The following is a 72089-nucleotide window of genomic DNA, read 5'->3' as shown; positions in this document are numbered from 1 at the left end:
AACTGCTAACCTTCATAAAATATTTATTTCTGAACCGATTTTCAAAACTAGCAGGCGAAAATGCTCGTTTAAACTAGTAGAAAACAGAAATCCATTTAAAGTGGAATTGGGAAAAAAAATGTTAATCCTTAAGGTAGCAATACACAGTTAGAAGTTTAGTTTCGCATTATGGCCCCTGTGAATTTTTTAAATATGAAAGTTTTTGTACAATAAAATTGATTTTTAGGTAATTGAAGAATAATATAGCCTTCTTAGTGGGTTTATATGAACATTTAGATTGATTTTAACATGTTTTATAGGCCATTTCAATGATTGACAGTCCGTATTTTCCTATCCGTACCGTTCATAGGTCCATAAATTATTGTAGTGTTTATCAACAAAGATTTTGCGCTCGATCTTTTCAATTCAATTTTATGGAAAAACGAGCAGGAAGACATATGATTTTTTTTGGACCACTTGATAGATATAAACCTATGGATTCAGGAAAGGTATCACTGTAATTCATTGAAATTTTCCTTTAGACAAAATTTTTGAGACTTTTGTGACATGTTCACCCCCCTTTTTTGCTATATTTTGTATCTAAGAAATGCAGATTGTTGCCATGGTTACACCCAAAAGGGATTATATTTCACCCTTATGACCATTAGAAATCAAATCTATGGAAGATTCTCTTTCTACAAGTATATACATGCATAACACACATGTAAAGCCTTCTTTGTTAGACAGGAGGGGAAAGGGGGTGTTTAAAAATTATGAGTGTCAATTTTAAGTTTTTTTCCTAACTGTGTATTGCTACCTTATGGCATTTGACAAAGCAAATAATTGCCTTTTTTTCAGACAAACATACCACAAAACTATTGATATTTAGGTTATAGATACAATTCTAAGGAAGAAACAACCTTTAGTATGACAATGTATGTTAGTTTTGTTGTTTATTGTCCTTAGCAACCAATATAGACATTTTGACACATAGACTTGGTTCCGTTATTAATTGATACTTTATTGGCTACCCCTTGGAAAAGAAGATTGCGCGTTATGTAGAAACCTTAGAAGGGAACGCTTTATATTTTTTCATGCGACTAAATCAAATTTATTATTTTAGAAAGTATAAAGTCACAATTTAGCATGAAATTAAGCCCAATTTTTTCCCCGCTGTTATAAATAAATTCAGTATTGACTAAATTTTAACCAAGGCCTTGGTATAGTAATACACAACAAAATTGACATTCTAGAGCTTTAAAATAGCTTTAACTTGTAGAAGTTGTTTACTGTTAAGGTTAATTTAGGTTTTTAAACAAGGAAATACAGGCTTAGAAGGTATAGTTTTAGAAAATTGACTAAAAAAGGAGAAAATGCACTTGGACATGGCATGTTTCATAAAATCACTTTTTTGTTGCATTTCAGTGTCAACTGCTAACCTTCATAAAATATTTATTTCTGAACCGATTTTCAAAACTAGCAGGCGAAAATGCTCGTTTTAACTAGTAGAAAACAGAAATCCATTTAAAGTGGAATTGGGAAAAAAAATGTTAATCCTTAAGGTAGCAATACACAGTTAGAAGTTTAGTTTCGCATTATGGCCCCTGTGAATTTTTTAAATATGAAAGTTTTTGTACAATAAAATTGATTTTTAGGTAATTGAAGAATAATATAGCCTTCTTAGTGGGTTTATATGAACATTTAGATTGATTTTAACATGTTTTATAGGCCATTTCAATGATTGACAGTCCGTATTTTCCTATCCGTACCGTTCATAGGTCCATAAATTATTGTAGTGTTTATCAACAAAGATTTTGCGCTCGATCTTTTCTATTCAATTTTATGGAAAAACGAGCAGGAAGACATATGATTTTTTTTGGACCACTTGATAGATATAAACCTATGGATTCAGGAAAGGTATCACTGTAATTCATTGAAATTTTCCTTTAGACCAAATTTTGGAGACTTTTGTGACATGTTCACGCCCCTTTTTTGCTATATTTTGTATCTAAGAAATGCAGATTGTTGCCATGGTTACACCCAAAAGGGATTATATTTCACCCTTATGACCATTAGAAATCAAATCTATGGAAGATTCTCTTTCTACAAGTATATACATGCATAACACACATGTAAAGCCTTCTTTGTTAGACAGGAGGGGAAAGGGGGTGTTTAAAAATTATGAGTGTCAATTTTAAGTTTTTTTCCTAACTGTGTATTGCTACCTTATGGCATTTGACAAAGCAAATAATTGCCTTTTTTTCAGACAAACATACCACAAAACTATTGATATTTAGGTTATAGATACAATTCTAAGGAAGAAACAACCTTTAGTATGACAATGTATGTTAGTTTTGTTGTTTATTGTCCTTAGCAACCAATATAGACATTTTGACACATAGACTTGGTTCCGTTATTAATTGATACTTTATTGGCTACCCCTTGGAAAAGAAGATTGCGCGTTATGTAGAAACCTTAGAAGGGAACGCTTTATATTTTTTCATGCGACTAAATCAAATTTATTATTTTAGAAAGTATAAAGTCACAATTTAGCATGAAATTAAGCCCAATTTTTTCCCCGCTGTTATAAATAAATTCAGTATTGACTAAATTTTAACCAAGGCCTTGGTATGGTAATACACAACAAAATTGACATTCTAGAGCTTTAAAATAGCTTTAACTTGTAGAAGTTGTCTACTGTTAAGGTTAATTTAGGTTTTAAAACAAGGAAATACAGGCTTAGAAGGTATAGTTTTAGAAAATTGACTAAAAAAGGAGAAAATGCACTTGGACATGGCATGTTTCATAAAATCACTTTTTTGTTGCATTTCAGTGTCAACTGCTAACCTTCATAAAATATTTATTTCTGAACCGATTTTCAAAACTAGCAGGCGAAAATGCTCGTTTAAACTAGTAGAAAACAGAAATCCATTTAAAGTGGAATTGGGGAAAAAAAATGTTAATCCTTAAGGTAGCAATACACAGTTAGAAGTTTAGTTTCGCATTATGGCCCCTGTGAATTTTTTAAATATGAAAGTTTTTGTACAATAAAATTGATTTTTAGGTAATTGAAGAATAATATAGCCTTCTTAGTGGGTTTATATGAACATTTAGATTGATTTTAACATGTTTTATAGGCCATTTCAATGATTGACAGTCCGTATTTTCCTATCCGTACCGTTCATAGGTCCATAAATTATTGTAGTGTTTATCAACAAAGATTTTGCGCTCGATCTTTTCAATTCAATTTTATGGAAAAACGAGCAGGAAGACATATGATTTTTTTTGGACCACTTGATAGATATAAACCTATGGATTCAGGAAAGGTATCACTGTAATTCATTGAAATTTTCCTTTAGACCAAATTTTGGAGACTTTTGTGACATGTTCACCCCCCTTTTTTGCTATATTTTGTATCTAAGAAATGCAGATTGTTGCCATGGTTACACCCAAAAGGGATTATATTTCACCCTTATGACCATTAGAAATCAAATCTATGGAAGATTCTCTTTCTACAAGTATATACATGCATAACACACATGTAAAGCCTTCTTTGTTAGACAGGAGGGGAAAGGGGGTGTTTAAAAATTATGAGTGTCAATTTTAAGTTTTTTTCCTAACTGTGTATTGCTACCTAACTTAAATATTCAGTTTTAACAAAACAAGACAAATACTTTATTAAAGTCCCACCACTTGTAACATATAAAATATAATGCACAGTAAAACACAAGTTAACAACAAGAGCCACTCTATAAAGAGTTATGAGAGGCTATAAAATAGTTTAACATCATACAAATACAATTCAACTATCATGAGCATAAAACACATTTTTGAATTAAGAAAAATGCTTTATAGAATTTGACAGAAACAATATCATAGTTTCCTCTCCAAGTCAACCATCGAACACTCGATCGCATGCACTCAAATAAATTTTACCACGAGACCACCAATAAATAGTTAAACTCTCCTTATTTAATGATATGATACGTTGAGCATCATTGATGAAGGTTGATCCAAGAAAAACATTTTCGTTTGTTCTAATGTCCAAGGTTAAGGGGAGGGTTGGGAGCCATTTAACATGTTTGACCCCGTCACGTTCTTCATCCATGGGTCTGCCCTAATTCATGATCAAGAGCCTTTAATTCAGAGGTTGTCGTTTGTTTCTGTGCTGTGTTACATGTTGGTTTTTCGTTCGTTTTTTGTGTTTATATAAATTAGTTTTCTCGTTTGAATTGTTTTACATTTGTCCTTTCAGGCCTTTTATTGATGCGGCATGAGCTTTGTTTAATGTTGAAGATCTTACGGTAACCTGTAGTTGATAATTTCTATGTCATTTTGGTATATTGTAAAGAGTTGTTTCATTAGCAATCACCACATCTTCTTTTTTTATTCCCCACTTATGGTCATTATGTTTTCTGGTCTGTGCGTCCGTTCGTCCGTCTGTCCGCTTCAGGTTAAAGTTTTTGATCGAGGTATTTTTTGATGAAGTTGAATTCTAATCAACTTGAAACTTAGTAAACATGTTTCTTATGATATTTCCTTTCTAATTTTAATGCCAAGTTAGAGTTTTTACCTTATTTTCACGGTCCGGTTAACGGAAAATGTTAGTGAGGATGGAACATCCGTGTACTATGGACACATTCCCGTTTATTTTTGAAACTATATAAAATATTGATTTCTGATCTATCAAACTATGTTGTTTTGTACAAAATTGCTTGAACATCATAATGCATGCAGCTTGTTTTGCTGCTAAAATTATAGATCCTTTTGACAAATAAAACGGTATTTTACCTCTTCAACAACATTAGATAAAAAGTATAATTTCACAAATATGAAATTGTATATATCTTCTTCCAGGTAAGGAACCGGATTCATTGCTGAATGTTAATATATCATTTAACATTCATTGAAAAAGATATTTGAATGAAAACATGAGCTTTTTATTATTTCAGATAAATGGATTGTCACCTTTTCCCCTTTTAACTTAATATAGTTACATGTTGTTACATGTAGGTTAAATCATATTAAGCTTTTTACAATACATAAATTTATACGATTACAATACATGACATTTACTGACTGATTCAGGCCAATTACATTTTGATATAAAAAGCATGTCAAAATGATGAAGTGGAGGTAAACAAAATATGCCTTTACTTTATGATCAATTGTGTAGCTTAGCTTACGGAATCCCTATACAACAAAAACTGTGTTCGTAACAAACTTTATATAGTTAACTTCTGTGTAATTTTGTCTCATGTGCAGAGTTGTCTCATTGACAATTATACCACATCTTATTTTTTTTATATTGAATATCCTCTTTATCTTTATTTGTGAGGTTTTCATGTTAAAAAGTATCATATTGTATTGCTATATAAGACTACCGACAGGACATGCTTGCTTTCAAAATAGGATATATAACCATGTAAATTTATTGCAATGTATTATATGAAAGAACTTGAGTGACGTGTCACTCCGCTCATGAACCGATTACTAATGATTGTTACAAAAAATACGCCTCAGTGTATCAAAGCAATGGTTCAGAATCATATCACAATAACATTTTCTCGTCTGATATTGATGTAATACTTGCCACCCGATGTTTAACATTTCTGGCATTCATGTTATTCCAAGCATGTGTACTTATATTTAAGTCCATACGTCGGGCCTTTTATTACAGTTTTTGTAAGAGTTCTTTACTGCACTCCTAATTATTCCCTATTCCGTAACTGTGATCCTCATTCAATGTTACAACCTCCGGTCTTTTGTATTGATCCTATACCCCTATTAAATTATCATGATTTTACGGAATGGAAAAAATATTATCAACAACACAACTTCTAGGTTATCTACGTGCATCAATAAACGTATTGGTAATGCCACTACAGCCAGATTATTCAACAAAAATGCACGTGGATATCCACAAATTTTCCCGTGCAATGCCAAAAAATGACTAACTTGTTTTAGATTAACTTCTCAAAATACTATAAGGTCAACAGTGAACGGGAGAACCTTTTCGCTCTCCTTTTCCTGTGATATTACCTGAAAAACTCAAAACCTAATATATGTGGTAACTTGAACCCAACCTAAGTGTGGTATTCAATATGTGGGACAGACGGGACGAGAGTATTTCAGAAGAAATCAAGAACATCTGTACCGCTTTCGTAGACCCAAAAAATTCAAAAGTTTAGTATATCAGCATTTAGATAAGCATAATCATAATCTGAAATATATAAAATTCCAACCGCTCGAAACCGTTCAAAAACAACCAGGAGAATCACACAAGCAATTTGAAAAATCACGCGAAGTTCGCGAATTGTTTTGGATAAAAAGACTTCAAAAAGCTTATCCTCTCGGTCTAAATGATAAAATATTAGGGCAGGGGAACATATCTAAAACTCATATCGATGTCATTAATATTGTTGATAAACGACTTAGAAATAATAGGTCTCATGGTAAACGCAAGAACCGCAATCAACGTATTAAATATCGTATAAATTATACACTTGCTGATCTGTTATCTATAATAAAGAATAATGGCAGACATCAAGTATTATGCAAACTGGGTCAGATACCTATAAGTAAATTATATGCTATTTTTCTTGAGTGTGATAAAATTTCTTTTTTTAGCCCATTTTATGAATACACCCGTATTATTACAGCCTTTTGTCATCACAGGCTTTTTCCTATTATTGATAAACCTGAAAATCGTAAACGACATTTTCTCAAATTAAAATATATAAATAGAGGTATTGATTTTATTAATTTGTCTAGCATATTCAATGACTCTTCTGCCTATAGCTTAATACCTCCATATTTTGATAATATAGAACAACCCATTATTTCGTATTCTTATAAAAAACCGAGCAGAAATTTGATTTTCAATTATACGTCAATTACAACAGACGTCAATATAGAAAATAATGTTCCTTCCACTTGAGATTGCGAAACATCTAGTTTTAAATATGTTCCCTATGGTCATGTTATCACAGGAGACCTCAACATAGTCGATGACCGTGAAGTCATAACTTTTCTAAAGAAAGGACCGAAATACCGTCCTCCATCTACAATAGATTGGAAACAGTGTCGTCAGGTCATTAAAGACGCTCTGTCTGCCTATTGTAAAAATTGGTGCAAACGTGAAAAATCCGATAAAAAAATCTTTAGACAGTTATTTGAATAAAATTATGAATACTGTTGATATTCGAATATCTCATTTAGAAAACAATTCTGAAATTAATAATAGGAACCATGATATTCCCATTTCTAGAATAAAAAACAAACTCAAGGTACTCGCAGAGCGGTTTGTGTTCGTACCGGCAGACAAGGCAGCAAATAATGTAGTGGTGGTGTGACGCATATACTACACGAAAGTTCTTCAAAACGAAATAATAAATTCCTCTACATTCAGGTCAGTGCGCACCACAGAGAGTCAAATCGTTAACAAGCATACCACTGCCACTGCCCAGCTTAAAGCATCTTCCGAACATTTGAAAGTCCCTACCATGTACTGGTTACCGAAATTACACAAAAAAACATTTAAATTCCGTTTCATCTCCGCTTCGAGTAAGTGTTCTACTACTAATCTATCAGTGCTTCTAACCACCTCCCTTACTACTATCAAAGAACTGGTTATTAACTTTTGTAATAAAGCTTATGAAAATAATGGTATTAATTATTTTTGGAGTGTTAAAAATTCTTTAGAGGTTTTAGATAAAATACATGCTTTCAATGGTCCTTACAATTCTGTTGACAGTTATGATTTTTCTACTCTGTACACTACACTTCCACACAATCTTATAAAGAAAAAGTTTGTGTATTTGATAAAATGGTCTTTCGAAAAATCTCATTGTAATTTTATTTGCTGTAACTCGTTAAAGGCCTTTTTCTGTAACGAAAAAGGAAAGTATGCTAGATACACTTACTGGAAATGTGAGGATATGATTGAAGCTTTAAACTTTCTGCTTGATAACATTTATGTACGTTTCGGCGATAAAGTGTATCGTCAGGTAGTAGGTATTCCTATGGGCACCAACTGTGCCCCTTTAATAGCAGATTTATTTCTATATTGCTATGAATCTCAGTTTATGACCAAACTCAGTAAAGACCCATCATTGTTACATTTGGTTGATACATTCGAAAATACCTACCGTTATCTGGATGATATTTTTTCGTTGAATAATCCAGAGTTCTCTAAATATACTTCAGAAATTTACCCAAACGAACTTACTTTAACTAAATCTAACATCAACAGCAGCAGTTGTCCTTTTCTAGATTTAGACATTTCAATTTCAAACGGGAAACTTCACACTAAAATTTACGACAAAAGAGACGATTTTTCATTTCCTATTGTTAATTTTCCTTTTTTAGACGGCGATGTGCCTTTGGCTCCATCATACGGTGTTTATATATCGCAACTCGTTCGGTTTGCCCGTGTGTGTTCTGATGTCATAGATTTTAACGAACGTAATCAATGCATCACTGGTAAATTGTTGTGTCAGGGATTTCGATACCATAAATTACTTAAAACTTTTACTAAATTCTTTCATAGATACAAAGATTTGATTAGTAAATTTGGCTATACCTGTAGAAAGCTTATTAAAAATGGTATTTCTCATCCTAAATTTTATGGTAATATTGTACTTAAAGCGAGGAAATCACTATGTGATCCTTGTAAACTCATCGAACCTTTGAACAAACTTATAAGTAAGGGTTATCGTACCAATATTGTAATTATATCTCTGAATATAGTTCACATTGGCACTAATATTGATTTTGTCATTAGCAAATTAAAACATAACTAAATTTCATTATCTTTTGAGGCGAGATGTATAGGGGACACAGCCACGTTAACTTTTATTTCTATAGAAGTCGCTCTTCACTATACTACTACCTGTCGATACATTTATTTTTGGCATTGCACAAGTCATGTCTTCTTTGACTATTAATGACGTTAAAATACTAAATCCCTGTGATGTGTTTTAGTCGATTTTAGTCTCTGATGCATGATTTTTTACTATTAATTGGTTTTGGCTTTTAACTAGCTGTCAGTAACTGCGAGTACTCTCAAATCGTATTTTCTTGTTAATTCGACCTGTTGATACTGTTTATAATGCTTTTTTGTCATTTTTTATTTATATGGATCTTGGCTGTATACCAGCTTTGATTATTTGTAATATCTTCAATTTTTCACTTATTCTTACAACATTTGTATAAACTTCAAGATTATAAAAAAACGGTTTTTTTCTAAAGTGAACATTGATTGGTTAAATATTTCTCAGTGTGTTTGAATTTATTTGATAGCCTTTTGGTCATGACTGTTTGTCTCTAATATTTAATTAACTGTGCATTTGTATTCAGATATCGCAGATCAAATTTATTCGTTCTTTGTGTAATCATACGTTTTTTGATTGAGTTAAGTCTGCTAATTGATATTTTATCGTATGTTTTTATATGTTGTGATGTTATGCTATTGTTTCAGAAAAAGGGAGAAGGTTTGGGCCCATTAAAACGTTTAATCCCGCTGCAAATGTTTGCACCTGTCCTAAGTCAGGAATCTGATGTACAGTAGTTGTCGTTTGTTTATGTAATATATACGTGTTTCTCGTTTCTCGTTTTGTTTATATAGATTAGACCGTTGGTTTTCCCGTTTGAATGGTTTTACACTAGTAATTTTGGGGCCCTTTATAGCTTGTTGTTCGGTGTGAGCCAAGGCTCCGTGTTGAAGGCCGTACTTTAACCTATAATGGTTTAATTTTTAAATTGTTATTTGGATGGAGAGTTGTCTCATTGGCACTCACACCACATCTTCCTATATCTATTGATGGCCAAAGGGCGACAACTATGAATAAACTCATCATATATACCATGATTAAATTTTATAGGATGTACCCCCGATACGCGTTTGGTCTACAACATACTCATCGGTGACGCCCGAATCCTAAAAAAGTTCAAAAGGCCAAATAAAGAACGAAGTTGAAGAGCATTGAAGACCAAAAGTCCTAAAGGTTTTGCCAAATACAGCCAAGGTAATCTATTCCTAAGGTATAAAAGCCTTAGTATTTTAAAATAATCTAAAGTTTTATAAACAGTTAATTTATAAATATGACCATTTCAAAGATAATTCAAGAAGAGTGCTGACTACTGGGCTGGTGATACCATCGGGGAATTAAAACTCCAACAGTCGGAATTTGTCCGCGTTTGTACCTATATGCAAAATATAACGAGCTAGGCAGTCTGCGGTGTTTTTCCAGATTCATGTTACTAATACATAAAATTCAGAAATAAAGTATTACAAGTGGAAGATGGTAGTAGCATTTTCATAACTTCTTACAAATACTGCTTTAAAACACGATGACAAGCTTGTGTTTTCATCATAAATCTATGAAGCTATGAGCATTATACATTCCTAACATTCATTCCGGTCGAGTTACATTGCAGAACGTATATATCATATGAAAATTCATCATAAAAATTACACATGCTCTTCTATTACACTGAGTTTATGTATTTTGAAGAAAACAAATTGTTTCGGAAGGTATTTCCTTTCTTTTAGAAATCAGCGGGAAAGTTCAATACAACATAAAGTTTTAAAAATCTGATTGTTACATGTTCTATGTCATTGCCATCTTTCCTTTTTCAAAGAAAAAAAACCATGTTCATAACAGAAGATGAAAAGTGGGGTCTTTTTCCCAGACCGTTTTACTCTCGTTATTAGACATTTCCTCTTTATCTAACTCAGTGGGAACAAACAAAAAGGCACATAGAAAAAAATACATAAGTTATCAGTTTTAAATCAATCTAAAGATACAAAAGGTGAAAATAGATCAAACTCAAAGATTCTGCCACAAAAAGTAAAACAACAAAAATACCGAAACTCCGAGGAAATTTTTGAAAAGAAAATCCTTACACAAATGAAAAAATCAAACACATCAAACAAATGGATAATAACTGTCAACTATTCTCCCTATTACTGAGAGAAAGGTTAAACATCCATTGTTTTGGTTGAATCGGGTTTTTGAGTTTAGTTTGGTCAGTTGTATTACTCATTAAATAATGTATATATCATTTATGTGTATAATAAAATGTATGATCTGTTAAATCTTAAACTCGAATTCGATAGTTATGTATGCAAACTTAACATAACTATCACTTAATAAAAAAAAATGGAGTAGGGATAGTTTGTGGAGTTAATTTAGATCCCTCTGTAACACTAAACAGATAACGATACTGACATACTACATTTTGTACGGTATTGTATTTGTAAGATTTGATGTTGCTATTGTTTTGCTATTGCGTGTTGATGATTAGAGTTATCTCGCTTTGAATAATAAAATCCGTATATCTTGGTGTAGATATAGAATATCGAAAGACGGTCAACTATTGCCAAGTTTGTGTTGAAATGTAAACTTGTACAAGGACATTTAGAAAACTTTATAAACAGCAAGGTACGTATACAGTCGATAATTGATTAAGAATAGACGTAGATGTACAACAAGTACGGTGAATATCATTTTGAGCCCTGATTAGAAACTTACGTTAGCGTATAAGGATGCAAACTAGGTTCATTGTTTTATTATTTATAGACATTTGTTTTATGAACGGATGAGATCAAATATGATTATGATAACTTTGACAATGTTACTTTAAATATGCTGGGTGTAACCTGTCGGTCGAAAGCACGGATTAGGATGTAAGCTTGTATATGTTCTGACATATTAACTTTCCAATTAAAAAAGGCCTTTTTTAGTCTCGTATAATTTTTATTTTAAATTCATTTATAATATATTTATCATATATTTCGGAATTTAGTATGACTTCCATTAACAGTGAACTTAAAACGATAAAGATCGAAGAAAAGTGACGATTTTGCCGTCGTAAATTACTCACATTTGTACAAAACAGACCTCAAATATAATATCGGCGAGATTCATGACAAAAGAGTTACATATGTACAAAATATAATTAACACAGTTTTGCAGAAATTGTAACAAAATAGACGAAGACAAAAGGATTATACAAAACTGACATAAAAAAAATTCTGACGCTCAAATAAGTCGAACTTATACGGATATACGAAACTGCAAACTGACTTTTCTATCCCAAATTAATATGCATACACAAAAATGTCACACATTCAATACTTGCATACAAAATGTCAATTTACATCACTTGTGAATAAGATCAAACTCGCAAAAAATTATGTTGCATTCAAGGACATAACTATCTAAGGTTAAAAATGTATAACAAATTTGCTGAATTATTTACAATTAGATAGCAAGAATGAGGATCAATTGAGATGAAATAAGTAGCAATTCATGTAACTCTTAGATATGATAATGTTAGACTTCAATAAGGTGATGTGCGTATCACAGACGAAATTATCTAACTGGATTCATAAAAATGTTTACGATAATGCAATGTTCTTTCTAAACGTCTAAAATCCCTTCATATATCAATTAGAACACCAATGTATATAGATATACTGAGTAGGGAGGAATATACCAAGGGACAATAGACACAAATGTGGAATAAAAAAAAATAAGGAAAAAGGGCGAGATTTTTGTAACAGTCTAATTCTGTTGACTTTACGGAAAGCTTTGATTTTTTTGCATGTATGTTCAAATGCAAATATGATAAAGGTAGAGAGGAGAACAGTTTTAGTAACACTAACAAGATTTAATAGAAACGCATTTGATTATTTGCAAGTTACTTTGCAAATAAGATCGTCCAAGATCAATCAGACATAGCGAAGGTGTTTCCCATCAACTTTATAAAATAAGAAAAGGGATATGATTGCCAAGCAGGAAACACTCCACCAGAAACCAAATGACATAGAAGTCATCAACTATATATCATCGTTCGGCCTTCAACAATGATCAAAGCCCTTACCACAAAGTCAGCCATACAATTTCTGAAAGGACAAATGTAAATCTATTCAAACGAGAAAACTAACGATATAATTAATGTACAAAACAATAAACGAAAACAAAATATGACATACAGCATATATCCTTAACCAGCGACAGACACAAGAATATCACGCGAAATCTAAAAGAAGGCAGATGTATATGTCGTGTACTTGTTATCATTTTGTGAACATTATTACTTGTACAAATACAGTTGTACAAATTATTACTAGTACAATTTTTACTGAGAAAAATATAATAACTAGTACAAATCATTATTTTACCTTGGCCTATTTAAAGTTTACAACACATAGTTTCCCTAATTCATTACTTAGCCTAAAGGTTTAAACTCTCAATATGTGAGCAAAACTGTTCAGTTTAGTAGTCAAAGCTAAAGTATACAGATGGAAAATAGTATAGAAAAGAACACTGAAATTAATTTTGCAACTAGTTCGAGCACTGAAACTGGTGTGGGACACAGATTCAAATATCAGAATTATATGTTTAGGAAAACAAATACCGGCCGATGAAACGTTGTCTTCTTCTTCTAATAGAAGATTAACAGATTAAAAATTGGAGACAATGCTATAACATGTATAATACCAGTGCAAAGAGTAGACCGAGGTACGATGGACTTAAGGAATATTAAAGGTGTTGTGCTGACTATTGCAAAAACTGGATACAGTATTAGAACAAAAATTGGAATCATGATTGCTTTGATAAGTCGAAATCAATTCGAAAAGATTAAGGTAAAAAGGAATTGATAATATTGGACTTACCAGAGAACACTGATGTTAAAGTCAGGAAAGGCAAATGGCAAAATCAAACACATCAAACGAATGGATAATAACTGTCAACGACTCTCTCTGTTTTGTCACTGAGAGGAAGATTAAACCTCCATTGTTTTGTTTGAATCGGGGTTTGGAGTTTGTCAGTTGTATTACTAATGTAATTATGTGTATATCCTTCATGTGTATAATGAAATGTATGCTTTCCTGTTAAACTTAAACACGAAATCGATATTTGTGTATGCAAACTTAACATAAAACTAACTATCACTTTATAAAAACAATTTGTAGTATGGATAGTTTGTGAAGTAAACTAGTAACCTCTATGTATCGAAAAAGGAGAACGCTGATGATATACTACAATAAAATGTAGTTTAGATAACATATGACTGAAAGAATTATTACAAATACATACATACATTGGTGCTGAAATATAAGGTACTGTATTTGGAAGATGTGGTGTTGCTATAAGTTTTTTATTGCGTGTTTATGATTAGAGTTATCTCGCTTAGAATAATTATACATTTGGTAAGCGTTTATTAAAGTTATAGAGGGTCAAATAATGCAAAGTTTTAGTTGAACTGTGAACATGTACGAAGAAATTTAGAAAAAAAGATCCACAGAAAGGTACCGCTACAGGCTAGAATTATTTTAAAATAGACATATGTACAACAAGTACGGGGAATGCCATTCTGAGCCCTGATTAGACACTTACGTTAACGTACATGTATAAGGATGCACATGTCAAACTAGAACTAATTTGTGATAACTTAATTTACTTTGTACTAATTTCATTGTTTTATTATTTATAGACATTTGTTTTCATTTGTTTTATTATTTATAGACATTTGTTTTCATTTGTTTTATTATTTATAGACATTTGTTTTATTATTTATAGACATTTGTTTTATTATTTATAGACATTTGTTTTTTATAGACATTTGTTTTATTATTTATAGACATTTGTTTTATTATTTATAGACATTTGTTTTAGGAACGGATGAGATCAACTATGATTATAATAACTTTAAATAACATTTCTTTAAATATGCTGGGTGTAACCTGTCGGTCCAAAGCACGGATAAAGTAGGTGGGCAATCTACAATCCTCCGGAGACCAGGGTGTAAACAACTTAATATAGGACACCGTACGACATTTAACAATGAGTAACCTTATTGTCAGCTTTAAGAGGCATTTAAAAAAAAAATTAACAAATTTAAAGAAACATTTCAATACCTGATTTATGCTATTAACAATTGGTAAAAAATAAGAATAACGGCAACCAAGTAAGTGTAAGTACTAGTAAGGGCATGAATGTTCTCATTGTTATAGGTTGTATACACGGGAACCTATCATTGCTTTCATCTTCGTTATTTGAACTCGTCTTGATATTTATATAGTTTATCAATGGCAACCATACCACATCTCTTTATTTGATATGCATTAAGCACGTGGTGTGTTAGGTTATGTTTGCGTGCAGTAAACCTTCGCATAACCCTGCAATTTTATAAAAGACATTGTCGCATACGGCATTATGTACAGTTATCAGCTAATACCTTCAACTTAGTCCCGGGAACCATGATAAGTACTCTGTAAAGTACAGTCACCGATATTACATTGTACACGCAGTTTTCAATATCATCGCCCATAAAAGTATTTTGACATTCCCTTCATTAACTGCGAACATCATTTTAAAGTATTGATTTTCTTGAATTAATGACATTTTTTTATCTATTATATGTACCGTCATCATAGAGTTAAGTGATTACTCCTTATATGAATAAGAAGATGCGATATGATTGCCAATAAAAAAAAAGAAATGACGTAGAGGGTTATCAACCATAGGTTGCTGTATGACATTCAACAATGAGCAAAATTCAGATGGCATAAAAAAAATGACAAATGAAAAACTATTTAAACGAGACTGTGTGTGTTCTTTATTGGACCTCTGTATGCCATTGAAAGTGACACAAAAGAAGAAAAGACAATATCTCCCAAAGCTAATCAAACCCGTCACATTATCCAGTGGATTTTTGTGTCGTTAAGTGGGTATTTAATTAAAGTACATCCCACATATACCAAGACATCCATCTCGAAAGACATTTAAATGTTGATACAAATATAATAACTACTGCAAGAATTCAACTATAGAGTAATATTCATCGAGTGACCGAGCGACACATTAATTCACAGATATGCTCAGCGCACTGGAAATAAAGTAGGAAATGCAAGAATCTCTTTCTTTGCATTCTTAATTGATTTGATGCGAGTTCATCGACAATTTCTTGACAACAAGCATTCTTGTATGACTTTCTGATTTATTTCACAAGTGTAGTTCTCAGTCTTTATTTATTCCATATTAACCAATGAAAATTAGTGTATTCGTTGAATCATTGGACATTCGCGAGAATGCATTTTAGTTAAAAAAAACTTTTTTCCAGTACTAATGAAATGTACTTTGATAAAGAAAAACGACATACATACATGTATTATAGAAAAGTAAAACATAATTTACACGATTGCAAAACAAATAGCAAAAAAAGACAAGACAAACAACTTTAAAAAAACATTGCACAAGAATAATGTAAAAACTGACATATGTCTGTGATAATGTAAAAACTGACATATGTCTGTGATAATGTAAAAACTGACATATGTCTGTGATAATGTAAAAACTGACATATGTCTGTGATAATGTAAAAACTGACATATGTCTGTGATAATGTAAAAACTGACATATGTCTGTGTCATGTTGGTCTCTTGTGGACAGTTGTTTCATTGGCAATCATACCACATCTTCTTTTCTATATAACAAATTTCTGACGACGCTCAAATAAGATTAACTTATAATGATATGCGAAACTAGAAACCGACTTTCCTATCACAAATGAGTATAGATACACAAAATAAGTCACACATTCAATACATGTTTACTTGGATGGATAGGTGTCTCATTGGCACTCATACCACATCGTATATCTATATACAACAAGTATGTTGTTTATAAAATGTCAATTTACATCACTTGTAGATATGATAAAACTAGAAAAACAAATATATTGCATTCTTTATGTCAAAGGCGAAGTCGAAGGACATATCTATCTAAGGTTGACAATGAAGTTTTTTTTAATAATTAGATAGCAAGAATGGGGATCAATAGAAATGAAACACGTAGCAATTCATTAACAAGATATAATAACGTAATACTTCAATAAGCTGAATATGTGCGTATCACAGGCGAAATGATTTAATTAGATTTATAAACATGTTTATGACTAACCAATGTTCTTTTTAAAACGTCTATAGTTCCTTCATATATCAATACACCTTATCGCTATTTGTCCGCCATTACTGGATATCACACAGGTTCCCGTAAAATTATGACGTCATAAAACAAAATAGCTGACGCCACAATGAAAACGTGATTGTTGTATGCGTCAAAAGTTCAAGCGGCAGGGTCAGCCGGGAATAGCGATAAGGTGTATTAGAACACCAATGTATGTAAATGTATAGGTGTACCTATAGTACGGAGGAAGATACTAAAGTACACTAGACGCCAAATGAGGGGAAAATGGCAATAAGAAAAATGGGCGAGATTTTCGTATATCACAATTTTATCCAGTTCACTGTATGTAAACTTATGTCATGGATATTCAAAATGCCAAATATGCTTTTGGTAGAGAACAGTAACATATGTATTGACAATTAGGTATACTGCGTTCCCAGGTAGAGAAGAAGAAAGTTTTAGTAACATGAACATGATTAAATAGAAACGCATTTGTTATTTTGTAAGTTAACTGTTGTCAAAAAAGATTGCCCAAGATCAAGCCGACAAAGCAGAGTATACCATCAACTCTTTAAAATAAGAAAAGGGATATGATTTCCAAAGAAACACTTCTCCACTAAAATCTTTTTTTTCATTCAGAAGATACAACCATAATGATCTGTGATACTAGTACCGTGACTTATTATGTGGTACTCCCTCATTTAACGACTTATCAATTAACTGGAACAAGTATATAGGAGGTCCATTTGGTTGGGAAAGAAATATAATTGAAAAAGGACGCAATAAAAATCCTTTGTCCAAAAAATTACAGCCAACAAAAATGTAAAATAAAAAAAGAAGAAGAAAAGACAAACAACGATTTAAAATAATGCAAACACAAAATATTGAACATCGCGAACAAACCATACTCAAACAAGATGAGATGAAAATGAGATATAACAATAAATCACTTCTAGTAATAACAAAAAATGAATACCGGTAAATGGTTATAACTTCCGTGAAATTTCATTGTTTTAGGTGTAAGGAAGGGATACATGATATAATAATTAAATAAGGTTTGATTCTCTTCCTTTCAATTATAATTAAATATAATATAAAGCCAGTCGTCTGTAGGGCCTTTCCGTGTATACCACACATACCCTTCCGCGTTTTTGTATAGGAGTTGAAGGACACACACAATCAATTGACCCCCAAAAACCCAATAGATAGAAATATTGTGTTTTGTTAACTTCGTTTGATATAATATACTGACCGGCTTTAGAAACGCAACACTAGATTATTGGTGTGTTGTTTTTGAATGAATGTGCCACCGTCAAAAGCGATGACTGCCTGTTACAAACGCCACAATGATTGTCAGAAAGGTCAGCAAATACGGTCTGATATGTTTTGTGTTCTGTTTTACACCTTCTGATTTTGCATTTGTTCGACCCATTAATTGCTTTTGGCAATTATGTGGTTGGAACATAAGGGCTTTAAAGGTTTTCCGTCAGTCGATTCTTTGGTAATTCAGTTTATGGGAAACATTCATGGCATGAATCTGTACTCAATGACACTCGGCAATTTGATTAGCAGTTGACGTTGCGGCCTTAAACATGTCTTGCAAATGACGTTGCGTATTCAAATTCAGTTGACGTTTCATTGTCACTACACGTTGATCTGTTCATTGATGGCTAGAAACAAATCTGGTCTACTTGTTTCGTTGTCGGAAGGACAGTAAGACGAGTTTCTGAAGTCATAAAGTATAGTTGCAGCACGTTTATGTTTTCATGTTTGCAGTATTCTTAAGGGATAATTCAGTTTTTTATTTCCCAGTCTTGGCAAAATGGGGACGCAACATTTTTAAACTGAATTTAGTCAGGCAAAGGATTGAAAGAACTGTTTCACAAAGCAAAAACACCTGAAACAATCTTTCATGGGTCCAAAATTTCGCTTTAAGAAATTCGTGCGACTTCAAAAATTCGGTATGTTCAATAACCACAGGTAAGTCAGATTTTGATTTTTTGTAAGGAGAAAGAAGTACGATAAGCATGGCCAGAAGTTATAAGAGAATCAAACAAGATTTGGTAAATAAAATCAACAAAACGAGTGTTGCGTTTCTAAAGTCGTTCAGTATACTATAACCGATATTGTTTTTGTCTTATAAGAATAGATTACACAACTCCTCACATCCCACTTTTACAAAGTCTTATCAAAACAAAAATGTTTCCTTTTTAATTAAATGTTGATTGAAAAATGCAAGTAGGAATTTATTTGCTGAAACACATATATTAAGTCTTCTGTAGAAGAAACACATCTCACAAAATCAGAGTGAACGTGGTAAACATGTTTTTGAGCGCTCAAAGCTGCCACCATTACCTGGGACAGCGCTGTAAAAGCACAGCATAATAACAACTTGTAAAATTCAGTTGTCATTGACTTAACTCAAAGATTGGTAGGAGGCACACAAACTACTGCCATAGATACAATAGACACAAATCAACGAAATAAGAGATATTGCGTTAAAGTTAAAGCTAATTCTCAAAGCCATTTATAACTGATGAATTAATCTTGTTCTCCAAGAATAAAATATCAATCAGTACACACTCAACGGGTTTAGTGTTAAGGCGTCGTTAACAGTCTGTAAAACAGATGATGAGGGTTAATGAGTTGCATAACTGTGCATGTTTTTTTATTTAACAATATATAGTTATTAATTTTCGGCTATATTGAAAATTAACATCACCGTGATGTGTTTGAGCTTTATGTTTTGCATTTATATGATTTTACTTTTAAATACTTCAAACATACTGCTTCTACTTAATAGTTTTATTTAATTGAGCATTGGCAATACGAAATTATATTGAAGAAATAGTCCACTGTTTTTGCTGTTTGCTAGGATTAGTGTTTCTTTGATACATTCCCTGTTTCCATACTTTATTCTATACATACGTATATATTCATGTTTTCATGGAAAACTTTAATATGAGTAATATAATTGATGTCTACAGAATACAATGATCTAGCATTAATATTCCATATTGTTATATGACCTCTTTCGTTTATATAACAAATGTTGTAGTGGTTCCAAAATAAAGGTGACATAAGTTTTCTAAGAAGTGGATAAATCCTTATAAGGACATTGAAAAACCAAATAAGAAATGTACTGTTGTTATTTCATTGATGTAAATTGCACGATTTACCACGATAGCAGATGCTTAGAAAATAAAAAGGTCAAATACATCGAAACTCTAAGACAATAATTCTCCCTCAACACATACAGAAGCAATATGATAGATCAACTACCCCCACAAAAACAATCACCCCAAAACAAACATAGTGTACAGATTATGAATGCAGATGGAATTTTGAATTGCTGTTTATTCAGTTTTCACAAATAACTGCTTATATTAAATTATATTCAGCTTTATTATTTTCCTGTTATTTTCTTTCTTAAGAGTCTTCCATTGTCAAATTTGAGATTCATTTTCCTCACAAATAAGATTTTACTCTGTGTTGTCTTTCTCAAATATATTTATAGGAAAATAAAGCTGTGTGTTTCCCATTTATAGCCACTCAAGACAATACTGTTAATGTGAATTTTCCCTATCATCTGTTGGCTTTCAATAAAACTCATAAAGCAAGCATCTTTCTCAACTTATCCACATCAGAGGTGCTCGACATTACAATGTATTAAAATCTTCCTTAAAAATAATGTTTTATATGCGTTTATGTAAAGATATTGATAATGTAAAGTCAAATGCACAAGTAAAGTAGATATAATTTCCTACTGAAGTTATTTTTTTTTTTTATATTATATACATATACAAGGCACTAACATTTCCCCGTTCCGTGAGGAAATCATTTAAGAGACATATATATGGAAATCTTTCCGTATTTTAGCACTTTCTATCATCCATGTCCATAGCTGCAGAATATAATCAGTTCTAATTAATAGTTTCTTTGGATACTATGTGCTCTATCAATTTCAAAAACTTATAAATACCTGAAATTTTCTAGGGAGTACCTGCTATAAGTTTTCACATTTGAAGCTTATTACTGGAGATGGTTTTCAGGTTTGTTCCTTTTGTTTTGAAATTGCTAGAAGCTTGCTTGTTATTTAGCTGGCCAAAATGTATGTGCATGCACTCATATTGAAGATCAAAGTTGTTAAGATGATAAACGGATAAAACTTGCTTCTTTAAAAACTCTAAGTTAGAAGGACTTTTATACATAATTGTTTATATGTAAAAAGATAATGTTAAAATAAATTAAACAATGTCAGAAATTTCAATCTCCTTATCTATAGTGCTATTATATAAATGTTTCAGATATTTCAAGTTAGTTAAGTGAACATCTCAGTCAAGGTTTAAAATAATCATTGCAATGATAATGCAACCACATGCTTTGAACGTATTTGTGGATACCCAGTTGTAACAGGGTAGTTTATATATATATATATATATATATCAAAGGGTCTAGGGCATCTCATACTATGCATGTATTATACGTTATAAGAAATTTCAAAATTGCATCAAAAATAAATTTGGAATGACTCAACTGATAATAATGACACTAGTGAGTTGAGGAACTGAGACCTTCTAATTTAAGGCCCCGACCATAGAACTGCGAAGTTATGTAAATTGATAATTACAGTCATTCATAATGAATAAAAATAGTAAATTCGTCTATAACAACTTTATTATTAGACCAATAACCGAAATAATCTAATACATCATTAGGTTTTAAGATTTCGTTAGTACAAAGTAAATAAACTAAAGTTCTACTTTTTAGGGGCAAGGATAAATTTATGGTTTTTATTTTTTTCCAATTTTTTTCTGTCAATTTTGATTTTTCGGCTCTCTATACTTTTACAGTTTACCTCTGAGCATTCTTGCATAATTGACGGTAGAGACAAAATCATTCGATAATTAAAAACTAGGCAATTATGCTTTCAAAGATTTCATTGTCTATTTTACATGTTTCCTTAAACACATCTTTTTGCTTATTTGCCTTCGATTTAGTTCTGGGTTTTAGAAGGAGTATGTGTTCTATTTGAGGTTTTCTCATTGTGTGTATGGTATTCTACTTATTTCATCTTTTGGAAGGAGTGCATTTTCAATATCAATCGTAACAAAACAAATTGGGAAAAAGGGGGGGGGGGGCAAAATCACAAGTTAATGCAGGATATTTAATACTATTACCAAAATGACTATAAACAAAAGTACAACAATAGTCTAAGATACATATAACAATAGTCTAAGATACATTCAACAATAGTCTAAGATACATTCAACAAAAGTCTTAAGATTGAAGAACACAAACCAAACAAACCACAATTATGCAAACAAATTTGAGAAGGTGCATATTCAAGGTTATAAATTATATGTCATAACAACCTTTTTTTTTATTCAGCAGAAATACATTAAATCATTGTCAATATGCAGACTAGTAAACAATTTTTTATATGGTGTATTGCAATTCTAAAAGTCTGCCGCAAATCGAAATTTCTAATTTCTCCGTATTTGTTCCTGGCACCAGTCCAACAACCCTTATTTGGGCATCTAAAAATCTGCTGAACTAGATCATGAACACAAGGTCGGAAAGTGAACTTTGAACAGTACAAGGAAGAAATTGACAGAATTTCTGATTTTTGAAGCATTTCCTTGGCAGATATGGTCTTATAAATAAATGATAACCTGACATTAATAACAATAGATATCACATGTTCTTCCTAGAGAACAAACAATTCTTATTATTAAAAAATAAGCTGATCCAACAATAAAAAAAAATAATAAGTAAGTCATGTGTATTGTATCAAATGTTCAATGGATGACGCCAAATTTCGAAATTACGTAGAGAGACAAAACAATACAACAATCGACTTTAAGTAGAAACAAGAATCATTGCTGGTTTCATTCATCAGGCCTTAAAGTTTTATTCTTTGGGCTCTGAGGGTATATACGTACAAGTATACAATTTCATTTCTGACATGAAGTCTGAATGAACACTTTGAAAAGTGATGGTTTTTTATATTCTTCTCAAAAAAGAAAACAATAGAAGAAAAAATGCCTAGAAATACAATTGAGGTCAAAATAATGCTTTTGTTTGGAAACGAAACTTTATTGGTCTATTGTGTTCACTTACACAATTTTGTTTCAAATAATTTTAATTCTCACACACGTATTACTGCTATTTGGTGTACTTATGATATACACAATAATAATAAGAACAATATACAACAAACAAAATCCCTGCGTGATAGATATAAATGTTTGTAGCGAATTGAAAAACTAAAAAAAAAGATTAATAAAATGAGTACAGTCAATGCATTCATAAAAATGATATAATATACGTAAAACATAAATTAATAAGACAAAAATAATTTTAAAAAAGACGAATATAGAATCTAACATGGATTGGTATGTTAAAAATACAGTCTATAATACTAGGCACAAAAAGAGATACTTTATTTGGACTAGCTTTTGGTATTTTTCCAATTAATATGTATATTTATATATGTATATGTATAAATGTCTCTGCGCAATGCTAGGTGGTGTTGTCGTAGAAGTTAGAAAACAAAGTACAGGTTCCAGCCCCGGCTCCGGGGAGGAAGTTACGAATCAAATCTACCCTTACATCGTTGTGTTAATTTTCTAGGCACTTTATATATGTATAACTAGATGTACATTATCATCCATGATTATGAAAACGTTGTTAAACTAGATTGAGAAAACAATAATAAAAATTCAATAAATATATATATAAGTTCAATCTTCCGTCAGATCAACTAAAATGAATAGAAATTTATAAATTTTAGATCTTTTGATTATTTATTTTTTAAAATTGAAGATTGTTGTACCAGGCAAGAGGAGGTAACAAGGATCCGGAAAGTTGTCTCTTTTATCTTATTTATACATCATCCGCAGACTCAAGGACCTACTCTACAGTTAACCACAACCTCGTTATCTCCTTCACATCTTATGAAAGTAATTTTAAAATGTTAATTCTATATGATTAAAGTCACTAATTTTATTAAAAACTGTAAGATAAAATGATATGAAACAAATGTGGCATTAGCATTTGTATACATGTTATACACACTAAGAGCTTTTGATTTTGCCATTTGATTAGGGACTTTCTGTTTTGAATTTTCCTCTGAGTTCAGTATTTTTGTGACTTTACTTTTTACTATAGACTAAAAATACATGACAGATGTGCAGTGTCAATGTAAATAAATAATCACACGTGTATGTTCAGCAAGCACCCACACGTACATTAGTGTATTCGTTGAAATAATACAAATTTTATAAATAAGAGTAGGTTTATAGCACGACATATTGTATATACTCTTGTTCAGATACATGCATTTTGTTGAGCTCAGCCTTGTTGTTATTTGTGTTTTTTGGGGGGTTCTGACTCATCTGCCTATCCTGACCCTGTTTTATATGATATCACAGTTACAAATATATACTACAAGGTTGATCCCCCTGAACAATTGGTATATTTATCATTATAATAATAATTTCAAAGATAACCAAACAACTATAAACTTTTTTTTTGTAATTGGCAGTAACAGAAAATTAAGTCATATGATTATAAGCCTTATTCTAAATTCCTGTTTAGGTTTACAACAATGTCGTAAATCTTCTGTTGATTGAATTCTTCTGCGTTTGATTCGGGTAACATATTCCCAAATGTATATGTCGGTTAGCAGGCAGACCTCCTTTGTCCCAAATAAGAATCTAGTTCACCAAAATTGATAACTTATATTTACGTAGTTGTAAACAGTTTTACAGTTACGCTTTATATAGCATACATTGTTCATATATTACAAAGACGAAACAATAATCAATATTGTCTATAAGGAAGACGAAGGTTCGGTTTTCACTGCTTTCACAATGTTGTTATTCTATTTTCGCATTATTTTTATCAGGTGCCATAAATATGTGTATGACGTCTTTTCTGTTTCAATTACACCACATAATTGCAAAATTGTCAAATAGGGAGTTATTCTATTTTCTCATCATTATAATTAGGTGCCATAAATATGCGTTAACTTTTTTTCGGTTTCATTTAGACGACATTATTGCCATATTTTCAAAAATGGAGTTTTACAACTTAAACATATAAAACTTAGCCTTCTAAATAAAATAGAATTCAAGATATTCAAATATATACTACAAATGAAAAACACAAGTACATTGCAAGTAAATAAATGAAAATTCTTTGAAAAAAAACATAAATATTATACTGGCAAATTGATTACGATTGGGAACAACTGGTTTTAGAACTTTTTGGATTAAATACTATTCAATATCAATATAAGTGATTCAGAAACTCATATGTGTTTAGTATGTTGCCACAGATAAATCCTATGTAGACAAGTCTGCTCCAGGCGTACTCATTCCTATAAGTTTGGTTTCTTTGATGACCTGTTCCCCCCTTACCGTTACATAATTTGCTGCGTTAATTTCTGTAGAATAGGTATCATGTACATCTTATTTTCTGTTACAGTATATGCTGTTATTTAAAAGAAAATAATGATAATAATAAAGGAGGAAAGGACAGTGTTTCATGGTTTTAATTTACCAACAGGGTTATTTTAAGAATGTTTTGACAGCTTAAACATAAAAAACTTTGTCACTTTTTTACATTGCATGTTTATAAATTAGAATCAAAAGGACTAATTGTTATCTCATCTGACATGTATGAATGAAATGGTTTTGGATATGAACAACTAATGTTGCTGTTTTTTAAAACTATTCTGAAAGATTTAAAAAAAAAAAATTATCTACAAAAATACAAAAAAGATGCCCTTCAAAACCTAATATCAATGAAAGTATAACGTTTTCTTCCCAAAGACATGACACACGAAAGGAAATTGTAAACTATATAAGATAAAGGCTAAGACAAAGTGATCTGAATGCTGTTCAATATAACGTAAAATTTTGAGGAAGCTTTCCGTAAACTGATTTGTTAAAGATATATTTTGTAGATCTCCTTAAAATAGTATATCCTCAATTATATCTGATCTTTTTTATCTATATATTGAAAACGTCATTCGAATAACATATCCTCAATTATTACACTCCATATTTAGAAACGATTATAACCGATTTGACAAACGTTGAAATGTTAAACTTATTTTAAATTATAAACGAATCAAAAATAATAAAAAGTCATTCAACAATATCACACCAGTTCATAAATATTGAAATGTAATTGATTAAATCATGGTATAATTGTTATTTAATTACCCATTTCCCCTTGCCCATTATTATGCTTGAAAACAATTATTAATTTGCTTAATATATTTCGTGTTTGAAATATACAATAGTGGTTTATGGGGGACTTTTTCCTAGGTTTGAAGTTTACTAGTAGCTTGTTTTTAATCTTGAGTGTTGTAGACTATTGTTCCTCTTTTGGTAGTTATTAGTTTTTCTAATGACATTGTAACTTTGTCCTTGTCTTACGAGTTTGATATCCATTTGCTACGTGTATCTCCCGCTTCTTGTTTATTATGATCTTAAATTTACAAAAAAAAACAAAAAAAAATGCTATTAAACTTAATTCCAGAGAGTTTTCCGTAAAATACTTTGTGATGATGAAGAAGCCATAACTTATTACCATAATAACCTTGCTTCTAAAGGACAAATATTCTGGTATCAATATAGAGGACTTCAATTTGAAACAATTAATAGATACATAAATAAACATCAGTTAAGTAACAGTTTTTCAGTATCATTTTCATTTTCAGCACTGATTACAAACAGGGTAATTGCTAATGATACCCATTGTCTGAATAAATCCAAATATAGTCACAAATTATTTCACTCTTTGTCTTCTAAATCTTTTTTTGTTTTGTAAAATATGCTAGGGTTTGTTTTTTTGAGCGATAGATAAAGGAAATATGTGTATCATTGACAACGTTTGCATTTGTTTTATAAAAACTTTGTCTTGTTCAATAATTTAAAAAGTGCATTATTAAAGGCCGACTACGACTTGCAGATATACTTTGGTATTCATTTATATATAAATTGATAATTATGTAATTTTTTCCTATCCTGATCATGATAAGTATTTACTGGTACTTTATATCATCGATTTTGAATGTGTATTAGTTTTTGTAATTTTCAAATATTTTGGCCTAGTGCATCACAAAGAGACTTCAATTATTTGAATGCGCATTTTGTGCGTTACCCTTGGTGTTATGTAGATGCAAATCAGTTTTTAATCTTATAATGGTTGCCGTCTTGTAATTGACTGCTCCATAGGCTTACATGTAAAACAGCTGATCTTTGAAAATAAAAAAATAAAAAATGCTACATAGAATATAAATTTCATGTTCATATCATGTATGTACTAATGTGAAATTGTGATTAAATCGACAAAAAGAGGGTCTTGCCACAAAGAATAAAAAGTTACGCAATCCTGAAGTCAAAACATTTGTTTTCTACCTTCTGTTTGCTTTTTTTACTAGGCCTCACCACTTCTAGTAAACATAATATCCTTCCACTTTCCTGGATTGATATCCCCAAAAGATGCAAGTCTATATATATGTTTCAATTCAGCATAAACCTAATATGGAAAATACTGATTTCTTGTGTTAGTACTATCTAACAATACTGTTAAGCTGTTCAAAGGAATTTGTACTTATTTTGGAATGAATGCATTTTTTTCAATTATATTGAAATCGCTTTTGTTTGGAAGACATGTTGGGTAGAATTATATTTATGTCTTGTTAAATTTTCATATTTTCTGGCATCAAAATTATTTTGAAATTGCTATGACTTTGAAATGATTATAGCTCTTCCTCTTTTATATAAGCTTTGGATTTCAAATATTTTGGCCACGAGCATCACTGAAAAGACATGTATTGTCGAAATGCGCATCTGGTGCAAGAAAGTTGGTACCGTTAATTTTATTGTTAATAATCATGACCCCAAAAATAATATGATTATTGTCTCTTCATCTATCTCTATGAAGCTTATCTATGCTTTAGGTTAACAAATATAAAAAGATTACAAATATAAGATTTGGACCAGCCCCAAAATACAACTAGCACCCTGCTTTATTTTAGAGTATCGTTACTTTTAATTGTTGATAGTAAATGTACAATAAACAACAATAAGTAAAATTGTCTAGTTAATTCAGATGTAATATTTGAATTTTGCTATATATTTTTTTAGTGGAATTTCCACTCGATGTGTATTAGCATATCACGTGATTGTCAAATGTGATTTACATATCACGTGACTATCTTATTTACTTCCTGGGTTTATATTTGCATTTGTATATACAAACACCTGCTCGCAATTGTATTTTATCTTTAAGAAAAAAAACTTAAGAGCGAAATATTTTGGGAAACCCTAAACAAAATGTATGGAAGAAGCTAATCTCAATTTTTATGCTACATTAGGTTTTTACATCTTAAGATGTTTGAGGAAGTATTGGATTATAAACAAACAATGCCAGATTTTTTTCTTAAGTTGACAAAGTAATAAAACATCATGGATGTCTTCTCAAGATGTCTGCGTCAGCATATATATGCATGTTAAAAATCTGAAACATCACATATTTGTCAGACAAGAACCTCAAAACCCTTAGCGAAATATTTCATGGAACACATACTTTGAAGATTGTTTGTACCAATAAAAAAAGTATTTATTTTTAGCATTACAAACATCCTAGCATATAATGATTCTGGACTTTGAAATTAAAAAATACTTGAGAAGATCAAATATGTGACTTTGTCGTAAATTTGTGTTGTTCTACATATTTCAATAAAGATACATATGATGCTATCATTAGTTTTAAAGATAATTCAGGGCGAGTATGTTTGTTTTGATATCTATTGTGGCAATAAGTCTGATAGGTCAGTTATACTATATCTATACAAATAGATTAGACTGTCGGTTTTTCTGTTTGAAGGGTTTTACACTAGTCAATTTTAATACCCTTCATAGCTTACTGTTCGGTGTGAGCCAAGGCTCCGTGATGAAGACCGTACTTTGACCTATAATGGTTTACTTTGACAAATTTAACATGTATGGAGAATTGGCTAAATGACACTCATACCATCTCTTCTTATATCTATTCAACGACAAAATACATTGTTTTAATTTTTATAGCAGCTGATATTTATTACATTTGTATGTGCGGTTTTCCAAGTCTTGCACATTACATTAATTCTACACGACTCCATTTTTGTGACAAAAGTATGAGATTATACAACTTACCTCAGTATTAAACATCAATAGATAAAGCCACAAGTAACAGCTACAAAATACCTTACAAACAATACCAAAATATCAAACATAATAAAGGAACAGTGAATGAACCAAGGTTGTGATGTGTAGACAGTTAGACCTCCGCAGGCTTTTGATAATGAACAAAGTCCATACCGTTTAGTAACACTCAAAATGTATCAGCAAAACAAAATGGAAATCTATTAGAAAAAGAAAAACCCAACAGACTGATGAATCTACGCAAAATACAATACAAAACAATATCGTGTGGTTTTCTATGTTGTGATGTTATGCTATTGTTTTAGAAAAAGGGAGAAGGTTTGGTACCATTAAAACGTTTAATTCCGCTGCAATAACATCAACGGTACCAATTTTCTTGCACCAGATGCGCATTTCGACAATACATGATGTCTCTTCAGTGATGCTCGTGGCCAAAATATTTGAAATCCAAACCTTAAATAAAAGATGAAGAGCTGTAATCCAAAAGGTCCAAAAAGTATAGCCAAATCCGTGAATGGAATCAGAGCTTTGCATAAGGGAGATACATTCCCTAAATTATAATAATTTCTAATATTTTGTAACAGCATATTTTAATAACACAGACAATCCGTATTTTCATTTCAGTACCGCAGTACTGGCTACTGGGCTTGTGATACCCTCGGGGACTAATAATCCACCAGCAGAGGCTTCGACCCAGTGGTAGTAATAACATTAACGGTACCAATTTTCTTTCACCAGTTGCGCATTTCGACAATACATATCTCTTCAGTGATGCTCGTGGCCAAAATATTTGAAATCCAAATCTTATATAAAAGATGAAGAGCTGTAATCAAAAAAATCCAACGAGTATAGCCAAATCCGCGAAAGGAATTAGAGCTTTGCATGAGGGAGATACATTCCTTTAACTATAATAATTTCTAATATTTTGTAAGAGCAAATTTTAAGAACACAAACAATCCGTATTTTCATGACAGTACCGAAGTACTGGCTACTGGGCTGGTGATACTCTCGGGGACTAATATTCCACCAGCAGAGGCATCGACCCAGTGGTAGTAATAACATTAACGGTACCAATTTTCTTGAACTAGATGCGCATTTCGACAATACATGTCTCTTCAGTAATGCTCGTGGCTAAAATAATTGAAATCCAAACCGTATATAAAAGGTGAATGCTGTAATCCAAAAGGTCCAAAAAGTATAGCCAAATCCGTGAAAGGAATCAGAGTTTTGCATGAGGGAGATACATTCCTTAATTTATAATAATTTCTTATATTTTGTAACAGCAAATTTTTTATAACACAAACAATGTTTGCGTCTGTCCTAAGTCAGGAATGTGATGTACAATAGTTGTCGTTTGTTTATGTAATTTATACGTGTTTCTCGTTTCTCGTTTTGTTTATATAGATTAGACCGTTGGTTTTCCCGTTTGAATGGTTTTACACTAGTAATTTTGGGGCCTTTCATAGCTTGTTGTTCGATGTGAGCCAAGGCTCCGTGTTGAAGGCAGTACATTATCCTATAATGTCTCATTGGCACTCATATCACATCTTCCTATATCTAATTATAGATAGCAAACGACGACCTAAACGTAGTTAACCTTCAATTTCATAAATCAATTTAAAAGATACTTATCGAAATAAACAATAGAAGATAATTCCCATAAAAAACCAAACAAAAAACTGACAGATGCATTGGTTCTAAAGATTTCTGTGTATGGGAATCAAAAAAATAAAAAGGGTCAAACGAATTATTTAGTTTTTCCTTATTTGGATTAAGAAATATATAGGATTGCATGTCATGTTTTGTTTATCATGTAATTTTGTATGTTCCCAACTTGCCACACACTATTGGATAAAGTTTGAAATTCATTCAACAGCATTGATAAAATGATTTGAGCTTTGTGTCCGCTTGAAAAGAATAAATGGTTAATTATTAACATCAACATAATTTTCTGTTCTATTTGTTTTTATTCCACCCCTTTTTGTTCAACCTTCCTATGTAACGCTTTATCATTTCTTATCAAAAAAGTAAATATGGTTTTTTTTTTAGCTTAAGGGGAATGTCATTTAAATGTAAATATACTTTAGACATCTTCAAGTTTTATTTTTCATGATTATGACGTTTCTATAAACTCAACAACAATGTCTATAACATTTATTTTACACAGAGTGAACTAATAAGGGCAAAAGAAGTACATCGCTGTTCAAACTAATGTGACGAATTTGGAAAGCCGTTGCCTACTTATTTAATTTTTTAGACATTAAAACGATTCATAAAGGAGTAGTTTGTAATATCATATGTACTTTCACGCAGTTACGAGGTCAAAGTGACACTACCTGATTTATGAGTTTATTCAACATTAGTAAAATTTTATCTGTAATTTCTAACGATTTTTTTTTCAAATTGGAAGCTCTTATGTTTGTCTATAAACTCATCTTGATACCCGGATTGAAATTTTGTATTGCGCCAAACGTGCGTTTTGTCTGCAAAAGACTCTTCAGTGACGCTCGAATAAAAAAAATTAAAAAGGCCAAATAAAGTAAGAAGTTAAAGAGCATTGAGGACCAATATTCCTAAACGTTTTGACAATTACAGCTAAGGTAATCTATTCCTGAGGTAGAACAGTCTTAGTATTTTCAAATTTAAAGTTTTGTAAATAGTTTATTTACAATTTTGATCAAATCAATGATAACTCAAATCAACACAGAAGTGTTGACCACTGGTCTAATTATCTATGGGACTGGTAATACCCACGAGGAACAAATAAGCCACTAGCAGTTGCATCAACCCAGTGGTTATTTACAGTGGTTGTAAATAAACTCATCATTAAATCTTCTTGATTTAGCATTTATATTTTTCATCGTGTATTTATCAACAATTAAAATATTTAAGTGGTTCTGTTACATTTGGTAGCATTAATGCTTATATATTTTGGTTCAAATGCGAAGTACTATTTATACCCTACACTCACTTCATTTTTATGTGAAGATGACAAGCAAACTATTTTCATTTTGATTGAAATTGGAAAAGAAAAACCTTTAAAAAAGGGGATATATATGGTCACAGTCAGTAGAAGTTCATAAATATATAACGAATTTGTAGTATAATAATTTAATAATTATAGTTATAATACATGTTTAACTTTAGGTTTTACTTTGATTTATGTTAAGTTAAAACTGATTAACAATTTAAAACGAATTTTGATTAAAACATAGATATATGAAGTTAACACCCTAACATATCTCATTGATTCCATATATGTGCATACATTTTGTTCGTCCGAAGTCAGACGAAATGCATTTGCAAAACAGTCTGCTGATATATAAACACCTGTCATATTATGTCTTAGAGACAATTGCTTTTCATGTACAGTATAATGAACTCAATAAATTGATGACCATTTATATCAATATATCTAGCTGCCGAATTACTGGTAAAATCTACAAATAACCTGGAAAATGTTGCATGAAACACCTTATACCTTATAAGAAGGACGACAATACTCAGTAGATAATTACAAACCATTAGTTTGTTAATTCGTTGTTAATGTTATAGATCTTTGGCGTTTTTTGTATTGAGTATTGTCGTCCTTCTTATAAGGTATAAGGTGTTTCATGCAACATTTTCCAGTTTTTTTGTAGATTTTACTAGTGAAACTATGTGTTGCTAATGAATAGCGTATTGATAGTTGTAAGGGTATCATGAGAATTTGGCCATTTTGATTAAATTTGTTCCATTAGACGTGAATATTTAAAGTTCGGAATATGAAGTTTTTAAATGTATGCATTTTTCTTCAATTGTACACTCAACATTCTTTTTGTTCAAATATGTAATTTTCTACTCTTAAGATACCACACTTACATATTCAAATATCAACACACATTGGCATGCATTTAGTTGTAACGTTATATTTGTGAAACAAATTGCTGTTCTGCATTCATATATCATTCACAAAACGTTTTGCATAGTTGACTGCTAGACACAGGTCATCATTTTGTTGCCATTGTTCATTGTAAAATGTATACAATTTCCTCATTTTATGTCGGTTTCCTTAGTTTGTATCTATTTACTGTGATATTTATAAACTATTGTGGCCTAGATCTGAGATTGAAGATGTTATACCAAATGAAGTAGAACATTGTTTCTTTTTTAGTACACGAATCAATTTAGAAATCCCAACTATTCATTTGTGTACATATACAAACTAATTGAAATTGAAATATCAGAGTAATCATTTATTCCTTTCATATCTATTGTAAATAAATAAGATAGATAGAATATGGTTTGAAAGAGGGTCAAAACATAACAGACGCACATTCAAACTCATAGATCGAAAATAAACGTTCAATGCCTTGGCTTAAACAATAAAAAGAACAACAGACAAATAATATATAGTACACACGACACAACATAGAAAACTTAAGAATAAGTCAAAACGTCGATCTAAATTACATTTTAGCTATACAATTTTGATAAGTATAATGATTTGTGTGTGTGTGTGTGTGTGTGTTCGAAACTTGAGATAAGATTTCGTACGATTGCTGTACGGTGACCTAGCTATAGTTGTTAATGTCTGTGTCATTTTGGTATTTGTGGATAGTTGTCTCATTAGCAATCATACCACATCTTGTTTTTTATATATTCATAAACAAATTTGTTATAAATCCAAAACTTTAGAATTGTACAATAAAACGTTATACAAAAATCTTCGTGCCGGGATTTCCACTTGACATTTATATGTTTCTTAAACTTAAATTTGTCATTTACACATTTTAGGGAAAGTTAACTCTAGTTATAATTATAAAACTACCCATATATTTCATCTTATTTTTTCACAAAAATGTTTTTGAAAAGAACTAAACAAAGGTATTTTTCATGATTATGGTCACTGAAACTTTTTGATAAAGACTTTATACATTGCGTGACATCTAAACGTGAAAAGTTATTGAATCCTGCTTTCTACAGCCAGAGTTTTGATTAAACAAATAAACGATTTAATTTATTAAACATATAATTTACAATATTTCTATAATTTTAAATTTGTTTTGTGATTTATATTACAAATTGAAGTTTCTTTGATGGAGTTGTAAACGTGAACACTGGTATAACTTCACCTCAAAATCGACTAAAAGCTCTCATTTAGTTTTGTTTAATCGAAAAGTGACCAATTGAAAAGCAAGCACTCATACTGGGGAACTAGACAACTATATCAAAATTAGAAAATTAACGAAATATTCGGTTGTCATCATAAAATCTCGAAACTGGTGGATATCGGATGCGTTTTGCACTACAGACAAAGAGGCGTCTGCCCTATAATATAAATATTTTTTAAATCTTATATTTTAAGTCCATAAAGATCACAGTCCCAGTTTTTTGTTTAACATGTGATCCCCTTTTTGTAATTAAACATGGTCTGAAGATATTTAAGAATGAAGAAAGATTAGTCCACTTTGTTATATTATTAAAAGAAATCATGTATTTTGAATTAAAATGACCTAAAGGGTGTTTAACTTTTTATTTATATACATTCATGATGTATTGTTGCTGTGTAATAACTTGTATTGATGATTATATTAACAATTAATAATAAGTTCTGACATGAATAAATTACAGAAAAAACTACTAAAATATCAAGCTACCACAATTGCAAATCCCAGTGGACTTCCCAAGAATATGTTGTACTCATATTATAAAAAAAACCCCGTTACCATCGATACTGTAATTTGTGGGGAAATAAACTATTTCCTCGGGTCATTTAGTACATGTACGCGTACTTTAGTGGAAAGAGTTATCGATTTTGAGATAATTTACTGTTTATATTCCGATTAAGTCTTGAATATTGTGAAAAGACAATAAATAATAATAATAATAATAATAATAATAATAATAATAATAATAATAATAATAATAATAATAATATTAAATAGTAATAGATTTTTTTGCAGATTTTATCATTGCGAAATCGATAGTATTTTCAATTCCATACTAAGAGACAACTCAAAAGAACTTGTGCTTTAGTATTTGAAAAAGTATGATCAATAATTTTGTCCTAGGGAGAACAACATCCTATTTTGTAAAAAAACAAAGAAAAAAACCCAACTACTCTGGTCAAAACAAAACATTTTCTGTAACTCACATAATTAAAAGGATTGATTTTTTATTAATCCCTCATTTAAACGTTTGAATGGCGTTTTCAAACAGGGAACCAAAACTGCTCCTCTTTTTGCTCTCTTTTTCTATTATTCAAATAAAGATAACTTCATGTCGGGGGAAGAATGACAAGAATATTGTCTTATCCTTTAAATTCACGTTCCGCTATATTTCCTTCCACTTATCTATTAATATTGAACGCATCTATCCCATCGAACTTGAAATAAAGGATACAACAAAAACAGTTAATCCTGAGATCACCCCTAGTTTTTGGTGGGGTTCGTGTTGTTTATTCTTTAGTTTTCTATGTTGTGTCATGTGTACTATTGTTTTTCTGTTTGTCTTTTTCATTTTTAGCCATGGCGTTGTCAGTTTGTTTTGGATTTACGAGTTTGACTGTCCCTTTGGTGTCTTTCGTCCCTCTTTTAATGTAAACTAAGAACATCTGTCTCATTTCTGTTCTTTCATCTAGAAATAAGTTGACAATGACTGTCAGTTCAGAAGAAAAAAATACGACAAAGAAGATAATTTCAGCTTCCCAATTGTACACTTTCTGTGTCTTTTGACTAGCACTTAACGCATCGAACCCTATGTGTCAACGTCCAATGAAAATTATGTTTTCAAACGAATTGCATTACATAGTGTTGTAAATCTTATTAGTATAAAGAAGGGAGATTTGCAATGCCTTTTTTTTGTACAATGTAAAAAAAAAAAGCCCAGATAAACGGATTTTTTCTTTGTTTCTCTGGTAGATGGTTGTTTTCTCCATATGATGATCTATAACTATGAATTTCTGTGTTATTTGGTCTCTTGTGGACAGTTGTTTCATTGAAAATCGTACCACATGATGTCATCCTCTTATTGTTATATGAACATCAGTAAAGGCTAGTCTGTCGTTGTTCGAATAACTTATGAATTTAGTTATGTGTTTTCTTCCAACGAAATGATCCAAATCATTTAAAAATTTACAGATAGCAGCAGTGGCACTAAATAAGTGTTATGTTACCAAAAAACGTAAATTTGATAGAAAAGCCAAAATTCCATTAGCGACAGTGATACTAGGAAAATGTATGTGTCGAAAAAAAAACAATATACCGGTAAAACCCCAAAAAGAATTCAAAATAGCCCATAATTAGGCGAAAAAAGATGAACCATATCAACAGTAGATATTATTTAACAATAACTTAGCACATCTCTTGCTAAGGACACGTGTACACATATTATTTCCTGGATTGATATATGAGTGGTTTGGCAAATCGAATTGGTCATATTCTATACAATAAAGAGACCTACTATAGGAAAATTAGATTGGGCATATCGTATTACTCTAACCTTTTTTTTAAAAAGAAGCGTCGACAAAATCAGTTTTATTTACGAGTTTTCAATTAACTGCGGGAGAATAAACAGCGATACTTGTTGGTGAACATTGGCAATTCGCTTTATATATACTCTCATTCTTCAGTTTTATTTTAAAGTTTTGGAATTTGAACTCCAAATCTATTTAAACGGTTCTTAAATATCGTAAACTGTTGTTTAAAAAGTTTGTTGAAATATTGATAGAGAATCAGAGAAAGTCAAAGATATTATACATAGACTAAGATATCTATGTAACGGTTTATTTCTTCCTCTGTGATATTTTATCCTGAGGATGATTTATCACGGTAATTTTTTCCAGGCATGGTATTTCACAGGTAGAATTATTCCGGAGGAGTGAAAATCTATCTGTGTTATGCGGATAGTATGTACCGGTATATATTTGCCATATCATATTTCACAGAACCTTGTGAAATATACTCCCAATAACTAGTATGTAAGTTACTCGCAATCAATATATACCTGACTTTAATTATAAAATGTTTCACAAAGGTAGAACAAATTTGCATAATTTATCAAAGGGAGGTAATTATGAGCAATTTATATATTTAAAGATATTCAATATAATATATTTCTGAATCTATTTCATAGTGAAATTTTTCTTTGAATCTTATTTTTTATATATTCATTTATATAACAAAATGATTTACAACATATAAGTTTTTAATAAGACAGATATTATTTCACAGGTAAATTCTATCCAGCTGTTAAAATTGCTTTTGTGCCAATATATTGTTATGCTATAATTTATCTGAATTCCCTATAAGCAACAAAAACATCTTTATCCCAGACTATTTATATAGTTAAAAATATTATCATAATCAAATTCTTCCTTTACTGTTAACAGTAGTAAAGCAGCTATATTTCTACCTTTACGTTTTAATTGATATTTGTACTGAGATCTGAAAACAACTCACTTTTACATGTATTTCACTTACCTTATTTAATCATGATATTATTTCACAATTACAATCTTTGAAATTATTTCTGGTTCTCTTTCTTATGTTTAATGATTATTTTCTTTTTAAAAGAATGATATTTACTTGATTTTTTTCAGGAAATGTTTCCAATGATTATTTGTGAAATAATTCCCATTAAAATACTCTTTTTTTTACAAAATAGGTTTAATTCAAATACACTTTTATTATTTCATAGTATTTGTAAAGGATAAGTTTTTTCTAATGACTATTCAATAAGTTAACCACCCAGATAGAATTTCACGGCAAAGGAAGAAATATCCCAGGGAAATATTTTCCTCCGGATAAAAAAATAACAACAATTACTGTGACATTTTTTCCTCCGGATCAAATTTCACCCGGATATAATTTTGCTTTACATATCTACAGGTTATAAACAAAATAGTTCTCACAAGATTTAAAAACGTTGCATGGTAATTTGTTTTTAATATGCTACAATATATATATCAATATATGTCAATGCAGATAAAACGTCTCGTTTATCGCATATTCAGACCTCTTTTCATTATTGGTCTTTCATTTCTCCTCTGTTTAACCTGTTGCATTGCAATTGCCTCTGTAACTTCGCTTTGAACACGTGACAGAAAGGACCCCAATCGTTTGAATTGTTGTCGTAAATATAAACTTTACGTTTACAAAAGAGGTTATTTTTAGAACACTATGCATCATTGACCTTGAATGTCTCAATCTGAAAAAACGTATTGATAAACAAACAAAATATGAAATTTAACTTCAATGCTTCCCATATGTATATCTTGCTAGGCGTATAATTCTTAAGTGTTGTCTATTAACTCCCTTTTTAGAAGTGATGCAACAACCTTTTTACGTTAATATATGCATATTACAATAAATACAAAATAGTTTTAAATGGTTGATCAAAATGATAAGTGTTACACTCGAAGGTTAATTAATTAATTTATTATCATTACAGGAAATTGGTTCAATTGAACTAAATTTGTTTACAGTATTAACAAACAATAACTATCCTCAGAATGTTAAAAGTAATAACAAAGTGTAATCACATATGAATTGGAATGAGGGTATAAAGTTCAACATTGGATAAATAGCGTTCCCGACGCACTTCACTTGTGGGTATTTCAAAATTACCTATCAACGTAGCCAAAAATAATTTCGGAAAATCTGTTTAGCTTGGATCAAATTAAATAACGTTTCCAAACAAAATTTGAATATTTAAATAATTTATATTTAAATGAGTGACGCTTGGTATATTGTACGCGTCAAAAACTATTGGGAATATCCACTTTAATTCTTTAGATAGACTGGACTGTGTTGTATCCATATAGTATTATTTATGCTCAATTAACGATGTTTTAACTTACCTGCACAATATATTAATGACATAATTGTAGTATCAGTGTATAGTCTCTACAACACAGAGTATGTTTTGCAATTTATAATTCAGAATACTAAAAGTAGTGAAATTGCTTTTGAATCATAAACAAAAGGTATTTCGCACCAAGGATTTGTAAAATAAGACTTACTATACAAATCATTTATAAAACACAACCATCGCTGTATACGTCAATGATAGAAAAAGATAAGAGAAAAATCGTAAGGGCATCTAAGAAAATATACGAATATAAGTTGATATTTGTACACGCCAAGATCACAAATAAATGCCAGACATATAGAGGTTAGCAATAACCAGGTGACTATACAATATGCCATGCTCTAAATCATCCGGAGTATATGCAAGTTGTAAATACATTTAACAGAGACTACTGAAGAGGTTCTCGACTTTGGATAGGCGTATGCAGTTAAGAGGGGTTATAATAGTCTTTTAAGAAATTAAGCAGAAAATGTTCAAACATGCTTAACTTTTCAAATGTATATTTTATGTGTAGTTTTATTTTTCATTTTTCTTATCCTCAAGAAACTTTGATCAGCATCCATATTATTTGAATGCCCTTTTGATATCTTTGGACGCTCTTTTATGTGCTTTGATTGCTGTTTTTTTTTGTGTATTATTTATTGTAAATTTAGTTAATCTGATATAAACAGACAAATGCACACGAATTTTGCAGATGTAGAAATAATAGGTTTCGATATTCAAACAATCTCTCTTCATTTATGGAGGAATGTTTATTGAGAAGTAGATGTTACAAATGAAAATCCCACAAGAGGTATGGTTCATGCACTAGACATTTATCTTTAAAGTAACCTTTTATCAGGTACCCACGAGACCATGAGATAATATGAGTCGTCAACTGATTATACAATGAAGTGTGCTCACGTGAGTCATGTCAGTTTTGGAGAATAATACCTAGTTATTCAGTTGTGTTATTTTGTGCTGTATATCATATTTGATTTTCATTTATTATTATGTACATACAGGTCGTTAGTTTCTTTTTGTTTGAATTGTTTTATATTTGTCAGTTTAGGTCTTTTGTAGCTTAGTATGCGGAATGAGTTTTGCTTTTTTTATTAAGATTTGACGTTGACATAAAACAGTTGGTATATCTACGTTGTTTTGTCTCTTGCGGAGAGTTGTCTCAAATGCATTTGTTTGATGTGTTTGATCTTTTGATCTTGGAACTTGATAAGGGACTTTCCGTTATGAATTTAATTTTCCTGTAAGTATTTTTGTGATTTTACTTTTTCCAACGATCTGCCTTACCCCATCTTTTAATATGTACTGACATATCGACTTATAGTTGCCTTTGAGTCTTATGGTAATTTGGGTTGTATAGTTGTTGTTTCATTGGCGTATATCCAACACATTTGTTTATTCACTGCGACAATATTAATAAGGTAGTGAAAGTCAAACAAATATCAAAGACAGCCACTCAGATTTGTCTAATATTTTAACTTCATACTTAATTGATAAGCATTAAATCTATTAATCAGCTGACAATTTCAAATATATAGATAAAACATAATAAAACAGGAAGACTTCCCGTAAAAAACAAAGGTATTTCCATCCAATACACAAAGTATATTAAATACGCTCAATTTGATGTGTATCGCGTGATTAGTGATGCAGTATTTGTTAATAAATCAATAAAAAACGACTAACAGAGTCTTTATTAATAAATGTTCATGCAGAACATTTTATCCTCCTTTCCCAAATTTTACTAAAGAGCCATAAAAGTAATGTTTTTGTTTAATTTATTAGAAATATCAACAAAATTGGTCAGACGCTGTATTTGAATTGCAAAAAAACAATAAGAGACTATCAAAAGCCAGACGATGATGGTGGATTTATGTCCTCTGAAAGACATAATCAAACCAAACAGCACAATAAAGGAGTTAAACGACAAAGAAACATATATTTGAATGTCACTTAAAAATTTAAGACGATTTTATATGACAGCCACCTTCAAGTTCATGTTTTTCTGACTAGTAAGCTTACTACCGTTAGGTTTATTTGGTTTGTAAAAAGTAAAATCACAAAAAAACGGAACTCAGAGGAAAATCAATACGGAAAGTCCATAATCACATGGCAAAATCAAATAACAAAACGCATCAAAAACGAATAGACAAGAACTGTCATATTCCTGACTTGGTACAGGCATTTTCAAATGTAGAACAGGTCTTGAAAGTTTTGGTTGTAATCTTTTCTGACAAAAGTATACGGAATTCTTTCAAGTTAAAAAGTCGAAATAGTAGATTTAATGAAAAATATAGTTACTCTCGGACATAGTTATATATGTCTTTCTGGTGTCAAAAGTTTTGCCATTTTAATGGCATAGTGTAAATTAAATCAGGAAGCATTTTTTGTTTAAATAAGATCCATCAGAACAATATTTTTAATAAGTTGTTCTTTTCAATGAGTAGAACAATTATATGGATCGGTATGATTTTGAAGCCTGTCATGTGCCGTATCCACATAAGTATCTTAGAAATCACTGCAAACAATAAGAAATCCGGAAGGGGCATCTAAAGAATGATTTTATCTTTAACATAATGAAAATTCTTTATTTAAGTGGATGTTTGGGTGTCAGGGTACTTTTCATATCTTAAAGTGTTCATACAAATATACTACGAGATGATGTTATCTCCTTTGTATATAACGGCAGACAGCCTTGCGCGTTCCGAGATTTATATATCTATCTTTAAGAACAGAAATTGACAGCATATATGACACTTAAATCTACCCGTGATATCAAATTAAGAAATTACTTATCTCTCTGTTAGATACTATAATAAACTTATTTACTTCATGCTGTGTCGACAATTATGACGAGGAAAATGTTGGTATACTTATAAAATATATTACTTCCATATCAAAACTTACTTTTCAAACGATAGTACCAATATTATTTATGTCTGGAGTGACACCATTGGTTTGCTATTAATGTCCCTTTCAATCATAAAAACGCATTCTTCATCCATAAAAAAATGTTAATAAAAATATGAGCAATCAACACAGGGTAATTTCACTCACATCAATTTCACGTGAATTTAAATTCATGTGAATCTCACGTGAAATTCACATGAATTTCTCACCAAATGAGCTTATACGTGAAACTTACATGAAATCGTTTCGTGAGTTGCACGTGAATCTCGTGTGACACTCATGTGATTTTCAAATTAAAATCATCTATATTTTTTTTCTAAATCACACCTTGATTTTCAAATTCAATTAAAATCATGAAAAATATTAATTGTTTTGTTGTAAAATTCACGTGAAATACATGTGAAAAATTTCACATAAAAATGTTCATGTGAGTTTCATGTATAAGCTCGTTTGAGGTGAATCTCGCGTGAAATTTTACATGTGAATTTCATGTGAGATTCAAGTGAGATTTATGTGAGCAAATTTTGCCTGTGTAAAATGAAATATGATGTAAATATTAATAAATCAATTGTGAATGGGTACATGTCAATAAAATAGCAATTAAACAAATTCATTTACTAAAGTCAACATGCATAAAAAAATAATTATGTGTAGAGCTTCAAACATACTTTCACCGAAAAGCTGCAAAAAGATCCTTACTGAAAATTATTAATAATTGTTCGACATTTAACATGCTTGAACTGCAAAGAATGTTTAACATTGTCTTATCGGGGCCTTTTGTAGCTGACTATATGCGGTATGGGCTTTGCTCATTGTTGAAGCCGTACGGTGACCTATAATTGCTAATGTTTGTGTCATTTTGGTGTTTTGTGGATAGTTGTCGCATGGGCAATCATACCACATCTTCTTTTTTATATATTGTTTGGTAAAACAAAATGATTATTTCTATGTATGCCTTTTTTATTACGAGACCCTGCTTTTCGATTTATATAGTTGATAAATATAGTTAACATTTGTGTTTGTTTGTATAATTACTATGTCAGGCTATTAATTGATTTCTTCCGCTGAATATTAAGCTTATGAAAATGTTAGCTTTCGTAGAAAGATAAAAGATCTGTGTCCAATCGTCTACATCACAAGTTAAAATTACTGAAGATGATACAAAATGCTGATGAGAAAAATGTACAGTAGATGTATATACACGATAACCCTTTAATATTTCAGCTCCAGTGGGTTTTTAAAATGTTTGCGTCGCTTTTAGACATTTATATTGTGTAAGTTTTAAAAGCATTTTAAAGAAAACATAAGAAATATATCTATGCCGAAACTAATATTCAAGGTCGTTTTTTATTTATAAAGTTAGAAAATCTTTATTTGTTTACGATCGTAAGATACGCGTGTTCAACACTAGTTATAGCTTTTATTTTAAATCGGTCACAAAGATTAATAACGATTCTTGTTTGACCACAACTCTCCTTGTGATAAATTTTCAAAACTGTGTTATATTTCACTACTTTATTAACCGTTTTAAGTTCAAGTTCAAGTTCAAATTCTTTATTGTAAACTCTAACAGACACATTATTGGTATAGAAGAATTCAATACATGTATGCAAATAGAAATGAAAAGGCAAAGAGTATGTTTTTCGGTATCATGTAATCTTTATATCGGATCAAATTAGTACAAAGAAAAACCTGCTTAGCATACTGATGTTTTGCAAAAATCTCCAAGTGTAAGTTTTGGATTGAAATTTGTTGACCCATTATTGATGATGGTCCAAAAGTAATACGAAATATAAGCTACATCATATTCAACTGGCATGTATTATAAATGAACGGACATTATTTTTATAGTTTGTCCGACTTCCAATACATAAAGTTAAAAGGGGGTTTGATTTTTGTTGTTTTAACGCCACTTTTAAGAACTGCTTTTGGGCTTTTTCGTGGCGGACAATTTAAACTGGTGGAGAAAGCCGGAGTGCCGGAGAAAACCCCCGACCTTCGAAAGGAAAATTGACAATCCTAGTCAATTAAAATTGGAGCCAAGTGCACCCGCACGAGCGCTGTTCGAAATAACAAACGTAGTGTTGGCTGGCTGGTGATTACAGTAGTAACTACTTAGACTACTCGGCCACAGAAAGAGATGGGGGCACTGGGGTGGCACGTTAAACAGTTTTAAAAAAATTAACCCTTCTCAAAACGTTGTTTATTTCTTTGTACGTCTATTTTCTGGTCGGATGTTTGTGTCAAATTGTGGTTTGTTTTATTGTCTGATATATTTGTCCTAGAATAGGCACACGACAATGTAGTGGGCTTGAAATAATTCAGGCAATCCTTCCGACTTCAATCTCAATCTGCGAATTAATATAGAGGAAACATTACAAATTTAGCGTTATTTCCCAAAGATATACATTATACTAAGGAGGTTACATAACCTCCTTGGTTTCACATACAAAAACGCATTGTCCTTTTTCTATAAATACCACAAATATAATGTGTAAAATAATGGTGATTATGAAGACAAATAACTGGTGATAGAACACTTAAGTCGTCAATTGTTTTTTGTTTTTTTATTAATGAAGTCCAACATTCATATTTTAAATAATATTTTTTTATCTCGTCAAGATTATCAAATGGAATAAAAAATATCATCATATATGCATAATCATAAAATATGAAATCGATAGGGTTAGAAGCTTTATAATGTATTATAAGAAATGGCATATTTCAAATTATTTTTAAAATAGTCTATACATTCGTTATTTGGTTGGTTTGTTTTAATTGAATATGAAATTTAAAAAAAACAACAATGTTCAAAATCCATATACCGACATCAGATCATGTTTTAAACCTCAAAGTTTGACATTAAAGAGCATTGTATTACCCTTTTTAGATATCAGTAACAATAAACGTAAACCACACATCATACTATAGCATTGTGACGAAGTCTACCTCGGTATCGATACATCTTAAAAGTGTAAATGGATAACAGTAGTGAATTTAAAAGGACTTTGTATTGTTATGAGTTGAAAGTGTTACAGGTCTTTTGGTAAAGTGATCTTCTTAAATTACATAACACGAAAACAGATTTCATCTTAAACGACATATTAAGTAAACCGTAACGATGTATTCATATACGTTTGAGAAGTGCGTAAAAATAAATTATGTTAGACTAATTAAAATACAAAAACTTTTTGATATGACGAGATGTAATTTGAAGATACAGCACCAGGTTGTGACATCAATATATTTTTGATTGTTAAGATGGATTTTTAATATTAAACGTCTCTTGTTCTGCAAAGTTTGAACTTGAAGTCAAATAAACTTGTAAAACTAGCAAGACATAAGCTTGGTTTTAAATATATATTTTTTTAACTACAGCCTCGAATCTATATTCACTTTAGAATGTCTAAGATAAAAGATGCCTGTCTTACACTTCTGGAATGTTTGAAGTCCTCGATGCTTCTCCCCTCCATGCTTTGACCTTTGTATGTGTATGTCTCCATCGTAGCGGAGAGGTTATTAATTTTAATCCTTGTCCGTCTGTACGTTCTCGAACTTTTGTTTGCCTAAATGAAGTGTTATGAAACTTATACACAATGATTATTACTACAAAACACAAATCAATATAGAATAGAATATCGTTCATACCAGTAAAAAGATGTGGAATGACATTTGGTGGCATAATTTGCATTACCACAGAACACAGATAAAGTTTGAATTTTGGTCGGGTCACTTTAACCTTTCTAGAGTATTGCGCACACGGGGGGGGGGGGGGGGGGGGGGGTAACTTCGATATTTCGATATTTTCTTGGTAGGGGTGTGCCATTGTTGCCTTAAAATACGTACCCTTTTTAAAATAACATTCACTGAAATTCAATACCTATAGTTATATAAAAATTTAAGAAAGAATGACCTATACTTATATACAATATTTAAATTATGACCAATGCTTATATAAGCACTAACTCATCATCACTCATAATTCATAAACCAGCTACCCTTAAGTTTTTAAATATGAATTTACATCGTTTGTTGCACATATATTTTATCATGTAAAATTCTCAATTTAGCATATTTGTATATGATATGTAGATCATACCCCAAATCAATATACAGTTATCAAACGTAAATGCATTTTAATATAGAGTGTCATTAAAAAGGAGGGTCATTCTTATATAAAATATCGCAAAATTATGACCCATATTTTTGGCACATCCCCGTATACCCACTAATGGGAAGTTGACCCCCCGTGATTGCGCATTTACAAATGGTACAAAAACTGATTTGTTTTGTTTCCGTTCTTTAACAAAAGTTTGCCTTAACCAAATATTAAAAAAGTTATGCATAATGCTTATTATCACAAAACGCAGATCAAGTACAAATGTGTGTAACATCACTTTTAGTTTGTAACCCGGATATGTTTCTTTAGATCGATTTATGACTTTTTAATGGCGGTATACAACAGTTGCCTTTATTTACTGTTCTTTATTTATGTCTCGTTACAATGTTATATTTACGCGAGGGCATCTTCTGTGTCAGATGGACACATTCCCCATTATTTATTCACCCGTTCCTGATGTGTATAGTGTACAATTATAAGTTTGATATCTTTGACGAATTCACCTACGATTTTTCACGTCAGACACAAATTTGTCAACACTTTTTGTGCTGATATGAATTGTCATTGATATGGTTATATTTATAAATTTACTGTTTACAAAGTTTTGAATTATCTGAAATACTAAGGCTTTTCTACCTCAGGCATAGATTACCTTGCTGTATTTGGAAAAACTTTTAGGAATTTTGGTCCTCAATGCGCTTCACCTTCGTTCTTTATTTGGCTTTTTAACTTTTTTGGATTCGAGCGTCACTGATGAGTCTTTTGTAGACGAAACGTCTGGCGAATATACTAAATTTAGTCCTGGTATATATGATGTGTTTATTTGGTAAACCCAAGACTCCACATTGACATTGACATTGAAAAGTAGGAATACCAAACTCAGAATAACGTTGAACAACGTGTACAAGGTTTAGATGGTGTATGATTTCCCAATCGTTATCTTCTTTTCGCTTTTGGTCCTGCTCATACGGAATATCAGGGGCAACAGTGTTTTCCAGATGGAAATATCTCATGCATATGTGCACGTCGATACAAATAAAGGTAAAACATCATCAAAAACTTATTGAATCATATAACTTTTCTCAGTACTCGAAGTACAAATAAGCTTATCATAGATACCAGACTTGAATTATTTTATTTACACCAGACACGCGTTTTGTCTACAAAAGACTCATCAGTGACGAAAAATTTGACCTCGAAACAACAAACCAGTATTTCGGTTGGTAGTCAGAGATCAAAATTCAAAGTCAAATGAATGTGAAGTCTGGTGCGTCGACAGGTTAAGCAAATGAATAATCGTTTTTTGGCATTTATCATCCGCCATTCGAATCTCCCTCAGTGGGTATGTCACCATAAGGAAAAGAACGATATTAATACATTCCAAGAACCGATGACTACCGTAAGATCTAAGATCGCACAAACATGTAGCGTGTGTGTTGAACATAGACAGACACATTATATTGGTCAACCAATTGCTAATTGTCGTCCCTTAAAACCCAGTCAATTTGGCAGTTGTTATCAATAGTTCGTTTCTATGTATGTTGTTTTAATTGTCGTTTGTTTTATGTTGCACTTCAGCACTCTGTTATTTCGTTGTTTTACTCTTATTGTTGATGTGTTCCCCTCGGTTTTAGTTTTCTCTCAATGAATTTATGAGATTGAACAGCGGTATACCTTTATTTAGTTTCAATCTTATCAGACAGGTTATTTATTATTATGTTGAGAACCTTTTGGTGAGCATGCATTCGAAATTGTGTATACGTTGATAGAGCTTTCGGTATGGTGTTTTATGGATTCTTGTTTGGCTTTGCGTTATTTTTCTTTAGTGCATGATTTGTGTGTACTAAATTGATTTACATCGGAAAACTTATGTCGCCTCCAGTTTAGTTATATACCATTTTAAAAAATTCTAAAATTAAAACAAAACTTGTTTGATTTGATATATGTTTTTGAATCCAACGGGATTTTTTTTTTATTGAAGTCTGTGACTCTTTTCACAAAAATATGTTACGATTAAAATTGATAGTACGTTATACTGAAATGAATATGATTAAGATTTAATCATGAATCGCCTTAACAACGGTTTTTTGTAATTAAATCACTATTATGGATAAAAATAAACGGTTTATTTTAGATAAATATTTTAATAATGATCGTGATTTGAATGCACATATTAAATTTATTTCAGTGTGAGTGGGTAACACGTACACATTAAAGGAGCGTCGATTGTAGGCTTACAGTTTTTATCACAATTTTCCATTTAGATACACAAATAAATGGGAGTTTTTGTAAGTATCCCCATATTTTATTTCCTTCTAAGAAAATTGCACACGTGTACGTACAATTGCTATATTTAGTGTCATCAGTATAATTAATTTTGATGATTTTATACTGGATTGATTTTTCTTTTATTCTGCAAAAACATTGTAATTTCTAACAACAACACTGAAAATTATTACGTAATCACAAACCAGTGTAAAAGGAAAATACACGAACGACAAAACATAGATTTTTTTTTCAAAAAGATAATAATGTCTTGAAAAAAAGTAAAATCACAAAATTATTGAATTGCGAGGAAAATTCAAAACGGAAAATCAAATGATAAAACACATCAAACGAATGGACAACAACTGTCATATTCCTGACTTGGTACAGACATTTTCAAATGTAGAAAATGGTGGATTGAAGCTGGTTTCATAGCGCTAAACCTCTCTTGTATAACCCCTAGTATATGAAATGAAAAGTAGCGCGTTGGTTATTGTTCTTCGATTATGAGCTTGCAGTTGGTTTTTTTATTTGATTTGTTTTTACATTTTCTCATGCTGGTATACAATTAAAACGTGGTATAGTAACGCAATGAGACAACTCTCCACCAGAAACGAAATGACATAGAAGTTAGCAACTATATATCGTATCGTCTTCAAACTTGTTTGAAGGCATTGTAACAAGAATAGTTTATTTGTAATAAAATGAGCAATACGACGAGTGCCACATGTGGAGCACCTGATATTACCCCCTGTGTTTGTGGGGTTCATGTTGTGTCATGTGTTATATTTTTTTTATGTTTGTTCTTTTTATTTTCAGCCATGGTGTTGTCAGTTTATTTTTGATTTATGAGTTTGACTGTCCCTTTTGATATCTTTCGCCCCTGTTTTATTTCGAAGTCTCATTCTGTTTAAAATGAATATTATTAAGATAAAATCATGCATCGCCTTGACAACGGCAATGAACAAAACCTCTACCAAATAGTTCAAAGTCTTCGAAATGACAAATGTTTAACAATTCAAACGAGAAATCGAACGACCTGATCTACGTTCAAAATCAATAAACTAAAAAACAAATAGGATATTCAGGAACACAAAATCAATAAACTAAAAAAAAATAGGATATTCAGGAACACAAAATCAATAAACTAAAAAAAATTAGGATATTCAGGAACAAACGACAACCATCGAATTAAAGGCTACTGCCTTGAGACAGGTACATACTGAATTTAGCGGAGTTAATGTTAGCGGATGTCTTACTCTCTCCTTAGACCCGGATCCGTTAAATTCTGACTATACAGTATGGGCTTTATATAATTGTCTATATACATAGTCATTAGGGTTTTGTTTGATAGATGTCTTATTTTGTGTAGTTTTAATTCATGTTTTAATTATATTTTGTATTATTGTTTGGTTTATTCTATTTTGATTGAATTTTGTTCTTTTTTGTTCATTTTAACTCTAGAATCATTATGATCAACAGAATACTGTCTGGGTCATTTCTGTAAGTGGCATAAACATCAATTGAACCTTCTGATTAAGAAGATAAATTTAGAATGACAACGTTTCCGCAGTTTTGGGAAAGCATCCATTTGTCTCAATTTCCTCAATTCTATGAAATGTATCGTATCTTACACAAACATTGTTTAATGTTACAATACATCTCAACGTGTTATCCAAGTACCCATATAGTTGTCATTTTCCAGTTTCTAATTCCGTTCTATAAGTGACAAATGTGTACTATTACTATACCACAGAATACTTTTAAAAAGGACACATAGCAATATGATGCATGTTCCATTGTATATACATATGCAATCACTTATATAGACTTGATCCTCTTTGTTTCTGTCAATTTAAGTCCGACTAATGTAGTTCGAATATCCCTTAAAGCGTTTATCGCGTCTCTTCTTTAAAACGCGAGACTGTTTAGTTAAATATAGTGTTTATTTATACTAGTATATGAAAATATATCAAGAATTATTACAACAGTAATTAGTGTGTTAAAGTTACATTGTATGACTTTTTTTATGTATTTTTTATCAAAGATTTTACACGTGTGTAAATATATATGTACAATATTAAATAAACGTTCACATGACATGCATCTGATGTTACGTCCTTCATACAAATTGCTGTTACTTGGTAACCATTTAAAAATAATTATATTTTTTTAAACCCAATTACTATGTTTGTCCTTATTAAATACAAATTGCGTTGCTTTAAGAAATTGACTGTTAACCTTTTTTTGGTAAATAAATGATTTATAGAAAACTTATTATAATTGACATTGACATAACCGTTATGTGATGGAAAAATACACAAGGAATTAAAAAACAACTATTATTGATATGTTTGTATAATAAATAAAAGGTTTAACAACAAAGGTCTCCAAATCATTAGGAATTATGGGTCCGATGAATTAAACACTAGATATTTTGACCTAATTTGTTTTATTATTATTAACATCTAGGTTTAATCTTAGATACAAATATTTATAGCTATGGGAATGTCATAAAAAATATTTCCTCGTTAAAAAAAATATACTGTGAGAAACATTTACTGTATAAAAAGACAATATTTGGTAGTGACCGTAACAACTTAATGAAAAAGACAATATTTGGTAGTGACCGTAACAACTTAATAGAATTATTAAGATAATAAAATCCATCGTGTGTTAAGTGTACGAATTTGGCTAAGGAAATTTATTTATGTCCGAGTCTAAATAAAGGAAAAAGAAAAAGTTGAAGATAAGAAATTATTAACGTTTACAGGGCTATGCAACTATAGGCTATCGACCACTACAGGCGCGGATCCAGAAGGAAAAAGGGGGGGTCCAGGGGTTGGACCCCCCTCTTTTTTGGACGATCAATGAATTTGAATGGGGACATGTAATTGGAACCCCTCCCCCCTTTTGTCCTAGGTTAGGACCCCCCCCCCCCCCCTTTTTTTTAAATGGCTGGATTCGACCCTGCACTATATCAAATCACATGAAGCCTCGTATCTTGTTAATCAACTTTTCAGTAAAGTATAATATTTTTGAAACTCACGCTGTTTCTACTCTTAAAGATAGTCTTAGACAGACTCAACACAATTTTTTAAAGGTTTTCTTATTTTTTATTTTTCTTTAATTGCTTTTAGTCATCTCATTTAATTGACTGTTGAACTGTTGAAGAGTCACTAGGGAGAATAATGTAGACGAAACACAGATACAAATTATAACACTGGTGTCTTTGTATTTTGCAAAAAAAATACTGCCTCACTTTTGATAAAAAAAAAAAATGATCGTTGTCTATAAGAAATAGTCTGTATTCATCCTCTGCAAGTATGAATGTATGATGTTAAAATTATTCTTGCTTCGGGTGGACTGAAAAAAATGCTTTGTTTGCATGGTATTAAAATTTAAAAAAAAATCCCAACAAAAAAAACAACATTGATGATTCTGATTAGATGACACGCATATTCGACCTATCTAACTTTAAGCCTGGCATCTTGAATAAAATTTTACACTTTACAGTATACACACAATAGGGGTTAAATATGGTGGCCGGTTAAGGCCATTTCGCGTTTTCGCGTTTTCGCGTTTTCGCCCATCATATTATATAGGGCGAAAACGCGAAAACGCGAAATCGCGAAGTCGAAAACGCGAAAACGCGAAGTCGAAAACGCGAAAACGCGAAATATTTTTTCTTTCTGATTTCGCGTTTTCGACTTCGCGTTTTCGCGTTTTCGACTTCGCGTTTTCGCGTTTTCGCGTTTTCGACTTCGCGATTTCGCCTTTTCGCCTTTTCGCGTTTTCGCCTTTTCGCGTTTTCGCGTTTTCGCGATTTCGCCTTTTCGCCTTTTCGCGATTTCGCCTTTTCGCGTTTTCGCGATTTCGCGATTTCGCCTTTTCGCGTTTTCGCGATTTCGCGTTTTCGCGTTTTCGCCTTAAATTATAGGTATATTGATCCAATATCCACCCGTTTATAGTATGGATCACATTTCCGACCTTACATTGATTACGTGCTACGTGTACAATGTTTCGAGTTCTTTCGGAATTATATTCCAGGTAACTCTCTTCAGAGGTCGTCCGTTTTATTTTTATTTTATATAGCTATATACCAACATATAAATAAAATTCTAAACATCTTTCCACACAAAAACAAAATATTATTTCATAAACGTATGAAGGATGATGGATATATTTTATTTCAAGGTACTACGGAAGAAGTTAAACTTCTTTTCGAAATAGCAAACACAAACCACAACCTACTGCAATTTACTTATGAAATTGACAGACAAAGTTTAAAATTTCTAGACTTAGAAACGTATAAAGGACAGAGATTTCAAAAAGAAAATATCTTAGATATTAGATGTTTCACAAAACCAACTGAAAAATTCCAATATCTACACCAAAATTCTAACCACGCTAAAAGTTGTTTTAAATCCTTTATTAAAGGTGAAGGAATACGAATTCTTAGAAATACCTCTGATCCTGACAATTTTAATGAAAGAATAAACTTATTTACAGAAAAATTAATACAAAGAGGTTACAAAATCGCTTTTGTAAATAAAATATTAAGAAATATTTCCCATACAGAAAGATTAAACAAATTAACAAACAAAGAAACAAGAATAAACAAAAACACAGATAACTATAATATATCTTTCATAACACAATACCACGCTAATGCGGAAAATTTACAAACCATTATAAGAAAACATTGGCATTTAATTCAAGACAACCCACAGTTCAAAAATCTCTTTGATAAAAAACCCACAATAGCATTCAAAAGAAACAGGAACATTGGGGAAATCGTTAAGAAACACTTGAAATAAATCAATGTCTCCCAATAGAAATTAATTAGACAGTTATACTAAAACCAAAGGAAGGTGCGTTGACAATGAAAAATGCATATTGAAACGTATCTTAAACAATAACCAAAACCAGTTATCCATACGTTGATAAAACGAACAATAATAAATAAAAGGTACAATAATAAATAAAATGTACAAAATAATAAACAAACAAACATTTAAAAATAAAAATAAAAATAAAAATAAAAAATAAAAAATAAAAATAATAATAATAATAAAAATAAAAAATAAAAATAAAACGGACGACCTCTGAAGAGAGTTACCTGGAATATAATTCCGAAAGAACTCGAAACATTGTACACGTAGCACGTAATCAATGTAAGGTCGGAAATGTGATCCATACTATAAACGGGTGGATATTGGATCAATATACCTATAATTTAAGGCGAAAAGGCGAAAACGCGAAATCGCGAAAACGCGAAAAGGCGAAATCGCGAAAAGGCGAAAACGCGAAATCGCGAAAACGCGAAAACGCGAAAACGCGAAAACGCGAAAAGGCGAAAACGCGAAATCGCGAAGTCGAAAACGCGAAAACGCGAAGTCGAAAACGCGAAATCGGAAAGAAAAAATATTTCGCGTTTTCGCGTTTTCGACTTCGCGTTTTCGCGTTTTCGACTTCGCGATTTCGCGTTTTCGCGTTTTCGCCCTATATAATATGATGGGCGAAAACGCGAAAACGCGAAAACGCGAAATGGCCTTAACCGGCCACCATAGTTAAACGTATTTACACTTTTGGTATTTAGCTGTATTTTGATGAGTCTTTTGTAGACGAAACGCGCGTCTGGCGTAAAAATAAAATTTCAATCCTGGTATCTATGATGAGTTTATTTGCCTCCGAATGAACTTAGATCTTCTGTGTGATTTTACGTCATGGCGGACAAATTTGCATACAACTCACAGACAACCAATCATGAACAAATGTATAAAATATCGTATTTGGCACAACTTTTCGTTTTTTTTTTGTAATTGATGAAGGTCTTCAACTTTTTTATATTTGATTTGGGTTCGAGCGTCACTAGTGCGTATTTTTAAGATGTAACTTGTGTCTGATGTGCAAAATTATAAACCTGTTATCTGTAGAGATTTGTTTTAAAAAAAAAAACTGTAACGTGTGTAGCATTGTTACGTAAAAGAAATAAGGAACCATTATGATTTATTAATATCGTGCATTGTCAACAATTCTTCTATTTGATATCTAAAACTTGTTTGATATTTGCATAAATGTACAAAAAAATAATTCAGGACTTTTCACTTTCAACTTCCTTTAAAGAAAACGAGAAAAACAAATATTTTTAATGAAAATAACGCCCCACACACTTATAATTATACTTATAACATGCAGAAAAGAAGGCGGATTGCACTGTTGCTGTGTTTTATAGGTAAAGATAAAGATCATTCTATTTGTATATTTCATGGCTGAATCATCCTTAAATGAAATATATAAAGATTCTCGTCGGGCTCTTTTAAGGGATTTTTTTTTATATATACATATTATCATGGGAGTATCATCGCGGCGTGTCATATCTCAAATTTTGTAATTTTGCGTTGAATATCATAAAATGTTTTGCAATAATTACATGCTTTAGGAATACATAATTAACTTAAAACATTATGAACAAAGCACAAAATACAAAGCTATTAGAAGCAAATGTCCCCTTTTTCAATTACCTACATGTAAGTGTGAGAAACAGAATAAACTAACATGTTTCAGTCTCTTTTTCAATTAACCGAGTGTGAGAACCTACTAATCTGTAGTAAATCTTCTGTTACCCGGATGATAGTACATTTATCAGTAAATAACAAAGTATATGGTTATAAGTATAGGTAGACAGAATTTAATTAGAACTGAAATATATGTCCCCTTCCTGACACTAAGATCCGTTAAAAGTTTAATTTTCCGTGAGTGTGATGATCATCTTCATTACACCACGACCGGACTGTAAGTATGATGCTTTATAACAAACATAATTATATACAATTTTCGAATGAAATACAGAAAATTAAGCGATATTACTATTTTTTACTACGTTGTAATATTGTACACTTGATATTACAACAGCTTCTTTATACTTAATAATACCGGTATATATATATATATCACTTAACGTTAAAATAGTTTAGCGTTTTTTTTTTATAACACTTGACATTATGAATATTATATTTTTTATTTGTTATTTTTGTTTTTTGTTTGGGTATTTTTTGTATGACCAATCTCATTGAAATGAGCTCATGATACACATAATTAGATTCGATTTTAATTTTGTAATGTTAATTTCATACTTGATAAAAAGTTCTACGATTATATTCTGTATTTCTTGTATTCCAATACGGACTGTGTACACTTTATTAGACCAGACGCGAATTAAAAATGAAGTAAACGACCCCTCCCCTTTTCTGTCCCCCTCCCACGAAAAACAAATCATTCATGTCTCAATTGTTGTTTTAATAGAAAATTCCAATTCGAATAAGAAAATCATACAAAATAGCTACTTTAAAGTCTTCAGTGTCATGTACATGTAAGAGAGTAAACTTGATCCCTCTAACATGTTTCAGCCGCCACATAATTTATGTATGTGCCTGTCCCAAGCCAGGAGCCTGTAATTCAGTGGTTGTCGTTTGTATATGTGTTACATATTTGTTTTTCGTTCATTTTTTTTATATAAATAAGGCCGTTAGTTTTCTCGTTTGATTTGTTTTACATTTTCATATCGGGGCCTTTTATAGCTGACTATGCGATATGGGCTTTGCTCATTGTTGAAGGTCATACGATGACCTATAGTTGTTAATGTGTGTGTCATTTTGGTCCTTTGTGGACAGTTGTCTCATTGGCAATCATACCTGGCACATCTTTTATATTGAATCAAATATTGTCTTGTATTGTAAATGCTTCTCGTATACGTTTTAAATTATTTGATTTTTTTTTGTATTATTTAAAACAAATTAGTTCAAAAATCATGTTTTAGGTATCCGTGTTACAAGCCAAATTCAAGAAAATATTGATTGTTTTCCTTGTATCAGTAGATTAAAAAACTTCAAATAATTTTAAATAGCTCTATATATCTTTGATTTATGATATAAATTTACATTTTATTATCTTCTTTTTTCTAAGAAATGCGAAAAGTACTGTTCGTGATTGCTTAATATAAATACTGCACAAATCTTGGAAAAACTCTACTTTAATGTCTCAAATTATATTTAATTCATAAAACGAGGTCAGTTCGGTTTGAAGTGTTTGAATTAAATGGAGATATTAATGTTATCATAAATCGAGATTCTAATGCGATTATGTGAGTTTTTCCAATTCTAATTTATTCAACACATGTACTTTATCATGTTTGTCACAAAAATGAAAACATTACAATGGATTCTTGTTCCGTAACAATTAAATTGTGTTGAAAAAGGATGTTACGTGTATACAACTTTTGAAACTGTCATTCAGCTTTTAATGGTTTTGAAATCGGGGTCCCCAGCCAACATAAACAGGGAAATGATTTATTTTTTTTAAGTTATACTCATGATAGCTGTCTTATTGTTTCTGTTGGTGCTTGTGAAAGCTGAGGACCACCACCGGGTGTGGGATTTTCTCACTGCGTTGAAGACCCATTGGTGGCCTTTTTTCATAATTTCCATTCTCCATAATATTTTGGTTGTGTATTGCTAGTATACAAAGGAAGCTTATTCTCCTTTTGATAGTTAAGTAACTGCTGGAAGTGGTTTTAAAACAAAGTATTTCTCAGAGAGCATACTCTAAATATGACTTGGGATTAAATATAATAAAAAGAAGAAATGGTATGATTGCCAATGAGACAACTCTTCAAAAGAAATCAAATAATACAGAAATTAACAACAATAGGTCACCGTACGGTTTTCAACAATGAACAAAGCCCATTCCCATAGTCAGCTATAAATGGCTCCGAAATGACAAATATAATACCATTCAAACGATAAAACCAACGGCCTATTGTTTGTGCTAAATTATGAACTAAAAAGAAATTTGCAACACAGCAACACCAACATCCACTGAATTACATGCTCCTGACTTGACAGACACATTCAGAATATTGCGTGATTAAACATGTTAGAGGGCCAGAACTCTCCCTTTTCATTGGACAGTAGTGTACAGGGAGGTGAAAGATTCCAGAGGGACAGTCAAAATAAGAACAAACTATAAAAAAAAACAGTTGAAAAAAGCTTAGCTCATCAGATGGATACAAACAGAAATACATTTGACAAAAAAAAAAACCAGAGTGGACGTGATCGGGTACATGTAAATCCAAAAACAGATCTGAGAGTAGTCTCAGTTACGTATACTGACAGCAAGTTCAAAGCCAATAACAAACAGTTACTGATAAAAGAACGTCATGCCATCAGGCAGTACAGTACAATGTCTGTTTGTGTATAGATTATTTAATTTATTGTTGCTTATTTAACGTCTATTTCTTATAAAGGTCCAATTTCATCAATAATGGAACAACTATTGGTACGACTCGTAATTTAAATGCTTAAGGTGTTTAGACTACATTTGTTTTACTAGCATAGTCGATTTAGTGACGCTAAGTTTCACATTAGTCATGTCATTAATTTCATGAAAGTTTTAATTTCTTAAGTGTGATAATTGTGCAGTCAAATTTGGTCAGATATCACGCAAACGAAGAAACCGAAAGACTTTTAATCAACGAAATATGGATATTTTTAGTAGAGATTATATTTGTTGTCAAACAATTTATGTCACAAGGTCATATCAAGGTCAGCACCATAAATGGCTTTAAATCATAAAGTTCGTAAAATAGGTATAATTTTACTATTTCCTACAACATTGTAAGTATTTGTATCCAATGAGGAACTGAATATAAGTATACAATTAATACATTGTTTATGTGTAATGTCAACATAGACTAATATATGAAGTTTACCTAAGAAAATGCACACGCATACATGATAAAGATGCACGGGGTCTTTAACTTACGGGTATTTAGGTAAAGGGTATTCCCGGTAATAGCGTCACCTGGATTTTCCCCAGTACAAAATATAAATTCGGCCCCAGGTGATTTAAAAGCATAAAGTATGTCACTTTAGCATATAAGTCGTAGAAGTATTGATGCAGTCGTGAGGATAACGTCACGAGGCATTTAAATTATTTTAAAGGTAAAATATTTTTATTTAACCACAATATCAGCTGATTGCATAATTTTATGATTTGTGAAATGTGTTATGTTTTTGATGGATGCACAGCCTGAAGTTTTGACTAAATCTTGCAAAATCTTATTTTATTTCTTAAGTCATGTTTCTTTAAAAATAATATTAAAATGTGTGCACTGAAAAAATAAAATTATATATTTGGGTTTTAGATAAAATAGGAAAGGATGTCAACCAGTGTTTGCAATTTTTTCTCTGCAATTTTTATTTACCAAAAAAAGAAAAAATAATGATAAATTTATAACTTGAGACAAAAAGTTTAGAAAGTAGAAAATGAAAACCAAAACGGCCAGAATAGCTAAACAATGAGTAAAGTCAGCCTAGGGTGAGGGTTTCAACTTTACAAAATATTTCTGAACTTGTTCATTTCTTTTGACGTCTGATGTAGGCCTATACTTCTAGGATACAGTTTTCTGGCATTTTGGTTAATTAGTGATGAGTGGTTGCTGACACACTGATGTTACCTCTGCACATTCTCTCAACCATATATTGAATGAAACATTATTTGGTTCAATATCAACAAAGCTTTAGAATTATCAACAGAATACATTTTATATTTTTAACTACGTTTTAACCGGTGCATTACGTAAATAATTATTGAAACAATAAACATTGATGTTCAATCATTTGTATATAGATATAGGAAGATGTGGTATGAGTGCCACAAAGTAGTCTGTTTAACAATGTTATGGTATGTAACATTGCGTATGTTTAGATTTAGTCCCTTTTATTTATTCGTTTCATCTTAGATATAGTATTTAAAATCTTTGTGGGTTGCTTTATTTAAGTAGTGAATAAGTGCATTGATGTTTACAAAACATAACGTCTTTATAAATGTATCCTACTTTCAACAATAAAACAGTCGTCTATTATATTAATTTAAACATAATAAATTCTAGATTGTTTGTGTTTATTAAAATGTGTACTTTTTAAAGCAATTATATGCAGACACAAAAGCCTTTTATATGGCAAAATTTAAATTTAAATAAACTTTACATTTTTGTTATAAATAGAAAAATTGCTTCCTAAACAATTCGTCACGTAAACACTTGATAAGAATCAACCTAATCTGGTATTTCCCTTTTACACAACTTTAATATTATGTAATGCAAAAAAGTATCTATGGTTTTAAACTTAAAACACGCTAAATTCATATCAACAATGGTGATCTAGCTATTTAAATAAACCTACAAACCCATTTAAATTACCTCGTGGGACCTTAAATTAGTGAAAACGTAAAAACCTTGATCTTGAGCCTTGATCTGGCATCTCTACTTTATAGGGATGGTTAGATATATTGTTACTTTCTTCGTCAGACGTGGATCCAGAATTTATGTTAAGGAGCGCTTGCGAATAAAGCGTTGAAGGGGAGGGGGAATGCTGTAAATTTACCCATAAAATACATTTAAAAAGAATTAGGGGTGGCACTTGGTGCGCTCTCGTCCGAAATTGCACCTGTCTTATTTTAGAGTATTCAAAACTTCAATGTTTTTGTATCTGTAACTTTGAATTAAACGTTCGTCTTTTGACGATTTGTAAATAGCAAATTGATTACACTGGTACGTTTCTCAAAGCAAATCTGTGTGGTTTTTTTTTATCAAAAATCGTGGGTTTTTTTTAAATGCAATTTTACACTGTTTTGAAAAGGCATGAATCGGAATTATATAAAAATTAAGAAAGTCTGTGTGAGTTCTTCAAAATCGCTTGGTTCAAATTCAGCAATGTCAGTCATGAATTCACATAAAATGACTAAACTAAAATTAGTAGGCAAAAGAAATTATTCCTGACTCATGAAATCATTTTGTATGACTAGAATACAAACAATTTCTTGATCAAGAATTGAAAATGTTGCAATATTTATTCCATTAACGTATAATAGTTTTATGGGTACAGAAATGATCAGTCAAATAATTTCACCATTTTCACAAATATCGTAAATGTAAGAGATACTAAATAGTCCATACAGATTGGCTTTTACCTTAAAATTAATCTTTTAAGGATTTTAAAATTATTTCTAGATCGTGTAATTGATTAAATGCCAAAATACATTATGGAGCAGAACACATTTTTCAGACTGTTGAAATTTATAATTAAACCATATCCGCTGATTTTTGCGAAAAACATAATAAACACCATGTAAATGTTCATATTTGTATAAATTGTTAGTCATTTCCTCCTCAGTTCCGCTTTATTATGAATTAATATTACAAGTGCCATTGTCTGTTACAAGTACTGTTAAGTACCTTGAGGTTTTCTAACATTTTGTTTCATTGTTTCAGGTCGAGCCAATGATATCAGATATGGATTTACAAGTAAGTAAAACTTTGTATGTTGGTATAATTTGTTTAATTTTACAACTGATGGCTAATTATTTTAAAGAAAAAATCCTTTATATCTGTTAAATTTACATTATTATTTTTTCTGTGTCCTCGTGAAACTTTGATACAATTTCTGCCTACAACATACACCTTGTCAAACACGTGTTATTTCCAAACTTTGGGCCAGTGTCTGTTTTTACTCCGGTTGCCAAAAAGAAAGTTGCTTCAATCTTTGGTTCAGTATCTGTCTTTTTCCTGTTGCTTAGAAGATTAGGCCGAAACTTTGCCGGGCTTGTATCTGTCTTTTATACTGTTTGGTACGTTTTATTTTTTTACTATCTAGCTTAAATCTTTCAACTTGTCAAGTTGATATTTATTGAACAACTCATATGTTGAGATGCATGTCTGCGTACTAAAACAAATTTGAATCAGCGTATCGGTCTTTTACATGCAGGTTCATATCACATTAATATGCTTCCAGTACTGGTTATAATATAAAACGAAGCAGTGATGTTTTTTTTCTCCCAGGCATAGGTCATCTTAGCTGTAATTGGCACATTTATTTTGATTATATTGGTTTCAATCCTCTTCATTTCTTGTATTTTGATGTGGCCTTTCAGCTGCTTTTAGGGTCTCGTATGTAGACAAAACGATAGTAATACAAAACTATAAGCTTTATATTTTGAATGAGTGTTGTAAATAAGTATTGTTTGAATTTATTTGAAAAACCGACAGAATAATTGTAAGCAATATTTTAACTCACTTTAAAAAAAATACATTATTTGAAATTTTCAATAGTTTAAATAATGGTAATATAAAAGTACATGTTATTTATGATTGAAATGTCCATCCGTGTTAATGTGCCCATAATAAGAATTATGTACACTCCGTAAATCCTGACTAGTGCATTCGTGTCACTTCAGTCCTAAATTCGGGGAGCAAAACAATTCGGTTCCCGGACTATTTTTTTATATTTAGAAACTAAACGAAAACATAAGAAAATGAGGACGCGTCGTATTCCATTTCACTGTGTTTACAAAGTTTGACAGAAGAATACACAAATACGATAAGATATCTGTACCAATCTAGGGTTTTATTACTTGGTGTTATCTTGACAAAGTTGACATGTTTATCTGTCTATGACTTTGTAAACAAGTACCATACCCCATGTACAACAATCATCCAGGGTAGTTATCTTTGTTTCTACTCATGTTGATAATGTTTCACACTTCTGCATTCCGGCTTCAGACACGTGCCTGTTCCAGATCTTATCTTATTGTGATTTGTTAAGTTAGTCAAACATTTACATTGTAGTTATTACAAAAGAAAATTATCTTTTTTTTATCGTTTTCTGTGGCTCATCCGTAGTGTGTTAAAAGGGTGGTAGCGTAATTTCTAGAGCAACATGTTTTTTTCACGTTATCAGACGGTCTAGACATTTTTATAAAAGGAGTTCCACTGACTTGCTAAGAGGGGGCTCCCAGTCATGTTTCAGTGGTTCCTTATATAATCAACCAAACGCATCTCTGGGTAAGGTTCTGACATCCTATTTCATCAGCCAAGCATATGTTTGTTAACCAGCTGATGGGATGGAAGGAGCGTTATTTTTCTTTAAATGCTCGGTTTGTTGTGACAGTTTGTCTTGTAATACATTATGTCAAACGGTGCCTGTTAACGCTGATTGTACTTTATGGGTTTCGTTCAACGTTGAAGAATGTACGGAGATTTATAGTTGTTTAATTTTGCTTCATTTGGGCCATTGTCGTTCATTCAACATCTTCTTATTTTATTTTGTTCACTAGAACAAAATGTCATATCGGGGCCTTTTATAGCTGATTATGCGGTATGGGCTTTGTTTATTATTGAAGGCCGTTCGATGACCTATAGTTGTTTTAATGTCTGTGTCATGTTGGTCTCTTGTGGACAGTTGTCTCATTGGCAATCATACCACATCTTCGTTTTTATATATAGCCTTCAATGTTGGAGCTTAAAAGGGCTATTGCATGAGGGCTATGAATAATTAACCGAAAATATTCTTTTCAATTTTAAAGAAAGACTATGAAGTTACGACAACTTTATTCACGGTTTTCCTATTTTATTGTTTCAGAGAAGTTTGAGTGTTTTACAGAATTATCACGAGTCTGAATGGGCTGGAGATGACAGCCTGTATTCTTCGTATGACCCCAACAATAATGGACACTATATATACACAGGTAATTAAGAGCTGATGTACAAATGATAAACTATCTCATAACAATTGTTTAAATTTTAAATTTGCACTTTAATTTTATCAAAAAAATCTTTAAAATGATATTTTAGGCGTTTTTGTAATAAACCCCGAGTTGTTTTTCTGTGTTGTTGGTTGCTTTGTGTTATTTGTATAAGATGGTATTTTAATCATTTGCATCAATAGAGCCATGAATGGTCTTTGATAGTTGCTTTATTCTATTTACGACTTTTGTTTACCTCTACATGGCTTTTACTTTGTATTTTGTGTGGTAGGGTTGCTGTCTTTCATTGTATTAGACTCCATTGAAACAGTTGTGTATTACACGGGTATGTGATTTGTTTGTTATTGTGTGGTTGGCTTGCTGTCTTTGTATTTATCTCTATTGAAACAGTTGTGTTTTTCACGGATTTATGTTTAATATTTCCTGTGGACCCAATATTGTAACTTTCATTTTAATTTTTATCAGATCCTTTGGACTATCCTATCAGGCCGATGCATGGTCAATTTATGCTGAGCGGAACAGATTACCATTATACCACAATGACGTGCCCGGGCAGCTCAGATTTAGACGATAGTCATGAATCAGATGATTCAAGTGGTAAGATTATATAATTTTATATTTGGGACCTCAAAGTAAGGGACTATTCGAGAATTGTAGTGTGATTTGTCCAAAATTTTATTTCTATGTAAAATTTGATGGGAATGGTTTTTTTTTCATTGTTTACCGCTCATTGTCAAGATATTTTGTATATTTGACCAGCCTCCCATCTTAAAATGTTATTGTTATCTACCTGCATTGAGGGGAATCTTTTCAAATCTCCCCCGGCCTTTTCTTTAAAGTTTTGAATAAATTAAACAGAAACCAAGGCTCTGTCATCAGCATGGAAATCAAAGTTAAGTTATATTTTGATGTAGGATTTGAAATTTTTGAACGTAATTTTATATATATATATATATTCTCTTTAATTTTCAGTAATACTTGATCAAGTAGATATGGAAATGATAGAATTTTACGAGAGAGACGTAGAAGAAAAGTATTCACACACAGAACAGTTTCAACAATCACTTAATAGTGCCCCTTACCAACAACTGTGTAAACCCCAACAAAGTAACAATTTACCGGCCTTCGAAACTTTATTCAAAGGAAACCGGCATTCCAATAATGTAAATAGACTGAGTTCTAATCACGTGATGTCTGACTCTGAGGATGACGAAGAAAGTAGCAGTATTTGTAGAAAAGGGAAACGAGGTACAGTAATGTCTATTTTGTTTTAATTATGTTGTAGGACTGTTGTATACTTAAAGCAGATATCAAACTTCCTTCATTTATATAACCAATTTCTGTGTATGTAAGGATACGTTTTTAACCTTTTCAATACTTATCATTAAAATGACAAACATTAGAAAGAGATCTCCAAATTACCATAAAAATAAAAAAAACATCAGAAAGATATCTCAAAAATTATTTGCTGCATGTAGGAAACAACACTGCATCAATTTTAGATTCCTTTTATTTAGCTTCATGATAAGTATATCTGCAACTATTTGAGAATAAGATAATACTACACTCAATAACAAACTCATTTAAAACACAGTAATACAAGGATGATTGATGCATTTACTTTAATAAGTAAAAACATTTTTTTAAAACCAGTTGCACACATATTAAGGAAAGTGACTACATACTATATGCAGATCTTATTTTCTTTATGGAAGATATACATACATTATGATAATTAATTTTAGGTGCTAAGAACGTTTTGTTATGGAAGTTCTTACTAGAAGAATTAAAGAAGGGTAAACACGTGGAATGGACGGATATTTCACAGGGGACCTTTCGGTTTGTCGACACGAGTGAAATCAGTCGGCTGTGGGGAAATATGAAGCGAAAGGATGACATGAACTTCGAAAAGCTCAGCAGGGGAATCAGGTACGGTAACTCTTATGTCACGTCATTAGTCATTTCTTAGAAAAAATTAACATAGAAAACAGATGGAACGGAAACTAATACAAGATATTAAGGAAATTTACTTGATTGTTACAAATATAATACAATGCAGTATTCAGAGGACTTATCAAATATTATATAACAAAACATGACGCCATTATTATATATCAAAGAAGTGGAATCAAAATAATTCTATTAATCACCGGAAATTATTCATTTCCTAACAGACAATACTAGTATTCAATAGAATGGAAAGTGATCTTGGAATACCTGGAAATGTTTGAAAAAATATCAAAACCTACATGAAAGAAAACATTTAATTTTGTCAGAATCATTGAATATAATTATTACTTTAGTTTTATTATTTTGAAATTGTTCTGAAATCATAAAATATTATTTTCTTATTTCAGACATTACTACAAAAGCGGGTTTATGAGTAGACAAGAAGGCACCAGACTTATCTACAGGTTTAACTGGGCTAAAGTACCTAAAAAATACAGACAATACGACCCAAAAAGGGGAATGACCATCAAACATCAAATCGCATATTAAAACAAATCAAGTATTTCTACACAGATGTGTTCAGCGTCCATCAGTCACAAACATTCAAAAAGTGACACAACAATATTTACTTAATGCAAATTATGTCAAGAACATGTTTCATTATCGTTTACAAACTGTTATATGCTTTATTGATTGGTAATGAATAAGAAACATGATTTCATAAATCTCATTTATATTTGAGATTGAACAAAAGGGTCGACGAAGAGTGCAATTGTGTGTGTCGTGTTGGTAAACTGTCAGGGTTTATGGCGACATATTAATTCCGGTACTTTATGCCTTTTTAATGTATGCATGTGTTCAAGTGATACATTTTTGCAGAATGAGAGATGATAGTGCTGTATGTCAAGGGAGGAGATCTGAATCTGTGATTTTTGTTGCTCGTATTATGTACATATTGTGTTACAATGAAATTAACACTGCCACTGTATTATACTGTTAATTCGAGAACGATTAATTCACTTATCGTTCTTCTTTGTTGATTTTTTAAAATTTTATTATGTAAATAAAATAATAAAAATAACTTTTAGTTGATTCATACCCACTTATTCATAGCATTCGAAACAGTATCGACCATTGACGGAAAACATGTCGACCTTTGACAGAAATGCATTCGAAACAGTATCGACTATTGACGGAAAAGCATGTCGACCATTGACGGAAAAGCATTAAAAACAATAGTCGAAAATAGGCGGAGAAGCGTTCGAAACAGTGTCGACCATAGACGGAGAAGCATTCAAAACAGTATCGACCATCGACCGAAAATCATGTCGACCATTGACGGAAAAACATTCGAAACAGTATCGACTATTGACGGGAAAGCATTCGAAACAGTGTCGACCATAGACGGTAAAGCAATCGAAAAGGTGTCGACCTTAGACTTGTAGATTCGTCTTCATCATATTCATCCTTTTGTTTGTCTCTTCTTTTGTCCGGAATACAAAGCGTAAAATGTCAATGGTGTATCAATGATCATTCAAGTTTGGAATAGTCACTTTCCGACCACACTTGTAAATGTCTATTTATATCTTATTTTTCGCGTCTTTATCTACATGTGGGTTGATTTGGCATCCCCATTGTTTGATGATACTTGAAATTTGAGAGTCTGAAGTGTGATTTAAAGCACTTTATTCCGGAAAAAATAGACAGTTCCGGTGTCGATTTCGATTCAATTGTTTGTTCTTGGTAACAACATGAATATATGAATTGGGGCGGCAAAGTTAATAGCTTAGTATGTAGTTTGTGTATACATTCGTAGATCTCTCATATATGAAAATAAATAGCAGTTATTTTGTCTGCGGCAGCTATTGAGTGATGTGTGTCGTATAAACATTTCGTTTAATGTTTTGTCATAAATCCGACTGTTTGAAATGTTTCACATTTTGTTAGGTCGGGGGCTTCTCAAGTTGATTACTATTTGCTATTGGTTTTGCTCGTTGTTGAACACCATACAATGAGCCAGGCCATTTGACATTAGTGGATGGTTTTAACACTGGAAATCATAGCACATTTTCTTTTTTCTATGTTTAAGAAAAACATGCTCAAATTTTTTTTTGATAAAAATTTTTTTTATGTATAGAGGTATTATCATAACAACTGTAAGTCTGAAGGAGATTATCTTGTGTACAGTTACTGTATATGGACAAATAGTTCTTATCAATTTTTAATCGCTGTATTGAAGAATATCATCTGAAATAACATAAAAGGGATTAGCAATAAATTGTTTTTTCAATAAGAAAAGAAGGAGAAGTTATAATTGGTCTCAGTAAAAAATAAGACATCATATGGCAAAATTTGGGGTAATATGCTAATTTGCATAGCGGCCATTTTGCCTTTTCATGACGGCAGCCATTACAATAGGATTATATAAGCCCCTTAAATAAAAATACCAATATGCCAATGCCTATCTCGAATGAACAATTTGTTCGCATATAGGTGAATTGTACATGTTTTTAGGCGTCTGTCTGTATACAAATGGACATTGTCTACTCTGAAATCTTTCGGCCTTTTTAGTTTAAAAATCGGAAGCGTAGTCATAGTATAATTGCTATATAAGATCATATAAAATGACGGAAAATCGTAAAATAGCAAGATTCAAAACAGAAATACATATGCAAGAAGATATTGTTCATGATTTGTTCGCATATAGGGAAACACCTTGCAGGTTGAATTTTAAAGTTTAAATAACTTTAAACTTACCTGCTATCTTAAGTTTTCGGCCAAATTCTTTAAAAAAACATGATGATTTCAACCTTTCCATTTCGTAAAAAGTCAAATTTTAAGCATTTTCCCTTAGAATTACACAGCATTTTTGTAAATATCCGCCAAAGGAAGTTTTTAAAGATACATTAGTTTTAGATACATGACCGAAAAGGACGTGATTATCCGCAAATCTAAAATAAATTATATTTTCAATCTTAAGCTAAGGGAGGTAATTTGATCAAAAGGGACAAAGTCACGTGGTGCAAATCATTTGAATAAAGTACCTTTGATTTTGCCATATATGTAGCAGACACGTATACTGTTTATGGGCCACCTACGAAAGTAGACGCGCATTATGTTTTCTGCTCTGTGCGTCCGTTCGTTCGTCTGTATTTGTCTGTTAGTTTTACTGTTCGTTCGTCTGTTAGTTCGTCTGTTCGTTCGTCTGCCCTTCTGTTCCGATTCAGGCTAAAATTTTTGGTCAAGGTAGTTGTTGATGAAGTTGGTGTCCAATCTACGAGCAACTTAGTACACATGTTCCCTATGATATGACAAATTAGAGTTTTGATCCCAATTTCGCGACACTGAACATAGAAAATGATAGTGTGAGTTGGGCATCCGTGTACTATGGACACATTCTTGTTTTTTCATATTTCAAAGAGGATTTTACAACTTTTTGAGTTGTTTTTTAAATAGAAATTGATTAAAAATATCTGTTTGGTGTTTCCAATTTTCACTGGTGCACATGTATGTCATCAGTCACGTGACATTAGTCAAAGGAAATAATTACCCGGAATATATCCGGGTAAAGTCAGTGATGTATATTCTTCATTTTCTATTTCAGTCTAATTACAGAAGTTATGTATGTCAAAGAGCCCTATTTAATGTCAAAAAAATCAGTACAAAGAAGTTATGTAAACTTTTGACGTGGCAAATGACTTTGAAGTGCAATTTGCTAATGATATGAACCATGAATTAACAGTTATTCATTCTTCAAATACGAAAAATTAAATAATATAGTGTCTCTCTATCGCTGCCTATGAAAGTAAAATCTTCCTTCAAAATAAACTAACTATTTTATTTGTGATAAAAAAAAAATGTTTTAAAAGCCGTTTTTTATTTTTTATTTTCTATAAATGTTAGTATCATAATTTTATTTTATGACACTTTAAGCTAGATGTACTTTTAGGTTCAGGCCTGTAAATCGGTCAGAAACCGTTCAACGTAGGATAAAATTTTCTAAAATTACATTTCTTGGGTACATCTGTCATCAACTGTGTGTTTTATTGCTTTTTTTCAAAACTATTAAAAATTCGTCAAAAATTGTCAACTTAACTTATAACAGCAAAAGTTTAGCAATATGTTTGTTTTTTTTATTTTGACAGTCAAATAATAAATTCTGAGCAAAACAACGTAGAACTTAAGCAGTGTATTTAGCTACTTGATGTAAATTCGATTCATATTTTTTTAAATTGTCAATTTTTGATCGATCTAGACGAGAGGGTAACACTTAAAAAAAAATGTCACCCTCTCAGTCATCTGATAGAGTAAATTAACACCCTCGTATTAGCCAATTAAAATATGGCATTTTAACGTGAAATATAATAAAAAGAAATAACAAATGTTGATAACCTTTATAAAAAGTTTGTTTTCAAGAATGGGTAAAGTACATCGACCATAGTTTCTTTATTTACCAGGCTTCAGCTGGCCTCATAACAGAAAATTGTGTACTAGTTCAGAGAGACTTGACCCTAAAAATGCGGGGTAGTTAAATATGTTTTCTGAGAACCCAACTTTCAGGTTGTGTCGAGTTGTAGGTTTTAATATCCCTTTTGTATCTTTCGTCTCTCTTTCTTTCTTTCAATGTAAAAGAGAGACAAGAGATACCTAAGTCGAAGACAAACAAACTGACAATGCCATAGCAAAAAATAAAAACAGAAGACAAATAACTGTAGATAAAACATAACATACGACAACTAAAGACAACACGAACACAACATTACCAGGGGCGATGGCAGGTGCTCTCGGAATGAATAAGCAGATCCTGATTCACATGTGGCACCGGGCAGACTTATCTGATACATATACTATTATATATAACTATATATTGCCACTAAATGTAATTGTACAATGCAGAGAGCCGGGTAAAATTCAAGGCTGCGTCGAGCATTTCTTTCATGTTATAAAAAAGATTTGCCAATCTCTATTCTCTTTTACGTCACAAATACAATTCTACGAAATTGTAGTTTAACGTCCAAAAACAAGGGTGGAGAGTAAAATAACAAAAGAACCGAACTCTAACATTTCTTTCAAACATGCGTTTGCAAAGTTAACATAAACGTTGACAAACTATGCAAACGATAAATAAGCGTCTGCAGTTTATCGTTTGACGTTTGTTAGAACAAACGCTACATTTGTTTCTTACTTCAACCTGATTAAACGTAGTATGTGTTTCTACGTTTGTAAAAACTCTATTTACCAACAACATGTGCATGCATTATTGAAAGTTCAAACAGGGTCAGTAAAGACTTATTAAACGATGTATTTCTTTCTACTTTTGCAGCGTTTAGAAAACAACAACAATCGCTACATAACGTTTACAAAGTTTTAGTTAGAAGGAAATGCGGCCTTAGTACATGTCTTTATGTAGAAAATGGTGGTATGTTACTTAGAAAATGGGTCTCATGATGCTAAATATAAAGTTTTTGTCATAGTTCATAGTTGTTTGACAAGAACGTGACTTGTAAGATGAAATTTTAACTAAACATTCAAAACACGTATATGGGGTCAGCTGAAGGACGCCTCAGGATGCGGGGATTTCTTGCTGCGGTGAAGACCTGTTGGCGACCTTCTGTTGTTGTCTGTTCTTTGGTCGGGTTGTTGTCTCTTTGACACATTCCTCAATTATATTGTACAACAATTGCCTCCTTTGACCTTTGACCCTTTACTTATGGTGCTGCAACGATCTAATAATATATTGCAAACCAACTAAACTCTCTTGATCAAACGATAGAACACAAGAATTGGGAAAGAAGTATTTTCCTAAAACTGATTTAACAAGTAGGACACATACTATTTAGGTTGATATAAATTAATTTAACAATGAAGTGTACTTGTGATTAAACAATGATAAAAAGGCGTCTATAATGACCATGATAACAATTGGATATTGACAATTTAATCGTGGGAAATTTGTTTATATCATTCAAACAATTTGAATGCATCTCAAAACTATTGCCAAATAGGGATTGGTTTTAATAATTGACGATATTAATATATTATATAATTATTTAGTTTGTGAATTGCATACTGCATTCATTAAATCATTAATTTATATCTTTTCAAATTAACACCATGATGTTTTAATATTTGACCTATAATGTTATCTTGATCCATTTTTTTTTTTTTTTATATTGTATAACATTCATTTAACTTCGGATTACGGAATTCTTGTCAATATTAAATAAACTGGTACAATTCTATGTACGTTGGTGTTTAATGTTGTAGCAGTTCAGTGTTTCTGTTGTTCCGTTGTTCTGTTGATTTCCTCTTATAGTTGATGTGTTTCCTTCGTTTTTTTGTTTGTTTCCCGGACTCGTGTCAGTTAAATCGACCTATAACTATTTAACAGCGGTATACTACTGTTCCTTTATTTAGAACTAATGTGTGCACTAAGTCAGCTTTTATTTCTTTTTGGAAAACAAAAATAGAACAGCAACAGATGAGTTGTAGTCAGATCAATAAAGACTTTGATAGAAGAAGATATGAGATGTACGTCAATAGGTAAACAGTTGAATACCATCTCAAAACTTCTCTCTGTCAAGAAATTGCCTATTATTTAACAAAAGTCTATATTCCATATACAAGTCTTAATTGTCATAACCCTATTCAAAAGTGTGAATGAACGTTTTAAGAACTAGTTAAGATCTCCAAGCACCATATTTTTTACATAGAAAAAAAACAAGCAACAACAACAACAATACTTTTTGAGATTGCCAATATTTTGACCAATACACATCTTTTCTAAACTACATCGACTGAGAAGAGCGGAGTTGACAGGGTAATCGCGATTCATCTCTTCACTGGCATCTTTCTTCCGTGAAACGATTCGAAAGTCATCAAATAAAGACAAGAGCAAAATTAGAACAAAGCCGACAACAATAACAAAAAATTGAATAATTGTACACCTAAACAATGTAAAGAGATACTAGTAAAGGAAGATGTGGTATGAGTGCCAATGAGACAACTCTCCATCCAAGTCACAATCTATAAAAGTAAACCATTAAAGGTTTATAGGTACGGCCTTCAACACGGAGCTTTATATAAAGCTTGATTTCCAAATAAAGTATGCATAAACAATATAAAAATTGTTGTTGATGATGTTGTTTTTGTATTGAGTTTGAGTAAATAATCATTGTGGTGCATATGTCAAAATAAATC

The 72089-nt window shown here is 31.2% G+C and overlaps 1 protein-coding gene across 2 annotated transcripts; it reads left to right on the top strand.

The window, feature by feature from the left end:
• Positions 1-20853: 20853 nt before the first annotated feature.
• Positions 20854-65970, top strand: LOC134685016 (ETS homologous factor-like). Of its 2 annotated transcripts, none has more exons than XM_063544363.1 (7): positions 20854-21013; positions 60670-60702; positions 62816-62921; positions 63405-63536; positions 63912-64187; positions 64685-64868; positions 65297-65970. In XM_063544363.1, exons 2-7 carry the CDS (start codon positions 60679-60681, stop codon positions 65436-65438), a joined length of 864 nt encoding a protein of 287 aa, XP_063400433.1. In that variant the 5' UTR covers positions 20854-21013; positions 60670-60678; the 3' UTR covers positions 65439-65970. The 2 variants fall into 2 exon arrangements, with proteins under 2 accessions (XP_063400433.1, XP_063400432.1); XM_063544362.1 differs by lacking the exon at positions 20854-21013 and adding an exon at positions 58243-58339.
• The last annotated feature ends 6119 nt before the right edge of the window (positions 65971-72089 follow it).

The sequence above is a fragment of the Mytilus trossulus genome, chromosome 9, assembly GCF_036588685.1.
Source record: "Mytilus trossulus isolate FHL-02 chromosome 9, PNRI_Mtr1.1.1.hap1, whole genome shotgun sequence".
In the NCBI taxonomy this organism is placed as follows: Eukaryota; Metazoa; Mollusca; class Bivalvia; order Mytilida; family Mytilidae; genus Mytilus; species Mytilus trossulus.
The sequence above is the reverse complement of the archived record's forward strand: the minus strand, read 5'-3'. Positions and strand labels throughout refer to the sequence as shown.

Bases quoted from the DNA above. Each gene is read 5' to 3' on its own strand.
- LOC134685016 (XM_063544363.1), top strand. From the start codon at position 60,679: ATGATATCAGATATGGATTTACAA. The intron at 60,703-62,815 runs GTAAGTAAAACT...TTATTGTTTCAG, and splicing joins TATCAGATATGGATTTACAA to AGAAGTTTGAGTGTTTTACA. The intron at 62,922-63,404 runs GTAATTAAGAGC...AATTTTTATCAG, and splicing joins TGGACACTATATATACACAG to ATCCTTTGGACTATCCTATC.